Consider the following 71,708-nt stretch of genomic DNA (forward strand, 5'->3'; position numbering starts at 1 on the left):
GAGGGAGGAGTTAAAAATGCGTGTGAGCGTAGGGATTATAGTAGGACCAAGAGGTTTTAGGAGATGGGAGGGAATGGGGTCAAGAGAGCAAGTGGTAGAGGGAGAAAAGACGATCAACAGCGACACATCCTCCTCTGAGACAGTGGAAAAAGAGTCAAGGAAGGCAGGAGGAGAGTTAGGAAGAGGTGTAGGATGGGAGGAAGAAACAGAGGGGATGTTCTGACGTATGGATTCCACCTTTTCCTTAAAATAGTCAGCAAAGTCCTGAGCGGAGATGGAGAAAGGAGGCATATGAGGGTGGTTTGAGTAGAGCATCAAAGACAGGGAACAGTCGGTATGGGTTAGAATTGTGCATGTTAATTAGTGAAGAAAAGTAGGCTTGTTTAGCTTGTGAGAGGGCAGAGTTGAAACAGGATAGCATAAATTTGTAGTGAAGGAAGTCAGCGAGAGTGAGATTTCCTCCAGAGGCGTTCAGAGCGAGTGGAGGAACGCAGCATGCACGTGTGGGAATTTGTGATCCTATACATATTTATATGGGTACTCTCTGCTTCACCTTGTGAGTACACATTGATTTATATTTAGATATAGGATCAACCAATCCAATATTTCCCTGCCCAGTGATTACCGAATTTCTCTTCCCTTTCCTTCCTCAATTATGTTGTGGTAACCGTGTACATTTTTGTTATTTCACCATATCCGTTTCCTTAATCAAAAACTTCATAATGTCAAAATTAGAGAGTTCATGATAATTTGTCAGTATAGCAAAAAGAAAAAGAGAAAAAGGATCAATAAATGATTCTAAATATTCTGAAAGACAAATTTGAAAATGGGCATTTATACTTACCTTATGGTATATCCTTAAAACAGTACCCTTGGACTTATGGTTTGTATTACTCAGTTTATTGATATTTTTTTAAACATTCAATCGAGTAGATTAAATACAATAAAACAAATTTATACATGTGTATATATATGTATTATTTACCATCTGCATCTAAGCCATGTCACGGTGGTATTTGTTTTTTCCTCACATTCATGCAATTGGATATGTACGTGATCATTTATTTACTAAAATCCTATATTGATCTTTCCCAGCATGTCCTGCATGAATGTGCTGTGAACTAGGTATTTGGTTCTAGGCATTATAGTATACATACTTAAAGTTATGTTTTTATATACAGATTATTCCCTCTTTGATATTATGATTTCTTTCATATATCAGAGACAGGAATTACTGTTGTGTAAGTGTGTTCGTCATTATGTATTTTCTTAATAAAGTTTATTGTAATTTACTTACTGGTACTGTAAGGGATCCTTCCGATTGGTCCGGTGATGTTTTTCATGCGGGTGCTTATGCGCCCCCTCATTTTTTGTCCTATTCTTTTTCTTTCCCTCCTTCCTCCCCTCCTTTCCTTTCTTCTTTTCTCTTTCTCCTCTCTTCTCTTCCTTTCTCTTTGTCCCTCCCCCTCCCTCGGGCCGCGCTCACTGCGGGGATCACCGGGAGCCCACGGGTTGCTACTGCGCAAGCGCGTTCACCCGGGACTCCTGTGCACATCCCGCTATGCGCGCGGCAACGGGGAGGGATTTAGGGCTTCTCCTCTCTTCTGGGAGGGGTGCGTGCACACCAGGGTGACATGGATGGTGGCACCAGTATTACTATGCTACTGGTATATTGCCCAACCCTACTTTGAACAATCACATATTTTATCTCAAGTATGAATCCTCATGTGTGTAAAGAGGCTGATCCTCTGTGAAAAGCTTTCTCCACACTATGTACATGTGAAGGGTTTCTCCCCTGTATGAGTCATCTGGTGTCTGAGGAGACTGCTCTTAACTGTGAATTGTTTCCCACACTCTGTACATGTGAATGGTTTCTCCCCTGTATGAGTCATCTGGTGTCTGAGGCTGTGGCTCTTAGTACTGAATTGTTTCCCACACTCTGTACATGTGAATAATTTCTCTCCAGTATGAGTCAACTGGTGACAGAGGAGGCTTTTCTTAAAACTGAATTGTTTCCCACACTCTGCACATGTGAATGGTTTCTCCCCTGTATGAGTCATCTGGTGTATGAGGAGACTGCTCTTAACTGTGAATTGTTTCCCACACTCTGTACATGTGAATGGTTTCTCCCCTGTATGAGTCATCTGGTGTCTGAGGAGGGTTCTCTTAGTACTGAATTGTTTCCCACACTCTGAACATGTGAACGGTTTCTCCCCTGTATGAATCCACTCATGGATGAGGAGCTCTCTCTTCCGAGAAAAGCTTTTACTACACTTTGCACATATGAATGGTTTCTCCCCTGTATGAGTCATCTGGTGTATGCGGAGGTGGCCCTTAGTACTGAATTGTTTCCCACACTCTGTACATGTGAATGGTTTTTCTCCTGTATGAGTCATCGTGTGTTTGAGGAGGTGGCCCTTAGTACTGAATTGTTTCCCACACTCTGAACATGTGAACGGTTTCTCCCCTGTATGAATCCGCTCATGGATGAGGAGATCTGTCTTCTGAGAAAAGCTTTTACTACACTCTGCACATGTGAATGGTTTCTCCCCTGTATGATTCATCGTGTGTCTGAGGAGGTGGCCCTTAGTACTGAATTGTTTCCCACACTCTGAACATGGGAATGGTTTCTCACCTGTATGAATCCGCTCATGGTTGAGGAGCTTTACCTTTGTACAAAAGCTTTTACTACACTCTGTACATGTGAATGGTTTCTCCCCTGTATGAACCCTCTGGTGAATGAGGAGGGTCCTCTTAGTACCTAACTGTTTCCCACACACTGTACAAGTATAAGGAGTCACTGCTGTCTGAATCATCTGGTGTGAAAGAAGTTTCCCCTTCAGTGAGAAACTGCTCCCACCATCTGTACATGTAAAGGTTTGCTCCCTAGTGGGGACACAATGGTGTGTGAGCAGGTCCCTGTCCAGTGAGAAGCTTTTGCCACACTGACAACAGAGAAAAGGCTGGGCACCACGGCTTCTTAAATCTCTCCCATACCTTTTGCTGGACCCATATTTAGAGTCCATCTCTGCTGTGTGCTGTACAAGGTCTGTAAAGTCACCATCATGTGGCACTGGTTCCTTGTATGTGTCTAAAATGTGGCAGGAATCATTGTTTTTTGGCACTTCTGGGCGGCGAGGAGTCAGACAGCTTCTGGATGTATCAGAGCTCAAGTTCTGTTCCTCATTCAGGCCGTTCTCTAACAGAAGTAAACAAAAAAGACAGAACAAATGTTTTCAATCAGTAAATCAAATTACTGAACGCAAATTACAAATCCAAAACACTGAAGAATTTATTTCACCAATACTTAATTAACAAAATATTCTCTTCACCCAGGGTTTTAAAATTGTTGCACATGGACATCCAGTGACCCCTAATGACTGTGGTGGTTCCCGAAGACCTGAAATGTATTTGTAGCAGCTCTCACAGTGAAATCATTGATACATATATAACTTGTATTTATTACTGTATGCATTATTTAAGGATACATGTACATCCTCCAAATAATTAACATTAAAATGTCCATGAGAAGTAAAGTTAAGGAACTCCTGGTCTATCATATTAGTGCGTTAATAATATCAACTAAACCAGACAGCAACCTACTGTATAGTGTAAAGATACTGTAGATGCCCATGTATGTATGTCTTTATTTATATAAGGACCAAAGTGTACTCTGCGCTTTACAGCAGAAACAATACAGTACAGGGAATTATAATACAATAAGTGCAACAAACACAATCAGACAATAGGAACGGAAATCCCTGCCCTGGAGAGCTTACAATCTAAGTGATGCAGTGACTACACTGCCCATGTAATCTTCTGCCATAAGACCCACATAAACTAAACTGCTCCATTTTGTGTAATATTTTGTCAGTCACAAATACTATTCATATAATTTCCCAAGCACGCGGCCTTGGTGTAATATTTGACTCCTCTCTTTCCTTCTCCTCTCACATTCAAAAAAAAAAAAAATGAGCACTGCAGAAAAGAAGAACTGGAGGCAAAAGTAGAAAAAATAAAAGAGAGTTACTGAGACACACAGCCTAAGTTAAAAGAGAAACCTCCAACGCGTTTCTCGCCGTGGGCGCTTTATCAAAGAGTGGTTTCCTGAGGCTAGAGAGTGTCACGTTATAGGCACACCCGTCGGAAACACTATATAGAGCAGTGTATCCCAACTTTTTTTATTTGAAGGAACCCTTGAAGTATTTCGAAAAATCTCGGGGAACCCCTATCTGGCTGACACAATAGGTTCGATTGGGGTAAATCACAAAATTTCACACCTCACAAGACACCTCTATTTCTCACCCTCTACCGATGTATTTCTCTTCCCATCCGTCTCACTCAGTCACTCTCCCACCCTTACGCCTCGCATGTATTTATCGCCTGCGTCTCACTCTTTTCCTTACTCACTCCTGCCCCCCCTCTCACTCGCTTACTCTCACTCCTACCTTCCGTTAATTACCCCACTCTCACTCAATCCACCCTACAAAATACATACCAAAAAACTCCACCCCCAGGGGGAGGGGGGCTGTGGTCAATAGGAGAAACCCCTGAGACTGCTTCAAGGAGCCCCTGGAATCACTGGTCTAGAGAGTGTCACATTGTAGGCACTCCCATCTGGAAACACTGCCTACCTGTATCCCAGGTAGAAACGTACCATGGGAACAAAACAGTCCGGGGGAAATGTAACCACGGAAAGAAGGCAGTATAACTGTGGGGGAGAAATCCAGCAAAAGGACACAATAAAGAATACAATAACAATAAACTTAAATAGACTCATAAGGACAATAAAAATGTAATGAAAAAGCATCAAATTTAAAAATGGATAGGATGTGGAGAGAATAAAATTATTTAAATTAAATAAACTGTAACACCAAATAATATAATAATGTAATAATATACATATAATAAATGTAAACAACTACCTAGGCAAAGAACAATTTGAATCTTGATAAGGGGAATATACAGTTAGGTCCGGAAATAATTGGACACTGATACAAGTTTTATTATTTTGTCGGTGTTCGAAAATAAATTCAAGTTACAGTTAAATAATGAATATGGGCTTAAAGTGCAGTATATCAGCTTTTAATTGAGGGTATTCACATCCAAATTGGAGGAAGGGTCTAGGAATTACATCTCTTTAATATGTAGCCCCCTCTTTTTCAAGGGACCAAAAGTAATTGGACAATTGACTCAAAAGTTGTTTCATGGATAGGTGTGGGCTATTCCTTCGTTATTTCATCATCAATTAAGCAGGTAAAAGGTCTGGAGTTGATTCCAGGTGTGGAATTCACATTTGGAAGCTGTTGCTATGAACCCACAACATGCGGTCAAAGGAGCTCTCAATGCAAGTGAAACAGGGCATCCGTAGGCTGCAAAAAAAAAAAAAGAAAATCCATCAGAGAGATAGCAGGAACATTAGGAGTGGCCAAATCAACAGTTTGGTACATTCGGAGAAAAAAAAAAAAACACACTGGTGAGATCTGCAACACAAAAAGGCCTGGACGTCCACGGAAGACAACAGTGGGGGATGATCGTAGGATCCTTTCCATGGTAAAGAAAAACCCCTTCACAACATCCAGCCAAGTGAAGAACACTCTCCAGGAGGTAGGCATACCATTATCCAAGTCTACCATAAGGAGAAGACTACACGAGAGCAAATACAGAGGGTTCACCACAAGGTGCAAACCATTCATAAACCTCAAGAATAGAAAGCCCAGATTAGACTGCCAAAAAATATCTAAAAAAGCCAGCCCAGTTCTGGAACAGCATTCTTTGGACAGATGAAACCAAGATCAACCTGTGCCAGAATGATGGGAAGAAAAAAGTATGAAGAAGGCTTGGAACGGCTCATTATCCGAAGAATACCACATCATCTGTAAAACACGGTGGAGGCAGTGTGATGGCATGGGCATGCATGGCTTCCAGTGGCACTGGGTCACTAGTGTTTCTTGATGATGTGACAGAAGACAGAAGCAGCCGGATTAATTCTGAAGGGTATAGGGATATATTGTCTGCTCAGATTCAGCGAAGTTGATTGGACGGCGCTTCATTTTACAGATGGACAATGACCCAAAACATACTGCGAAAGCAACCCAGGAGTTTTTTAAGGCAAAGAAGTGGAATATTCTGCAATGGCCGAGTCAATCACCTGATCTCAACCCGATCGAGCATGCATTTCACGTGCTGAAGACAAAACGTACGGCAGAAAGACCCACAAACAAACAACAACTGAAGACAGCTGCAGTAAAGGCCTGGCAAAGCATCACAAAGAAGGAAATCCAGCGTTTGGTGATGTCCATGCGTTCCAGACTTCAAGCAGTCATTGCATGTATTGTATATCTTTTTTTATATAGCGCCAAAAAAGTACATAGCGCTTCACAGTAGTAATACGTGTTGTAATCATATAAATAACAAATAATATATAAATAACAGGTCATGGGAATAAGTGCTTCAGACATAAAAGTAACATTAAGGAAGAGGAGTCTCTACTCCGAGGTGCTAACAATCTAATTGGTAGGTAGGGAGAACATACAGAGACAGTAGGAGGGTACTCCAGTAAGTGCGTCTGCAGGGGGCCAAGCTTTATGTATCATGTGTCGAGGATTATCCACAGTGCTATTCATATGCTTCTTTAAGCAAATGTGTCTTAAGGTGAATAGAGAGGGTGCTAGTCGGGTATTGAGGGGAAGGGCATTCCAGAGGTGCGGGGCAGTCAGTGAGAAAGGTTTAAGGCGGGAGAGGGCTTTAGATACAAAGGGGGTAGAAAGAAGACATCCTTGAGAAGAATGCAAGCGTCGGGATGGTGCATAGCGAGAAATTAAGGCTGAGATGTAAGGCGGGGCAGAAGAGTGTAAAGTTTTAAAAGTGAGGAGGAGAATTGAGTGAGAGATGCGGGATTTGATCAGAAGCCAGGAGAGGGATTTCAGGAGGGGAGACGCGGAGACAGTTTTAGCAGTCGAGTAACAGAGGAAAGGGCGTATCTTTGTGATATTGCGGAGGAAAAAGCGACAAGTTTTAGAAATGTTTTGAATGTGAGAGGCGAATGTGAGAGAGGAATAGAGTGTGGCCCTAGGCAGCGTTCTTGGGCTACTGGGTGAATGATCGTATTTTCAACAGTAATGTGGAAGGAGGTAGTAAGGCAAGCTTTGGGAGGAAGTATAAGGAGCTCTGTTTTTGTCATGTTAAGTTTCAGTCTGCGGATGGCCATCCAGGATGATATTCCAGAGAGACATTCAGAAACTTTGGTCTGTATAGCAGGTGTAAGGTCAGGGGTTGAAATGTAAATTTGTGTGTCGTCAGCATAGAGGTGATATTTAAACCCAAAAGATGTGATTAGGTCACCTAGAGAGAGTGTGTAAAGAGAAAAGAGAAGGGGTCCCAGGACAGAGCCCTGGGGTACCCCCACAGAGAGATCGATAGAGGAGGTGTTAGCAAAAGAGACACTGAAAGTACGATGGGAGAGGTAAGAGGAGATCCAGGATAGAGCTTTGTTACGAATACCAAAAGTATGGAGAATGTGGAGGAGAAGAGGGTGGTCCACTGTGTCAAATGCTGCAGAGAGGTCGAGTAATATGAGCAGAGTGTAATGACTTCTGTCTTTGGAAGCATGAATGTCATCGGTTATTTTAGTGAGTGCTGTTTCAGTTGAGTGAGCAGTGCGGAAGCCTGATTGTAGAGAGTCTAGAAGAGAATAGGTGTTGAGAAAGTGTAGCAATCGAGAGAGTACAAGACGTTCAAGGAGTTTGGAGTCAAGCTTGCTGTTTTTGAGTAATGGTATAACGGTTGCATGCTTCATGGAGGATGGAAAGGTACCAGAGTAGAGGGAAGAGTTAAAAATCTGTGTGAGCATAGGGATTATAGAAGAAGCAAGAGGTTTTAGGAGATGGGAAGGAATGGGATCAAGAGGGCAGGTGGTAGAGGGAGAAGAGGAGATCAGTAGTGACACATCCTCCTCTGAGATACTGTCCCGGCCGAGCCTAACAAAAGACGGGAGCTGGCCGGGATCTCAACGGGCAGGTTGCGGAAAGTTGCGGGTACGTTCCCGCGCTTCAATAGATAAGCGCTATGGCGCTTTCTATTGAAAGCGCCCGAGGCGCGGGAAAGCGGCCGCGAACCTGCCCGGTTTTCGTCAGGAGACGGCCGCACGGCGCCCGCGTTTTTTTTTTTTAACCGCGGTGGCGGTCGCTTTAGAGTCAGCTTGGCCACCACTGTAGCAGAAAAAGAGTCAAGAAAGACAGGAGGAGAGTTGGGAAGCATTGTGGGATGGGAGGAGGCAACAGATGGGATGTTCTGACGTATGGATTCCACCTTTTCCTTAAAAAAGTCAGCAAAGTCCTGAGGTGAGATGGAGGAAGAAGAGGAGGCAGCCGAGGGTGGTCTGAATAGAGAGTCAAGACAGAAAAGAGTCGGCGTGGGTTAGACTTGTGCGTGTTGATTAGTGATGAAAAGTAGGTTTGTTTAGCCTGAGAGAGGGCAGATTTGAAACAGGACAGCATACATTTGTAGTGAAGGAAGTCTGCGAGCGTATGAGACTTCCTCCAGAGACGTTCAGAGGAGCGAGTGGAGGAACGCAGCATGCGTGTGTGGGAATTTAGCCAGGGCCTGGGGTTAGAAGGGCGGGTGCGACAGAGAGAAAGAGAAGCATGTAGATCAAGACAGGAGGATAAAGCAGAGTTGTAGTTCCTGACCAGGTTGTCAGGATCCGAGGCAGAACTGAGAGAGGAGAGGGAGGAGTGTAAAGTGGAATCAAAAGCTGGTAGGTTAATAGAGCGCAGGTTTCTGCAAAAACGAGGGCTAGATGGAGATTGAGATGGAGAGGGAGAGAAGCGAGAGAGAGAAAATGAGATGAGGTGATGGTCAGAGAAAGGAAAAGGAGAAATGGAGAAATCGGTGAGAAAAGTTTTGCATGCAAAGGATTCTCAACAAAGTATTAAAAATGAACATTTTATTTATGATTGTGTTAATTTGTCCAATTACATTTGAGCCCCTGAAATAAGGGGACTGTGAATGAAAATGGTTACAATTCCTAAACGTTTCATACGATATTTTTGTTCAACCCCTTGAATTAAAGCTGAAAGTTCATTTAAAGTTGTTTAATTTAAAATCCATTGTGGTAGCTAGCGTACAGAGCCAAAATTATGAAAATGGTGTCAGTGTCCAATTATTTCCGGACCCAACTGTACATAGTTACATAGTAGAGGAGGTTGAAAAAAGACGTACATCCATCAAGTTCAACCTATGCTAAATTTAGACAACAGATACTTTATTCTATATCTATACTTACTTATTGATCCAGAGGAAGGCAAACAAAAAACCCCACTAAGGGGAAAATTTAATTCCTTCCTGACTCCAAGAATTGGCAATTGGATTAATCCCTGGATCAACATCCTTCCCATGTAAGAATAAGATGTAAATAAACAAACCGCACTGAGAAAATTGCCACAGTAAGGATACAATACTACTTATCAAATGTGACTAGAGAGAGACACATATGTATCTCTGTGGACGGACGTTCACAGAGGTACGCAATTAGGAGGCTTTATAACGTGAAATTATAATAGGCTTTATTGTGCCTGTTCCTCTTCATCAGGAAAATTATCCAAACACAGGGGGGGGAACAAAGCTTCCATTCACTTGGAAGTAATTCTAGTGAAAACACTATGCAACCAATTCACATCTCCCTAGTCAAGCATTTCTTCCCAGCCCCAAACATAGCATGAAAATAAGCAGATACAGTATAAGCAGTCTCTTAATCATGAAAGTCTTATTTGTTTATCAGCTGTAGAGTAAGCTTCTCTGCTCTCCTGGAACCGCACTGAGCGTGCACAGAAAATCAGCATCCAGGTTTAGAAGTCTTATTTGGGCCTTGTGTCTTGAAAGCAGCTCTGCTAACTTTGGCAGAGCTCAAAACAAGTGTGTCTCCAAGTTCAGCTCAGGTGTCAGCTAAAGAGTTCTCACTTCCTGTTTGAACAGACAGGCTTTTGTAAGCCATCTCAATCAGGCAGGTGGTGTTTAGTAATTAACTACCAGAAGTTAACCACCACACTGCTAGATTAAAGGCACATTACTGAACAGGGATAAGTCCCCTGTTACATACCTCCCCTGTTTGTGGGAAGCTCGGGCTTACCACGGCCAAAGCCCATCCTTCCACTCTCATTCGAGATCTTTCTGTGACTTGAATGAGAGTGCATGGAGGAAGAGAACCTTCTGTCACGCTGGGATTGGAGCCCTTTCTCCAGTTTATTTTTGTCTCCTCCCGAAGGTGCTTGAGATCAGCACTCCTCAGTCGCTCGAGGACTTTTTCCACGTAAAGTCTTCTTATTGCTTGCGCGGTCTTGAGATTTCTGTTGCGTCGGGCACTCCTCTTTTTGTAGACAAAGTGTATGGCAACAGTTGTAGAGCAGTTAGGACTAGCCCTTGGAGTTTTCTGCTCTTGAAGCGGTCTTTCTGCAGCTTCTCCACACCACGGAGACACCAGTTCAGCTTCTTCAGCTAAGGATTCTGCACTCCTACCTCTGTTTGTTGCCTGTTGGTCAGCTGTAGGTTTGGCTAGTGCTTTCTTTGGTGGCTCAAACTTCGTATTTTTGTTTTTTTGTTTCAATTTTTTTTATTAGGCAGATATGACATTACAGGGTATAGATAATACAAACAGTAAGCCCGCCTAATACACATTTTTTTTTTCTTAACTGGGAAGAAAAGAGGAAAGGCTCAACGTCTCCTTGACCATATGTGGTCCAACGGGGCGGTGCGAGCATGGAAACAGAGAGGGGATAGAGAAGAGAGGGGGGGTGGGGTGGGGGGGGGGGGGTGGGGAGGGTGTAATGGGGAAAGGTCTTATTCCCTAGCTTCTTGGCAGTTCTGGTTTGGATCTTGGTGTCCATTGGGTCTCTGATCTGTTAAGGGGTGTTTCGTCTTAGGAGCGCCATGTGGGTGTACCATGGATCCCAAATATTAGTGAATGAGGTAGAGGACCTTTTAAGGAAAGCCGACAATTTCTCCATGTCCATTACTTCTTGCACCCTTTTTATTATTGTTTGTTTGGAGGGGGGAGACACTTTCTTCCAGGCGGCAGCCACCGCACATCTGGCCGCCGTAAGAATAAAGGAGACTAATTTTCCTGTTGGCCGGTCCAGATAGTCTAGTGGCCTGGCCAGCAGGTAGGTCAGCGGTTCAATGGGTATTGTGAGGTCTGTGACCTCCTCTATTAATTTTTGTGTCGTTTCCCAGTATTTTTGAATTTCCGGACATGTCCACCAAATGTGGGCCATGTCCCCCTTTTGACCGCAGCCTCTCCAGCATAGATCGGATGCCAGGGGGTAGATTTGATTTAGTCTGGCTGGGGTAAGATACCAGCGGAACATTATTTTGTAAATATTTTCTCTGATTGTGGTACATATAGAAGTTCCTGAGGCATTTTCCCAAATACTTTCCCAGTCCTCTCGGTCTATAACTATGTCCAATTCTGCTGCCCAATGCAGCATATAGTCATGTGTGGGGGCTTCTGTGCCCCTCTCTAGCTCCGCGCATATTTGTGTTATTAGACCTTTCTGGTGAGCTGTTTCTCTGCAGAGCCGCTCGAAACCTGTGAGAGGGGGAAATTTCAATGTTGGGGATATTGTTTGGATAAAGTGTCGAATTTGTAAATACTTGAACACGTTCAGTCCTATTATTCCATATTTGGCTTGTATGTTTTGATAGCTCAGGAACTCCCCGAAGCTCAAGAGGTCGGCAATCACCTTGACGTTTTTGGTTTGAAATTGGTCAAATTGTCTGGGCTCACAGCCAGGTGGGAATTTCGGATTTTTGTGAATCGGTATAAGTTGAGATTGTGGTGTTGTGAGCTTGTACTTGAGTTTGCTTTTCGTCCAGGTCTCCCATGTGTGTCTCATTGGGCCTAGTTTAAATTTGCTATTCTGCATGTCCTCCTTGCTCAGGGACCAAAGGCAAGCCGGCAGTGAAGGCGTTCCGGCATATTGTGTTTCAATATCCAGCCAACAATATTGGTTTGGGTTTGCGTTCCAGACTACCACCTGTCGCAGTTGGGCGGCTAGGTAGTATTTTGTGATGTCTGGGACTCCCAGTCCTCCTCTCCCCCTTGAGGCCAAGAGAACTGTTCTAGGGACTCTAGGTTTTTTACCTTGCCAAATAAAGTGGAAGATTAGTTTTTGGATATTTTTTAGTTCCGAGCCAGGGATGTGGACCGGGAGAGTCTGGAAGTAGTATAGTAATCTAGGGAGTATGTTCATTTTAACCGAGACCATTCTCCCCATCCATGATATTTGATAACCTCCCCATTTTTCTAAATCTTGTTTGATTTTATGGAATAAGGTCGGATAGTTATGTTGGTATAGGGATTGGTAGTTCCTCGATATCTTAACCCCCAAGTATTTGATACAGGAGGAGCTCCAACGGTAATTGAAGTTTAGTTTGAGGAGTTTCACCTCTGGCTCTGGCAGACTTAGATTTAGGGCTTCTGACTTATCATTGTTTATTTTGTATCCTGAGATTTTTCCAAAATCCCGGAGTTCTTTTTGAAGGTTGGGTAGGGAGATTTGGGGTTTGGAAAGGGTTAGTATGACATCATCCGCGAATAGGGAGATTTTATGCTGCCTGTTTCCAATTTCTATTCCTTGGATGTCCGTATTGAGTCGTATTGCTGATGCTAGTGGTTCTATCGTTAGCGCAAAGAGGAGAGGAGATAGAGGGCATCCCTGTCGAGTCCCATTTGTTATCTCGAATCTGTGGTTATTGCCCCCTGGTAGTTTCACTGTGGCTGACGGGTTTTGATATAGTCTACGGACCCCCTCTAAGTATGCGTCTTTAAAGCCAAATTTGCGCATAGTCTGGTCCAAAAATTGCCAGTTTATTCTATCGAACGCCTTCTCTGCGTCCAGGCTTAACAGGAGTGCTTTGGTGCCTGTGAGGTGAACATGGTCAATGATATTAATTATTTTTCGGGTATTGTCTGAGGCTTGTCTCCCCGCGACAAATCCTACTTGGTCGATATTAATTAACCTCGGTAATATTGGGTTTAGCCTATTTGCCAAAATTTTGCTATATAGTTTGAGATCACTATTGAGGAGGGAGATTGGACGGTAGCTTCCACATTGCATCGGGTCTCTGCCATCCTTATGTATTATAGCCAAATTGGCTAGAGACATTGTTGGGGGGATTTGATTCCCTTCCATAAAATAATTGAATATTTTTAGTAGATGCGTGGATAGGGTTGGCAAGAACCTTTTATAGTAAATATTTGTGAAACCGTCAGGGCCAGGAGACTTAGTAAGCTTTAGTGATTTGACCGCCTCTTCCAGTTCCTCTTTTGAGATCTCAGCATTGAGGACTGTGTTTTCCTCCTCCGTCAGTGAGGGGAGTTGGCATTTATTTAAATATTGAGTTATAGATTCTGACGCTATCGGTACAGGTCGGCCGTTTTTAGCTCTCAAATTGTATAGTTCTGTGTAATATCTTGTGAATTCCGCTGCAATCTTGCTTTCACTATATTGAATCTCACCAGACTTACTCTTGATCGCCGTTATTTGGGATCTTTTTTGTATCCCTCTTAATTTACTAGCTAAGAGTCTGTCAGCTTTGTTGCCTTTGTCATAGTATAGTTGTTTGGTCCATTTGAGGGCCTTTTCAACGTCCTCCAGCTGGGTTTGTCTAAGCTTTGTTCTAGCATCTATTAATGACTTGTATATTTTTTTTGAGGGATGTGCTTTATGAGCTTGCTCTATTGCTTTTATGCTTTCTGCGAGTTCTTTGATTAGCGCTTGGCGGGCTTTTTTCCTGTGGGATGCGATGGAAATAAATTTCCCTCTGATAGTTGCCTTATGGGCTTCCCATAGGATTGCTGGAGAGGAGACTGTTCCCATATTGAGGGAGAAATAGTCCTTAAGTGAGGATCTGACTTCTCTCTCGATCTCTGGGTGATTTAGTAGTGAGTCGTTCAGTCTCCAGGTGTACGTTGTTGTTTTTTCAAAGGGGACTGACAGAGTCAAGGTGACCGGGGCATGGTCTGACCATGTGATTGAGCCAATGTCTGATTCTATGGCTGCCGCCATCACATTTTTGGTGGTCAAGATGTGGTCTATTCGAGAGTAAGTCTGGTGAGGTGCTGAGTAGAATGTGTAGTCTCTCTGGCCCTGATGTTGGGTTCTCCAGACATCCACCAGTGAGAATTCGCTCATGATTTCCCTGAACCTTTTCCCCTTGATCTGGGAGTGGGTTTTGCGGGGGGGGCCCATGTTGGTTGATCTGTCCTCGGTAGGGTTTAAGACCATATTAAAGTCTCCTCCCACTATCATCGATGACAGATATCCCGGGTCAACACCCTCGAGAACAGCTTGTAAAAACTCTGTTTGGTTCTCGTTTGGGGCGTATACATTGATCAGGACGATTGCCGAGCCCGCTAGGGAGCCATATACCATTAGGAATCTACCCTCTGGGTCCATTGTTGTTCTGACATGATTAAATGGGGTGCCTTGTCTGATAAGGATGGCCACACCCCTCTTCTTACTACTAAATGATGCAAAAAAGCAGGTCGGGAATATTTTTTTGAATAAATTTGGGGGGTCCTGTGATGTGAAGTGGGTCTCCTGTAGGAATAGGATGTCTCCCCCTGTTTTTTTCATATCGTTGAGTGCAAGTCTCCGTTTTCTATTATTTTGGAGCCCCTTAACATTCAGCGAGCAGATTTTTATTGGGGCTGTGGATGTCATTGTGATTTTGTTGTGGCTTGAGGACTCAGGATCTCCCCCTTCCCACTGGAGGGGATCTTGCTTTTATGTCCTAGGTATGTATTACTTCGGAAGCTGCTTTGTTTATGGGGTAGGGATGTGTCTTGTCTATATTTTCTTTGGTAGTTGTTTGTGTGGTGCCAAGGAAGGGGGGGAGGGGGGGGGGAATGAGGGGGAGGGAGGGTGGTTAAAGATCCGCTGGGACAGAGTCAGCGGATAGAGAGCAGATAGGATTAGGGCCTTTTCAGGTCCTAATATTGTGTTGCCAGACCTAGTGAAGGCCGGCATTTGGGCAGATGTGCCCATCTAGGGAGGTTCCGGCACCAGTGACCGGCGTGCAACCGAGGGGTCCAGACCCTAGGTTGCTAGTGTGTTGCGCTTTCCCTTTTTCTGTCGTCATGTTTCGGTTTTAGGCTGCGTCGTGTTTTACTTGTATGGGGGGGGGGGGGGGTGGGTAGTGAAAGGGAAAGAAAAAAAGAAAAAGGGGGGAGGGTGAGCACCCAAAGAGACGTTCAGGTTGTGAGTGTTGAAGTCGCTGACGCTGGTTGTATGGCTCGGGTTATTTTACCATTTTGGTGAGGTATATAAGGGTGCGTATTTCTCTGTTGGTTACTTAGGGCCGGTTGGCAGCGTTCTACTGGGGCGGTGGGGGGCGGGGAGCACAGGGGCGGGTGGTGAGGGTAGGACGGGGGGGGGGGAGTTGAGGGTGGGGGGCGTCCTAACTTTCTTTCTTCTCTATGTTGGTAGTTATGGGTTAGGTCTGCCTTTTATTGGATCTGTATGTGCTGTGTGTAGTTTCCTAAACACAGCCCATACTAGTACACAATCAGTTTTCTGGTTTAACATATACAGACGGATGTGCCTGGTAGGTAACATAGTAAACCTGCGTTGATCTACATCTCGTTATTGTCATGACATGCAATACATTTGGTCTGCTTGTTTAAACATTGCGATATAACCCTGGTATATAATGTTTCAAATCTACCTTAACATAGATAACAATATGGGTCTGACACGGAATACAACTTCGTCGCGCGAGCGCCTCCTGATCTTTGATCCTGAGGTATGTTATAGCAAGCCTGGGTTAACCTATTTTATTGGGTCTGTATGCATTGTGTGTAGTATCATATACGTTGTCTATTATTAGTACACAATCAGCTTTCTGGTTAACATATACAGAGAAATGTTCCTGTTAGGTTACATAGTAAGCCTGCCTTAACCTACACATCGTTATTGTCATGGCATGTAATACATCGGCATGTAATACATGTTTCTACATAGTTACGTGATCCTGGCATTTTATATATCAAATCTACCTTGACATACACAACAGTACAGGTCTGACAAGGGACATATCACAATCGCACTGATACCCCCTGCGTTATGATGCCGAGGTGTACCATTGCAAGCCTGGATTTACCTACAGTATACTGTGATGTGGTCCAGGCATGCAGCATGGTAGACCTGTTTCGTCATGCGCAGTAGGTAACCTGTCAATGGCTTACAACGACCCATACAGCAGTATCTGTATGAGAACCTGATAATTTCGCCCTGGCATATACATCTGAGTACTCTTGTCTAGTATCCTGGCACATTTACAGTACTGTCTTGGGCAGCAGCCTGTCTCGGCTACAGCATGAGGGAGGGGGGGGGGGAGAGAGGATAGGGAGGGAAGGGAGTGTGGGGGGGGGGAAAGGTGGGGGGGGGGAAGGTGGGGGGGGAAGGTGGGGAGGGGGGGAAAGGTGGGGGGGAGGGGAGGTGGGGGGGGGAGGGATTGAGGAGGGACTCCTATTCTTAGATTTTGCTATCGGCTTGGAACATTGAACATATACGCCCCTAGGAATCTCATTGTTCTTTTTAGTCAAAATTATTTTAAAGTTTTATGTCTGCAGCCCATGGTTTGAATGGGTCGCAGACCAAGGTATCTTTGTTTTGTCCAAGTTCTTTTCATGTCGATATGGGTCTCATGGGGCCCTTGGGGGGGGGGGGGGGGTCGGGTGTCAAGGCATGGGGAGGCCTTCTGTGGCCGGGGGGGGGGGGATGGGGGGGGCAGGCCCGTGTTCTCCCGACAGTGGCGTGACTCTCTGATCGCCGCAGTGTTATACAGGCAGTAGTACTCACGGTTACCGTTGGGGTCACGGTGGGGTGATAGGGGGAAGACAAAAAAAGCGGAGGGGGTGATCCGACCGGATGTCCTGGGTTCCCGTCTGAGTGCTCGCTTCCTCCGCTCCCGTGAGGGCCGGTCGGTTGTCGGGGCCTCCGGGAGGGGAGGGGCAAAAGGATCCTGCATTCCCCTCGCGACGGCGGGTCTTGGCTCCACACTGTCTCAGCTAAGCTTCAGCGTCGGGGCTGTCGGTGTGCACGTCCGTCCTCATTGCTGCGGCCGTTCCGGTGTGCTGTAAGAGGCTTTGCCGCCTCCAGGTGCTCGCCACGTTCACTCTCCGGTCGGCCGCCTGCCGCGTCTCGACGTCATCCGCTCCGCTGGTATCGGCAGCCGTCTTTGATGCGGAGGATCAGGTTTGCAGACGGGTCTGTGGGTTCCTTGGGGGGTGAAGGGGGGGGTAGGGGGGAGAGGTAGAGGGGTGGCGGGCGGGGGGGGGGAGGTGTGGGTGGGGAGGGGAGAGAGGGGAGAGGGGGGGGGAGAGAGGGGAGGGGGGGGGGAGAGAGGGGAGGGGGGGGGGGGAGAGAGGGGAGGGGGGGGGAGAGAGGGGAGGGGGGGGGGAGAGAGGGGAGGGGGGGGGGAGGGAGGGGGGGGAGGGGGTTTCTGATGTGTTTGAGTGTTTAGCTGATTTCTGGTAGACGCTTTGTGATGGCCTTGTTTGGTGGGTTTTCAGGGTCTTCACTTGACTCTGCCTTGTCTTTGTCCTGCCAGCCTTTCGGATGTTCTTGCTGGCGGGTCTTGTGTGTCCGGTTCTTGGACTCTGGAGGGGTTCTTATCCCATTCTGCTGGCGGGTTCAGTCCAACCGTTTTGGCAAAGCGCGCCATATCCTCTGGGTGTCTGATGGTATGGTATTTCCCGTTTTTCTGCACCAGCAGTTTAAACGGGAAGCCCCAGTTATATTTGATTTCTTTTTCACGCAGGAGTTTGGTTAGAGGTTGCATCTCTTTTCTCCTGAGCACCGTGCGTTTAGACAGGTCGTTATATATTTGAAGATGGTCGCCTTTGTGGGTGATAGGATCTTGCGCGCGGCATGCTGCCATGATTTGCTCTTTTATTGTATAATGGTGGACTCTTGCAATCACGTCTCTAGCTCTGTTGGGGTCATCTGACCTTGGTCCCAAGGCTCGATGTGCTCTGTCCATTTCACACTCACTTGGAGTAAGGTCAGGGCAGACGGATTGGAAAAGGGCCAGGATGTAAGGTTTAATCTGGGCTGGGAGGACCGATTCTGGGATCCCTCTGATCCTGATGTTTTGTCTTCGATCTCGGTTTTCCTGATCCTCTATCTGGTCTTTAAGATTACTCACTTCGGCCCCCAGTCGGTAGATTTCGTTCGCGGCGTCTTCTTGGGCCTGTGTTGCGTCAGCCATTTTTATTTCCAGCTCCGCGGTGCGCTCTGAGAGGCCCGAGATCTCCTGTTTCAGTTCAGAGACCGCAGCTTTAAGGTCCGCTTTGAGTGAGGCATGTAGCTTGTTCAGCATTGATGTTATTAGCTCTTGCATGTAATCCCGCGTTAGGGCTTCGTCTTGCGGTGGTGGTGTGTCGGTGCGGTCACGCTCCATTGCCGCTTGCTTGGCCCCGCGTGGTGTGGGGCCGCCGCCATCTTGGCTTCTTGTGGCAGCCTCCGAGCTCCTCTGAGAAGGGGAGAGAAAACGGGCAATTCCTGGGCCCGATTGGGCTTTTTGTTTGCCTGCCATTGCCTTCTCGAGGGTTTCCTCTAGGTTTTGAGCTGTTTTGTGGTTTTTTTTTGGGGTGGGAAAGCGCTGCTTTTGTAGTTTTATGCTTGGGTCTAGGGAGCTCCTCTGCTACCCGACCGTTCTCATCGGCGTCCTGGACACGCCCCCGTATTTTTGTTTTTAAGTTGCGTGGAGTCCCCAACTCTCACTGTACCCTTGTCCTCACGGGCATTAGTTACTGTGGGATACTGGTGCTTGGGCAGTGCCAATACCTTTTTCCGTATTGGAGGAATCTGTATCAGAGTCTCCTTCATATTCTGGAGCTCTGTAATTTTTGTCGTCAAGGTTGCCGCTGCGTCTGTTTTCTCCTTGGTGTACTGACTCAAGGGAATGGAACAGTCTCTCTGTCTCTCCAGCTCTTGCTCCAGTTTCTGAGCCTTCTCACGCTCCCTCTCATACAGAGTCACCTGGTATTGAAGCTCCGCCTCCAATGATGCTCTGAAGACCAGCAGCGTGGCCTTTAGCTCCTCATACTGCTCTGTGGGGACGTACTGGGTATTCAGACGTTCCTGCAGCGCTTGTACCTCTTTAGCAGCCTGCAGCTTTTCTTCCTGCAGCGTTTGCTGCTTCTCCTCAGCATACTGGAGGTGTGTACGCAGACCTTGCAGTTGGTTCTGCAGTCGGTGCTCTGCTTCAAACATTTCCTCTTTCAAAAGTTTATTTATTTCTTTAAGAGCCTGCAGCTCTTCATTCTTTCCCTTGATGTATTCTGTCAACTCAGAATTTTCTTTTTTTAATCTTAAATTTTCTCTTTTTTCAGTCTCTGTACTATTCAGGGCTTCCTTGCAGTCCACCTTCCATTTTTGCACATCTGCTTGGAGGCGGGCTGTCTCCTGGCGTGAGACTTCCATCTCCAGGTTTAAGTTCTGAAACTCCTTCTGAGAGACTTTGAGATCTAAGTTAAGATGTAGGATAGTTTTCCTTGAAATGTCCAGCTCCTCAGTGAGACTGTGTAGTTCCTTTCTGGAAACTTCCAGGTCTGTGCGGCAGCTGTTGGTCTCATGATGTGAGGCATCCAGTGCTCTGTGGAGTGTCTGAACCTCTTTCTGAGCTACGTCCACTTCTATCCGGCCACTGTTGACCTCCTGTCGTGAGGCATTCAACTCTATGCGCAGAATGTGAACCTCTTGCTGGAAGACTGTCATCTGCTTCAGTGCCTCTTCATACTTCCGCTTTAGCGTAGCCACCATTTTGTCAGACTGGCTCTGCTTTACATCCATGGCGGAAAAAGTAGCCTTTGCAGTATCTAGCTCAGTCTTGAGATCCTCCAATTCAGTCTTGGCCGCCGAGTAAATTGCGAGCACAGTCTTCTGTAGCTCAGCATTATTATTTTTTTCCCTTTCCAATTCTTCACAGAGCAGATCACAGTCATGCCTGGCAATTTTCAGGGCGTCTTCAGGGCTGGTCAAGGGATCGTCACTCACTGGTTCCGGCTCCACTTCCCTGGGATGACTGGTTGAGGGTTCCTCACTGTTGGCACCGGACAGACACTCCTTTGGGGTACACGACTTCTGCCTTGGGCCCTCTGGATATTCAGTTATACGTGGGACGAATTCTCCATTTTCTCTAGCCTGCAGGGCATCTCGGTCCCCCTTTTTCTCCACAGGATCTGCGGACGTGTCTGTTACTTCCACGGTAAGTGAAGAACCGCTTTTCTTTTTCTTCCTTTTTGATTTGGATGACACCGTCCCTTCAGGGATACTGGGGTCTCCATCTTCATTTGAAGTTTTAGCAGCGTCACTGGATCCACCCGGCTTTTCTTGCAACTGTAATAGCTGGCGGAAATATTCGGTGATCCACTGCTCCCGCTCTGTCTCCTGCTGATCATATTCGTCATCAAAGGGAGCGGTCTTTTCTGTTCGTGCCGAGTTCAGGCACCCCCACCATTCTTGGGGTGTTTTGTGGGTGTGACTCGGTTCGGGTTCCCCGTTAGAGATGTCTTCCTCTTTATTGGACTGGAAGGGCCACTCTTCAGTGGGGTAGGGTTCATTACAGGAACGCTGCATCTTGTCCTCCATTTTTAGGCTATCAGGTGTCATTTTCTTCCTGACCTCAGGAGGCGCTATTGCAGCTGTTGACACTGTATTTGCTAGAACCCCCAATTGTAGTAGTCCTACAGATGGGCATATTTTGCTTGTAGAGGTCATGGCTCTCACAGGCATCTCTGTAGATTTTTCTTTCTTGGGTAATTTTTTTTTTTCAATATCAGCAGTACTGTGCATGCATTTTCTCTTATCAGGTATACAAGATTGTGCAGTTGCTAGGTAAAAAAGTCTATTTGCTATACACCATTTATTTGCTAGGTGAAATCCCTCTGCTTCAGCAACAGAATTTGGTTTTCTGCCTGAGTTCAGTAATTTTCAGTCTCATCTTTGGGTATTATGGCATTCACGCGTCACACTTTGGGTGTCTGTTTTGCTCCCAAGATAATAGGCATACTTTTTTACTTGCAGAAAAAAAAACATTCTTTGCAGTGGACTCAACACTCAGCAATTGGCTTTCAAAAAACTTTTTCTTTATAGGGCAATTTTACACTCAGCATTTGTTTGCTAACAAAACCCCTGCTTCAGCAGTCTTTGTATCAATTTTCACACTTTTCTGCATATATTCCATTCACAGCTGGTAGCCCTATGCGGTGTGGCAACCTTTATTTGCAAAATCAGTACCACTCGTGGGTCACCATCTGTTTTCACTGCTTCAGCGAAACTTTTGAAAACAAGAAAAACCTATCCCTTTTTAAGGGCTGACTCACTTCTTGAACCCTGACTATGGCTAGAAGGCAAAATCCCTATTTCAATGACCGTATTACACTTTGTGATAGGTAATTAAAGGTTTACCTGCTTCAGCAGTCTCTTGGGATTGGGGAAGAGAGTCCATCTGTGGTTTTGTAAGTTTCAGTGGTGTGTATCCCTTTAAATCTGATCTCTGCTGCATGAGGGTTTTTTTTTTTTTTCCAAGTTGTTTAGACTGTTTGTAGGCAAAGAACGGCCGATGATCCATTCGAACCTATGTTGCCTGTGTTTTAGCTTCCTGAATCGGGGTTGTGTATACGATTATTTGCCTCACCAACTTAATCTACCTGATAGTGACTGACAGCCGGTCGACCAAAGATATCATCACAGGAGAACGCATCTGCAATTATTAAATTATTATTGTGGTTATCTCTACCCCCGGGATGTCTGTCTGGACTAACCAGGGTGTCCATACTTTTAGAAATTTTTCGCCCGAATCATTAATAAGGCTTGTCAGTTTTTCCATCTGACATATACCAGATTTTATTCCAAATTTTGGGGATTGTAGGAAGTGCATTCTGGTTCCAGGATGCTGCAATCGTGCTCCTCACTGCCGTTGCGAAATGGGAAATTAGTTTGAGTTCAACTTTTGCTAGTCCTGGGATTGCTCTGTTCAATAGAAAGAGCCAGGGATCAATTGGAATTTCGAGGCTCAATATCCTCTGTAGCCAATCCTTAATTTTGGTCCAGATTGGAACTAAGTGAGGGCAAGACCACAGCATGTGTAACAAATCTGCAGACTCTCCACATTGTTGCGGGCACAACGGGGAGCGTCCTAGAATAAATTTCGATAATGTTAGTGGGGTATGATACCATCTCATCAGGGTCTTATATGCGTTCTCCTTTAATGTTACGCATATCGAACTTTTAGAGGCTGCCGTCACCATCTGACCATTCGTCCAAATCTGGGTTCTCACCTAGATCTTTTTCCCAATTCAACATATAGCTTAATTTGCTTGTTACCTTGATAGCAGAACCGACTACCTCTCTATACATTTGTAATGCGAGTCCTTTTGTTGACGTCTCACTAAGACAGAGCCTTTCAAATGATGTCAGTGGGGGGGGTGTGGGTTAAATTTATTATAGACAGCTCTGATCTGAAGGTATCTATACAGCTCCGATTGTGGGATATTTTTATCTCAGTTGATTTGTGCAAATGGCAAAATTTTGTTGTTACCTTCCAGATCTCCAAGTCGTACTATACCCTTTCGTTTCCAAATTGCAAAGTTTGCCCTAACTAAGCCAGGAGCAAAAGATGGATTATCCCAGAGAGGCTTCATTAAGGTGTTTTTGGTGGTTAGATTACATTTGAATTTAGTTGCCTCCCAGATAGACAACGAATTGGTCATTGAGGATAGCGGTGATGGTATAGCTTTCCTAGCTATTTTTGGGCTCCAAATTAAGTTGCCTAGCTCCAATGGTGAGCAGGCAGCGCTCTCTAATGCTACCCAACGTCTCAAATCCGGGTTTGTATTCCATTGAGAGATTTGGCATAATTGTGCCGCCTTGTAGTATGATAACAAGCAAGGTGCCGCTAGCCCCCCTTCCGCCGTTTGTCTCTGAAGGGTTTGTTAATTCAGCTTTTCTGCCGCCCCATATAAATTTGGAGATTGAAGATTGAAGGCTGAGGATCTCGTTCAATCGGAGTGGCACCGGGAGCGCTTGAAATAGATATAGGATTCGTGGTAGTAAATTCATTTTCACGCTATTTATTTTACTAATCCAAGATATGTTAAATTTTGACCAGCGACCTATAGCCACCCGTAGGGTCCTGATTAACCTGGGGTAGTTTGCCCGATAGATCGAATTATAATCTTTGGTAATATATATTCCGAGGTACTTAATTGCTTTATTCTGCCAATTGAAGTTAAAATTGATGGAGATAAAATTTTCTAAAGGTTTCGGTAAATTTATGTTTAGGGCTTCTGATTTAGGTTGGTTAATCTTGAGCCCTGAGATTTTATTAAATTGACCCAGCAACTCAAAGAGATTGGGAAGCAACTTCAGGGGCCTGGACAACACCAGGAGGACATCATCTGCATATAGGGCTAATTTATGTGTTTGGTTCCCAAACTCTAGGCCTGTAATATCCTTATCGTCACGAATCTGGGCCGCCAGCAGCTTTATACACAGGGCGAATAGGAGGGGCGAGAGGGGACAGCCTTGTCGTGTCCCACTTTTAATCTTGAAGGGATTGGAAGGGAAGCCCTGGTGTACCACCCTGGCTGCAGGGTTCGAGTAGAGAGCTAAGATGGCTGATGATATTTTTTCATCGAACCCAAATGTGCTCCATAATTCTGACCTTCACTTTCCGCCCAACAAATCCTCGACCACAACCGCCGGTTAAGTAATAAATCACACAATTACAATTACAATGAATAAAAACTGGAATTGTGTGTGTTTTCTTACTGTGTACAATATCAATAGATTTGATAGGATTGGCATAGCAAGAAATACACATTTACCACATTTGAAAAAAAAAAAAAAACATGTATTAATTTTGATTCATGAACACTGTCTGACCTGGAGGTAAATAAACTAGGCGAAAGATAGTTTGCCAAGGATTTAGCCTTTCTAAATGCAATTTTTGGTCCTGATTCAATTGACTTTTTTTTTTTTTCCAACTTTTTATTTTCTTCATTTTTCACATATACAGCAGTTTTAAGACATATTTTGACCCGTATTAACTTAGCCTGCCATATGTACCTACTCACACTGATACACATTGAACATAGACTCGGGGGGCGACACATTAGGGGCGAAAAGGTGGGGTCGGGGGGTGGAGAGGGGGTTGACCCTTATTCCACAGCCTCTGGCTTTGCTTTGGACCTGTTCAGCTCTTACTGTTCAGCCCCATTATGGGCGTTCCTATTTTTTCCTGCACATCCCGCGCCCGCTCTATCCCCTTTATATGGGGCTCTTACCGCCTGTACTCGCCTCTGGTATGCGTTATAGGAGAACTCACCTTACACTATTACAGCCAAATGGTGGCATTGCTCACCCCTACAATGTCAGTCTGCGCCAGCCAGGGGAACCAGATTTTTTGAAAATTTGAGCCAGTGTCATTGACCAAGCTTGTCAATTTCTCCATCTGGCAGACGAACCAAATTCTGTTCCGAATCTTTTCTAATGATGGGGTTGTGTTTTGCTTCCACAATGCTGCCGTCTCACACCTCACCGCCGTCGCAAAATGGGCGACCAATTTGTTTCCTGCTCTCGACAGGCCCTCTAGTGGCCTATTTAAAAGAAATAGCCAAGGATCTAGAGGAATTTCGAGGCCCAAGATCCTCTTCAACCAACTCTGAATTTGTTCCCAGATCGGGCGTAATCGAGGGAAAGACCACAGCATGTGCAGCAGGTCCCCGGGCTCTCCACATTGTCTAGGACACAAGGGGGAGTAACCCGTGACAAATTTAGATAACCTAACTGGAGTGAGATACCACCTCATTAACACTTTATATCAGTTCTCCTTTAATGTCGTACAGATCGAGGTTTTTGCTATCGCCTCAAGTATGTCTGTCCAGTCCTTGTCCTCTAATGCCTCCCCTAGGTCTCTGTCCCATTGGGTCATGTAGTCAAGTCGTGGTCTGCTTCTATCTCCAGGATCGATCACCTCTTTGTACAGTTTAGATATAAGTCCCGGTGTGTTGTGCCCACGTGCACAGAGCGTTTCGAAATTCGTCACTTTAGGACGGTTCGTGTATTTGGTGTAAAATGCCCGGATCTGGAGGTATCTAAAGAATTCTGTGTTTGGGATGCCTTTGTCAGCCTGAATTTGCGTGAATGTTTTAATAGTGATACTGCCTTCCAGATCCTTCAGCCTCCCGTACCCACTCTGTTTCCAGAGTATAAAGTGTCCCTCGTCCATCCCAGGAGCAAAATCAGGGTTACCGAATAATGGTGTCATCAGCGAGCTCCGTTTGGTTAAGGCGCATTTAAATTTGGTGGCTTCCCAGACCGCAAATGAGTTAGTCATTGAGGACAGCGGTCTCGAGATCTTCTTTAATCTAGTTTTTGGGTACCAAATTAGGTTATGAATGTCCAATGGGGCACACAGTTCACTCTCCAGCTCCACCCATCTACGAAGTTTTGGATCTGTGTGCCATTGAATAATTTGGCTCAATTGTGCCGCTCTGTAGTGCGAGAACAAGCAAGGTACCGCCAGTTCGCCTGCTGTTTTGGGCTTTATCAGTGTTGTTGCTGGTATCCTAGCTTTCTTGTTGCTCCAAATAAATTTAAAGATCTGGGCCTGTACGTCTCTAATGTCTGCTCTATCTATGGGTATGGGGAGTGTCTGGAAAAGGTATAGTAGTCTGGGCAGAAGGTTCATTTTAACGCTGTAAATTCTTCCAATCCAGGAGATACCATATGATGCCCATTCCTACAGCTCCCTTCTCAAAGATTGTAAGAGTTTGGGATAATTTGCTTTATATAACAATCTAACCTCCTTTGTGAAATTAACTCCCAGATATTTAATCACCTTGGGTTGCGAATTTAAATTGAAGTTAATCTCTATTCGTTTTTCAGTGGTTTTAGGGAGGTTCAGGTTCAGCGCCTCCAATTTTGATTGGTTGATTTTAAACCCTGAAATCGAATTGAATTTATCCAGGAGGTCAAAGAGGTTGGGTAGAGAGACCAGGGGCCTTGACAATGTCAGGATAACATCGTCCGCATATAACGCGGTTTTGTACTCCTGAGATTGAATTTGGATTCCTGTGATGTCTTTATTGCTGCGTATATGGGCTGCTAGTGGTTCCATGCAGAGGAACAACAGGGGAGAGAGTGGGCAGCCCTGCCTTGTACCACTTTTAATTTGCAGCGAGTCCGACGGGTACCCCTGATGGATTACCCGCGCTGTTGGGTTTGTGTACAGCGCTTTGATTGCTCAAGTTACTATGTCCCCCATTCCAAACGTTGCAAGCGTGGCATCCAGGTAGGGCCAGTCAATTCTGTCAAAGGCTTTTTCCGCGTCTAAGCTTACTATTATTCCCGGGATCCTGTTGGCATTTATATATTCTATAGTATTGACAAAGTTGAGACATTAGGGGGTCTGGCATAACAACATAACAGCATTTAGGATGAAGCCATTTTGTGTGAATATTTCAATCCGCCATCTTGTCTTGTCTTTGTGAGTCTAATTTCTGTGTTTCATTTCTGTATAAACAAATGTGTGAAGCAGAGAAGGGAATATTTTCGCTCCTAGCTGAATTTATTGACCCTTCCTCATCCAATCAGCTTCAAATTAAAAGTGTAAACAGGCTAGATATTATGAGAAAGCCTCGTTAGTAGTCTAAGATAAACTGTTTCTCACACAGTATGCCAAGTGGCAGAACTGACATCACATTTAACCCCATAATGATTTTTAGCTGACAGACAGTTATCCAGTATTGTTATGTATTACAAAATGACATCAGCTTTAGTATTGTTATGTATTACAAAATGAGGTAATATTAATGACGCACAAGCCCCCATTGAGGGAGGACACTTTTTAGGATTTAGGGTATAAATATATGGCATACCATGTTTATTGTTTAGAGAGCTTTTGTTTTGAAGCTGTCTCACTTGTGCACTTGACTTGAATAACTTCACGTGTTATTCTGTTTCAAAATAACCTCAGACTGTGTTTTTTATTTACGCTTTTCACAGATGGCGCATTCCGAAATAGGGACTCAATATCATCGGAATCGAGCACCCGGATGAATCACTCCTCCATCACTCAAACCTGAGCGCTCATATGAATCAAGGTAAGGCTACCTGCATTTTTTAGACAAACAGCCTGATTAAATTGTTTTGAGTGGTGCGTGGAGCTGATTTTTGAACGGTGTCTTATCTGATGTGACGAGTAAGAATCCCTAGCAGTTTCACGTGAATTTATTATTCTCTGTTCCTGTATTCATTTTAAAGTGTAAGAGTTGTTAAGGGCTAAGGTAAGAGTCCCGTTAAAGGTTTTGGTGTTTTGGTGATGAAGGTGAGTGTTTTTGTGCTTAAAGGGATTGTTTTCAGACCGTCCTGGGTTATGATAAATATTTTTGTTGTCTGAGCAGGACGGGTCCCTGATTGTACATTTGCTCTGTTTTAGCATTTACATACCAAGTGAGTTCATGGATATCTGGTTAGAAAGTCTTATCTGTATCCATGTTATAAAAGTATAAGGTTTATCAGGACTGGGTTGGACCCACTGAAGTGATTCAAGTTTTTCTTTGGTATAGTTATGGTGAGAAAATGTGATTGGGGAACAGTCTTGTGACAGGTCCTTATCTGCATATTTACACTATTCAGAACAATAACATGCCAAAAGAGTTGTACGTAATCAGCTTGCGTTGATTATTGCAACGCTAAATTGTACAGGTCAATTAACAGTTGATTGCTGTAGCCGAAGTATTGTACAGGTCAATTAAATTTGATTTCTGTAACCGAAGAAGTATTGTACAGGTCAATTAAATTTTATTTCTGTAACAGGGGAATAATGGGAAACCAAAAATTCTCAAAGGATTGTGTGTCTGCAGACAAAGATAATAAAGAATGAATACAGAGAACGAAAAGAGACAATATAAATATATTTTGTTGGCCAGTGAATGGCACTGTTTTGTTTGTACTATTATCAACTAATTGCGCAGATGTTTAAATGAAAGAGGGGTCTTTTTCTGTGGGATTGATAAGCTCAGGGAGCGCCATCTCGTGTGTTTTTGAATCCCACAGGGAAACATACCTTACGTTAATATGGGTCAAAAGAATTATGTTGAGGGACAGAAGGGTCCCGCTGCATTAATTTTTACCATTGCCAGGACAGAAGTTAATATAATAACAAGTGAAAAAGAAAGTGAATAGGAAAGAAATACCAAGTGAATTTGCCGATAGATAATTAAGGCATATGTGTTGTTGAGGAAGTAGATATTGAGGGTTATTTTTATGACAGGTTTATATGCAGAAATTGGGATAAAATTAGAGACTGTGTGTATATTGTTTGGAAGGGACATAAAGTGTTATAAGTGTAAAAAGGTAGGACATGTTGCCAGTAATTGCAGAGCAGCCCTAAGAGAGAGAGAGTAGAAGAAAAAGAATGGAATTTAAAAGGTATGTTCGTACTGGCCACACGAATAGGTCTTTTGAACCAGAAAATATTCTTTTTCCTTCTGTTCTAATGGCAACTAGAAAGAGAATAAAAGCAGGTTATTTATATGAGAAGCTGATTCGCTGTGTAGGAGAGAAGTTTGTGTCTATGTTCTTTGTGTGTCTGTATTGTGGTTTCTGTATTGTGTGTAAACCAGTAAAAACATGTCAATTGCATTTCTATAGGATTAGGATATGTTGGAGAGATTTTAAGCTTGCACTTATTGTTTAAATTATATAGGGTGTGTTCATAAGTTGATCTAACCTCAGTTTAGTTCATTGTCCCATTTTTATTTTTTGAGAGGCCATATTTTTATTTTTGAAAGGTCATATTTTTTATTTTTGAAAGGCCATATTTTTATTTTTGAAAGGTCATATTTTTTATTTTTGAGAGGCCATATTTTTATTTTTGAGAGGCCATATTTTTATTTTTGAGAGGCCATACATTTTTTCTTAGGGATATGGCCTGTAGACAGGATAGAGTTGATTATGGAAGCAATTGGTTTGACAATGGCTGAGGCCCAAAGCCTTAGGAACTTAGATTGTAGTACAGTCAAGTCCACATTAGCTGCTTAGTTTTAAATATGAGGAGCCTTAATAGGAGATACCTCTGTCTATATGCGTATGTGAAGACAGTAGTAAACACATTGATACAAGAATTTGTTCTTAGGTATAAATTATCACCCTATGAGACACTTATGGGATAACTTATGACTATCAGTAGTTCAAAGGAACAAATTAAGGACCATCTATTGGTAATAAAACAATTAATAAGTATTGTATGCCACTAATACATTTTTTGAGTCTCTCTAGGCATAAGGTATGATAAAAGTGCACCTACACGAGACGGAGTTAAAGGTCAAGTTGTTCCTAAACAAGCATGCTCCTCATCCCAGATGAAAGGGCCCGTACTAACCACCAATACAGCAATTAAAGTGGCAGAGTTCTTTCCCTGGACCCAAAGTACAGTAAAGCTCATTCCAGCTCCACCAAAGACCAAAGGCACCTAAAGCACAGCCGCATCAAGTTAACGTTTTGACGAGACAAACTTTGACCGTTAACCAACGAGGAAAATAAGATACCAGGCAGAGGCCTGATCTTATCAGGAACATTTCATTTTTTCAGAGACTCAATATTCCTGATTTCTATCAGAACATTTTATTTTTCAGAGACTCAATATTTTTATTCTTTAGAGTGTGTTTAAGTTAGAAATTTAAGGTGTATGTACAATTGAGCCTTGATGGGAGGATTGGTTTCCTGGAAGTGTGGCTTGTGAAAGCTCTTGTATGTGTTTTGGCAGTACTCATCACTCTCTATGTATGTGTCATATGCAGCAAAACTTTGATCCAGAAGTGTGTTGCACCTCCACCGAGAGGAGGGGGTCACCCAGGGGGTGTGTCAGCCACAAGGAAAGGATCATAAGTCAGCCATGTTGACCATTGCAGACATTGTCTGTTCTGATATTCTGAGTGAATGATGTATACAATGTGTGCAGGGATGAGGATCATGCATTTTGCTTCCACAGATACCAAACCCCTTCAATTTTCAGTAATAGAATGTTGTGATGATTCTGAAAATATATGATGATAGAGATAGATGCCATTTCCTTTATCTAGCAACTGCATACCCAAAGAAAGGTTGCTTGCATAAAATAAGGTTTTTAGTATTATGTGTATAATTTCTGTATTTTCCCATTTTTTAAGGGAACCTCTTTAAAGGGTGTATCACACACTAGGAACAAGAATCAATTTATGGGTCAAGTGTCTCCACCAAACAATGAAACCTGTGTAAAAATGTATGTTCAGTCAGATAACAATGTACAGGAAGGATGTGGCCTTAATTTTGCAGTTTTTAATTTCATCATTAAACCAAGAAGAGGTTCAGATCAGGCTTATGGCCTTACAAAACAGAATGGCTTTAGATTACATTTTAGCATCAAAAGGAGGTGTATGTGCCCTAATTAAAGAACAATATTGTGTTTTCATCCAAGATCAGAGTGGCAAGGTACAACATGAGTTAGATAAGATAGAAGAAATTCAAGAAAGACTAAGGCCTCGGTCCCGCTGCGCTCGTTGGCGCGGGCGGCGGGTCGCGAGTTCCCCACCAGCAGGGGAATCCTCGCGAGCCGGTCCCGGTCCCCACTGGCTGCACAGCTGATTACACGCTGTAGCGCGTCAGCCGCTGGAGACACCAGAGAATGGTGTTTTCTAGCTTTGACGCGTGACGTGTGTGGCTGTGAGCCAATGGGGAGGGGAGGCTTCGGGAGGAGGAGAGGCTTCGGGAGGAGGAGAGGCTTCGGGGAGCGGGGAGGAGTGTGGAGGGACAGCAGGTGAGTGCCTTTCTCTGTGTGTGTGTGTGTCTGAGTGCGTGCATGCCTATCTGTGTGTGCCCGAGTGCGTGAGTGCCTGCCTCTGTCTGTGTGTGTGTGTGTGTGTATGAGTGCCTGCCTGTATGTGCGCGCGTGTGTGTGTATGAGTGCGTGAGTGCCTGCCTGTGTGTGTGTGTGTGTGTGTGTGTGTGCGTGTGTATGAATGAGTGCCTGCGTGTGTGTGTTTAAACTTACTTTCCAGCTCCAGCCCGAGTCCGTGGAGGGAGGGGGGGGGGAGAGTAGCGGGTCCCTCCGCTCAAGCCACGCCCCCCCTCCCTGTCAAACCGCCCACCTCCCGATCAAACCTCCCACCTCCCGCCCACCTCCCGATCAAACCTCCCACCTCCCGCCCACCTCCCGCTCCGGCTCCCGCTCCCTACAGACCGCAGATCGCGGTCTGTGTATCTCAGCGCACCGCCTGTCAGCAGCGCAGGTGCGCTGACTCTGGGAGCGGGGCCTTAGCCTTAGGAAGGAAGGTGACACAGACTGGGACCCTTTGGGGCTGACTGGATTGGTAGGATCACTAGGAGCGAAATTTTTGAATGCAGTAATGTGTGTGATTTTGATACTCGTTGTCTTCTATGTTTGTGTTACGTTTGTCAAAGGCATGATCCACAAATATGCAACCCCATCTGCAGACATAATGCCATTGTTTGCAGAACCAATCTACAGCAGTCCCTTGAAGAAAGAAGATGCCAAGTACAATGTTTTAACTCTGGACAAGAATTTGGCTATTACGCCATACGAGACTATGACTACATTTGGCAGGCACCCTCGTGCACTGTCCTACACCCTCAAGCAGCATTATGAAATGATGGAGCACCCTTGTGCCTCCCAACGTGTTTCTGGACTAAAATCATACCAATAATTCTCAAAAACAATGTTTTAAAGAATCAGAGGAGGGACTGACAAAGTTGAGACATTAGGGGGTCTGGCATAACAACATAACAGCATTTAGGATGAAGCCATTTTGTGTGAATATTTCAATCCGCCATCTTGTCTTGTCTTTGTGAGTCTAATTTCTGTGTTTCATTTCTGTATAAACAAATGTGTGAAGCAGAGAAGGGAATATTTTCGCTCCTAGCTGAATTTATTGACCCTTCCTCATCCAATCAGCTTCAAATTAAAAGTGTAAACAGGCTAGATATTATGAGAAAGCCTCGTTAGTAGTCTAAGATAAACTGTTTCTCACACAGTGTGCCAAGTGGCAGAACTGACATCACATTTAACCCCATAATGATTTTTAGCTGCCAGACAGTTATCCAGTATTATGTATTACAAAATGACATCAGCTTTAGTATTGTTATGTATTACAAAATGAGGTAATATTAATGACGCACAAGCCCCCATTGAGGGAGGACACTTTTTAGGATTTAGGGTATAAATATATGGCATACCATGTTTATTGTTTAGAGAGCTTTTGTTTTGAAGCTCTCTCCGTTGTGCCCTTGACTTGAATAAATTCACGTGTTATTCTGTTTCAAAATAACCTCAGACTGTGTTTTTTATTTACGCTTTTCACAGTATCAACTATCCTTCTAGTATTATCGGCCGCTTGCCTACCTGCGATAAAGCCAACCTGATCTGGGTGAATCAGACTAGGCAGAATCGAACTCAATCTATTGGTCAGTAATTTGGAGTACATTTTAATATCTGAGTTAATCAAAGATATCGGCCGATAGCTTGGGCAATTGGTGAGGTCTTTGCCCTGCTTATGAATCACCGAGATGGACGCCTGCAGCATCATGTCTGAGAAGGAGCCCCCTGCTAGAATGTGGTTGAACATCCTCAGCAAGTGCGGGGATAGGATTCCTATATATTTTTTATAGTACAAATTAGAAAATCCGTCTGGGCCTGGAGCTTTTGCAGGTTTAAGGTTAGCAACTACTTCTTGTAGTTCCTCCGCTGTGAACTCCTTCCCAAGGAACTCTCGCTCCAACCTCGTTATTCTTGGCAGATCTGCTTCGGCTAAAAATTTACCTAAAGCTTTACTTGTTTTAGCGTTGTGTCGAACCTTCTGGCCATCATATAACCCAGCGTAGTAAGCTCTAAACTCCTCAACTATGTGTTTGGGATTGGCTGCTAACTCTCCCGTTTTTGTCTTAATCACGTGGATTGTGTAGTTGTGTTGTTTGTTGCGAATTTTCCTAGCTAGCATGGTATCTGGCTTGTTCGATTTTTCAAAAAAATTCCTCTTTGTCCAACTCAGTGCTTTCTCAGCCTGGGAAGTGAGGATGAGGTTAAGTTCTAGTCTTACGTCCTTCAACTCCTTTAATATTTCGTCTCTACCAGTTCGGGTATGCAGGATAGAGAGGTCATGGAGCTTCTCACGTAGCAGCTTTGTTTTAGCCTCCCTTGCCTTTTTCCTACCCGCTGCTATGTTAATCAGGACCCCTCGCATTGTGGCCTTGTGAGCCTCCCACAAGGTGACGTGGGACTCCACACTGCCGGTGTTGGTTTTAAAGAATTGTGAGATCTCATCTTTTATTTTTTGCGCGACCTCTGGGTTCTTGAGTAAAAACTCATTTAGTTTCCAATTTGCTCCCGGACAAGCCAGTTTAATCTGGGAGCACCTCAGCTCAATTGGTGCGTGATCTGACCATGAAATATCATGGATTCCTGAATAGGTGATCTGAGGGACCAATCTAGTTGACACCAAAAAGTAGTCGATCCTACTGTAGCTGTCATGTGGGTGTGAATAGAATGTGTAACTTCGTTCCCCAGGGTGTTGTTCCCTCCATATGTCCACCAGTTGATTATCTCTGATCCCCTGTCGGGGAGCTGTCACCCCTTCAGTTCTGTCTCTATGTCCCGTCTGTGTTCTGTCCATGCTCGGATCTAATCGTTTGTTAAAGTCCCCTGCAAGCACTATACTTGCTTCTGCCACCCTATTCAGTAGTGCAAAGAAAGATCGGAAGAATTGTGGGTCATTCTCACATGGGCCGTAGACTGATGCCAGGGTCAAACTACTGTTCTGTATTTTCCCTATCAGGATAAGGTATCTGCCCTCTACGTCTCTTTTAACTTTATCTATTTTGAATGGGAAACTATTATGCAATAGTATAGCTACCCCTTTTTTTTCTCCCTTGCTGATGCTAGATAAAACTGTCGGTAATGGCTGTCTAAAAACCTGGGGTTATGTCTGGCCCTGAAGTGGGTTTCCTGCAGAAACAGAACACCTATCTTTTTTTTCTTATATTAAGAGAATGCTATTCTCCGCTTCTGCGGGCTGTTGAAGCCTTTCACATTTTGTAACTCCCAATTTACAGGCATTGTGATGTGTGGGTAGGACTGCTTACCACATTCTGTGCTCTGGTCTGGATGACCTCACCGGTTGGTAGCTGATTCGCCTCTGGTCCGCTTATCTCCAGCCGGTCTATTGATCGGCGCTTGTGGGGGGTCAGGACAGGAGGAGGGGGGGAGACACACACAGACACATACCAGGAAGACAAGACAACAGCAGATATAACAAACAGCATAAACAGCAGCTGTTTTGAGCTCTTTCCAGTCCTCGCGGATCTGAGCTCTTGCGCCCGGGGACTCCGTGTCCTTGACTCCAACTCTCTATTCATACTCGCAAGGCTCCAGTTCTCTAGGAGTCCCACATTCCCCGGGACTTTCCCCACTGACCACGATGTTCCCTGACCAGTGGGGTCTAGGCCCATGCCTACTATCAGGGGAGCGGGGCTGCCGCCCATCTCCCGGCGCTCGCAACCATTATTATGTCCAAAACTAAATACTCAGTGTAACTGTAATTGTGTAGTCCTAACACCCAGCTAATCTGGTGAACCCCAACTTGTAACTGTGTACCCATTTCCCGAACTCTCCAACTTGTGTAGGTTAACTGGCTTGTTGTGCTATCTACTTTTTTAATCTAGTGTTTAACTAGCTCCCCCCCTTATCTCCATGCTATTCTTACCCTTCATCCGTTCCCTCTTATTCCCTACTCCCCCCCTTCCTTTCCTTCCCCTCCCCCCCTTTCCTTTCCCTCCCCGCTAGCTATACTGCCTGGTGCTCTTTAATGTACCACCCCCTTTCTGTGTTTTCCTCCTCCCCCTCCTCTGGTGCGCGTTCTCCTGAGTCCAGTTCCCTCCCCATCATCCTCCCTCCCCCACCATCCCCCCGCATCGTAGGGCCAGGTCTCTCGGCCGAGGAGTTCGCGTACCTCTGCCTCGGGACCTCGCCGCTCCCCCTCTTCACTTCCTGGAGGATCTTCATCTTGCGTCATCTCTAGGCGCCCGGCCCCTGACTGACGTCAGTGCCTCTCGTCGCCAGTTCGGGTGGGTAGGACCGCCTCTGTCCTCCTCTCCTCCTGTGACTCCTCCTCTGCTCCCTCCCTTACCGCCCGCTGATCTCCGCAGCAGTTCTTTCGCACCCTTTGCAGAGCCGCCATGTTAGCCCGGGAAGAATCCCTGCTTCTTCCCTGGCTCCACGATCTTTCTTTAGGCAGTTTTGCGAGGCGCCATCTTTCTCCATTGTGGGTATTATCTTCTCGGATTGTAACCTTGCAGTTTCTCGGAGGGGTACCCCAATTACGTTCTTGTAGATGGCCAACTTGGAACAGCAAACAACTTTGAACTCTTATAACTGAGTTTATTTATTAACTTATTTGTGTGCCCAGTACCTGTGGCATCGCAAGGGGTTTTCAGGAACTCTGCACTTTCCTCCAGATGCCGCAGATTATGAGCCTTGCCGTCCTTAATCACGAGAAGCCCAAACGGGAAGACCCATCTGTATCTTATTCCCTTATCCCGCAGCACTTTCGTCAGGGGTTTAAGGGAACGTCTTTTATTTAGTGTAGTGGGGGAGATGTCCTGAAATACCGACAATCTCACGCCATCGAATTGGAGTGCAGGGCACGCCCTTGTGATTCTGCATAACTCATCTTTTATTTTAAAATAGTGTATTTGCAGGATCACGTCCCGCGGGGGGTTGTTTGGGAGAGGCTTCGCCCCCAAGGCACGATGACATCTGTCCAGCTGGAGCTCTGAAGGGGACTTATCTGGCAGCAGGGACTCCCTCCACCTCCCCACGAAGTCCTCAACGTCCAGGACCTCCTCAGGTATGCCTCTCAGCCTTAAGTTGTTTCTTCTGACCTATTTTCTCCATCTTCCTGTTTATCCTCCAAATCCAACAGTCTTTGCTTTATTTGTGCAAGTTCTTGTCCCGTGTGCTGATGACATTCCATAGAGATATCCATCTTTTGCTCTAGTTCGTGTGTGCGTTCCCCTATACCCTGGATGTCTTTGCGCAGCCCATCCATTTCGCTGCGGAAAAAGTCCTTTATGTCCCTCAGAAATTTCGACATGTCCTTCCGCAGGACTGGCTGCATTTCTGCTTCTTCTTCTGGGTCTCCCCGACCTTGCGTGGAGTCCGTATCGGAGCTCCCGGCCGCCGACATAGCTGTCTCTTCTCTGTGTTTCGCCTGGTCTGTATGCCAGAAGTAAGATCTCAGGTCTATCGATTTTCTTTTTGTGCTCTTTGTGTTAGCTATCGTTATTGGCATCGCAGCCACTCCTGCGCTTCTTGGGGTGTACTTTGTGCTGTTTTTGGCCGGGTGTTTATTGTATTTATTTATTTAATTGCGCCGGGAACTGGCGGAGCCTTCAAACTAAGCCGCCATTCCCTGATCAGTCGCGCATGCGCCTTTCAATTGACTCTTTAAGGTCTTCCTCCAAGGTGAGTACTTCCCAATGTTTCTGGATTGAGCGGATTTGATCTATGCCGTGTAATAAACAGCGGATTGGACCCTTCGGGAGTGTCCTGGTCTCTCCTTGATTTAAACCCCCTGCCTAGAACCAGTCAAACCATAAGACAGTAACTCAGCATGAGTACAGAGTTTGGCATTCATGTAAGCCTCCTCTGTATCCCCGTAAGCCTCCTCTGTATCCCCTGTTCTGCAGCCCCTGACAGAAAATCTGTTTGCCAATTCGGTGGCCTGTTGATCAAAAGAATCCTCGTTAGAGCAAAGCCGCCTTAGGCGGAGGAATTGGCCCTTGGGTATACCACGGATGAGTGACCTGGGGCGATTGCTATCCGCTTTAAGAAAGGTATTCCTGGAATTTTGTTTCCTATAAATGTCAGTCTGTATTTCTCCTGTAATGCCAATAAATAAAGTGATATCTAAATAATGTGATGAATATGTTGCTCATAAGTAAAGTTAAGATTCAACATATTGGAATTAAGTGGATTAATGAAAGTGTCCAGTGAATGTGAATCCCCTTCCCAAATCATAATCAGGTCATCAATATAACGCTTGTAAAAAATATGATGCCGAAAAGGATTAGAATCCCCAAAAATAAATGTGGATCCCCAGTGTAAGGTTAAAAATTGTATATGTCAGTTTTGTTCCCATCAGGGACTGAAAAGGTTAAAGCAATGTGTGTCAGCTTCATTCTACTCAGGGACTTAAATAGTTACATATTTTAGTCTCCGTTAAGTTTTAGATCAGCTGGCTCAACATGTCATCGACACAAGAAGCAGGACCACCAAAGCCTTATATGACCCCATGAAATAGCAGTTGCTCAGCAGTAAAATGTTTAAGTAAAGGCATTTTTAAAGGTTACATGTAAATTTAGATGTGTGATGTATATGTGGGAACTCAATTTGTAACAGATGTAATGAACTTCTTAGATTGTAAGCTCTTCGGGGCAGGGTTTTCCTTTCCTATTGTCTGATTTCTGCTGCACTTATTGTATTATTATAATTCCCTGTACTGTATTATTTGTGAAGCGCAGAGTCCACTTTTGGCACTATATAAATAAAGACATACAATACAACTGACAACGTTTTTTTGTCCTTGCCTTATATATAAAAGACCGCCCCATCCACATATTAAATCAGTTGTGAGAACTCAGCATCCCTGTGTTACTGCTTTCTCGCACTCCGGGCTCGTAACTATCATATCTGAGACCAAAAGAATATAGCAGGTGCCGTGATGAAAGCTCCCCGGGTCGAGTAAGGTTACCTGCCCTAGGTACCTGGTAGATTGGACCTAACACCCAGAGACCAATAAAAAGATTAGCATACGACGGGGCAAAGGAGGTACCCATATCCGTACCCCGTGTCTGCAAGTAAAACTGTGCATCAAATAAAAAATAATTGTGAGTCAATAAAAATGTGATGGAATCTAAAAGAAAAGTGCAAAGTGAAATAGATAATGAGGAGGACTGAAGGAAAAATTGAGTAGCTTTAAAACCCTGGTCATGATCAATGAAGTATAACGACATAACGTCCATCGTAACTCATCTATAGTTCTTATGCCATTTAACAGCTTTTTTAGCACATAACAGATCTGTAGGAGTTTCTCAAAAAGGACGGTAAATGTTTAACTATCGGTTGTAACACACCATCAACATATCGCGACAAACCATGTCCCAAAGACCCAATGCTAGCCACAATGGGCCGCCTTACTCTTTAATCTCCAGGACAACCACTTGGAAACCTGGCAACAAGAAAAGGGAAATCCATCATGTAAAGCTGGGAGTGGGGGGCTTCTTGTGATTTCACCTCCTCTGATATTGGTATAATATAATACATCTTGTAAAGAAATGTATTACTAGCCCTTCTGGCAGAAAATGAATTAGGGCTGAAGATATATTATCTTCTTACCTGCTGGTGGTCATGTGATAGAAAACGAAAAAGGCGCTCCAAGGAGGAGGTGATGACAATAAATGTGCTAAATAATCTTAACTTAATAAAGTGAAAAACGTGATAAATACTGTGACTTAGTCCCAGGATATTAGGCAGCTTTCTGCCCGATTTAGGTCAGAAAGTGCAGGAATAGTGCAAAAGGATCCATCCCATAGCTTCACATTTACGCAGGCTGGTGGATGGAAAGTCCAGGCCACAGTTTACAATGGGTCTTGTTCTCCCTCACCTGCTCTCCTAATTACAGAAACAGGTATATATGGCAGCTAGCCGTGCTGCTTCATTCTCTCTTCTAGAGCCTGGGAGAACGCTGCTCCCCTATCCAGTTCGGGTAGGATGCCCCTATCATCACTTCACTGTCTGGAAGAATTGCCTGGACTCTTGGGACGATGTCCCCATCTATCAGTTTAGACATAGCTTAAGACTGGATATTATTGTGTATCTAGTGACCCTAAATGAGAGGGTATTGTTTAAGCTGGGATACCAGGTTAGTTGGCCCAGCAACCGTTAGAGAGGCTGATACTACTGTATAGTTAGATTCCTAAAAAAGAGAGATAGGTGTTACTTTTATGGTTTCTTTTGTTTCTTAAAGTGACGGTGTTTGAAAAGTTTAGTGTCACTTATTTATTTATAAAACATTTTACCAGGAATTATAGGCTAAAGCAGTAAAATTCAGGGCATTATTAAAAACCCTGCTCTCTGATTGGTTAAAATTCCGGGCATTATCCAATCAGTAATGCCCTGAATTTTAGCAGCTTCCAAAGTGCAGTTTTCAATCTGTTTATTTCCAGCCAATCAGCTTTCAGAACAGCTGAGACAGGGCAGGGGATTGGTTTGAATTAAGTAACAGCTCTGAGACAGGGCAGGGGATTGGTCAAAAAGTATCAGCCATGGTTTGACTCCTTCCCCTCCCTAGCTGACTGAGATTTTCTGAGCAGATTCAGTTGAATTTGGGGGGGGGGGGGGAGGAGGGACTGCAAAGAAGTAAGTGGCTGTCTGCAGTTTGTTTGTGGCTGCAGTTTGTGTGTGTGTGCTGTTGTGTTGTATATCTGTGTAGAGGTGCTGTGTGTGTGTATAGAGCTCCAGGGTGTGTGTGTCAGTAGCAGTTTGTGTGTTGTGTGAAGAGGTGCTGTGTATAGAGGTGTTGTGTTGTGTGTAGAGGTACTGTGTTGTGTGTAGAGGTGCTGCGTATAGAGGTGCTGTGTGTGTGTGCGTGTGTGTAGAGGTGCTGTTTTGTGTATAGAGGTGCAGTGTGTGTATAGGTGCTGTGTGGTGCGTAGAGGTGGGGGGAGAGTGCAAAGTTTAGTAAGTGGCTGCATTTTTGATTGTGGCTGCAGTGTGTGTGTTGTGCTGTTGTATGTGTAGCAGCAGTTTGTGTGTGTGTAGAGCTACTGTTTGTGTGTGTGTGTGTGTGTGTGTGTGTGTGTGTGTGTGTATGTATGTAGAGCTCCAGTGTGTGTGTGTCAGTAGCAGTGTTTATGGGTGTAGCATGTGTGTGTAGCAGCAGAGTTTGTGTGTGTAGAGCTGCTGTGTTGTGAGTGTAGAGGATGTGCTGTGTTGTGTGTCTAGAGCTCCAGTGTGTGTGTAGAGCTGCTGAGTGTGTAGAGGTACTGTGTTGTGTGTGTGTGTGTGTGAGTAGCAGCAGTTTGTGTGTGAGCTGGTGTGTGTGTGTTTGTACACAGAGGGGGCGGCAGTGTGTGGCTATAGATATCTGCAGTGTAAGCGTATATAGAGGTGGTTTCATGTATTTACCATTTTAATTTTAATAAAAAAATCTATTTAACTATACAAAAGTGTCTATTATTTATGAAAAAAGTCTACATTTAGCCTATAATAGTAATAATCCCCAAAGAACAGGGCATTACTGGCCAATAATGCCCTGGCTGGGTTAAAGTCCCTCGGCTTCGCCTCGGGCCTTCAACTCTTCCAGCCAGGGCATTATTGGCCAGTAATGCCCTGTTCTTCAGGGGATTATTACTTAAGTAATACATTGAGAGTTACCTCTCGTTTTCAAGTATGTCCTGGGCATAGAGTTAAGACACTGATATGAGTAAACCGCTGAAGGTTAATGGCTGAGCGCCTCCAACATGTATCTATTGAATCTGCAGTCCCCTACTGGGACGAAATAAAACAGGCAGAGGCCTGGAGTTATGCACTATACTGCTACCTCGTATTCTTGTGTTTTTTCTAAATAAACCCTAGAAGACTGTGTCGGTAAGAGCCCAGACAGATGTCAGCGCTACGCAAGGGTGGCGTTTGTCACTTATGGTGGAGAATGTGGGTCGACACTTGTGACGAGGGAGGGGGGCTGGCCCGGTAATAAAGGGGTTACACCCCAGCTGGCCACCCTTACCATCATGTGGGAGGCGAGGGGTTAACTGTAATAATGCTTTTATGTGTTTTTATTCCCCTGCCTCAGTACAATATGTGTTCCCCCCTTTGGTTGTATGTATTTCACTGGTTACATGTGTTTCTACCCCTACAGTGTAGGCACCAAGCACATACACTGGGATCAGGTCGGGAGGGAAAGGGTTAATTGTGTTTGCATGTTTATGGCCCTTTGTTCCCCTTCCTGCCTTTTTAATCCCCATTTGCAGCCCTGTCCCATAGGTCGCCATTGGAGCTCCATGAAAGTCTATGGAGATTTGAAGGTTTTTGGCCCTATATCAAGAAAGACCAGCAGATGGTGCCCGAGAGGAGGAGCGGCGCTTCCCCATTGAAATAAACGGCGTAATGCATTTCAATGGGAAATACCTTGAGTCCGCTCCCCAGGAACTGAGTTGGCTGCCGGCCAAACCGCAGTATCCGAAAATATTTACAACCTCAAAGAAAGAGCTTTGATCCATAAATTACTATGGGAACTTGTTCACGGTCAAGTTCAAACATAATAAAATTGTAACTTTGGTTCTTGGGGCAGCTAGCGGTCCAATTCTTTTTGCCCCTAGCTCATGGGAACCCCCTTACTCGACCCCAACCGGGACCGACGGGCAATGGCCACGAGAAAGGGTCGCAGCCGCCACGAGGGTCGCCGACATTGACCACAATGGCGGAGAAAAGCCACTAGGTTTTAAAACGCGAAGTGCAAAAGTGTAAAAACCATTATCTCCGGTTCGGTAAGGACTAGAGGGCTGGGATCTGGCCACCATGCAGTCACCGCTCCGGCATGATTGCATGGCGATTTCCAGCCCTCTCTGATCAAACGAACGGAGTTTGGTTAACTGTTTAAAATTGTGTTTCTGCCATTGACTCCAATGGCGGAGAAATGCAATCTGTGCAACATGCGGTTTTAAAATCCATTATTGTATCTCCGGTTCGGTGGGTCACAGCAAGCTGAAACTTGGCCACCATGGCGAGTCCCCTCCGGCATGAGGACATGGCAAGTTTTAGACCAAAAGGCAGACTTTTAGTCGCCAGCTTATTAGAGTGGGGTGCTGAAAATGGGTCTCTGGCCAGAGTGATGTGCGCAGGTACCAAAGTGCTTTCCACATTAGCAAAAGGTAATTGGGTCCAGATAATTGTCATCCAGTACCCGAGTCCCAATGTTAGGGTGTGATGGGTGAGGGGTGCCAAGCGAGTTATAAAGGGGTCATCCCCATTAGGCACCCCCTCCCACTGTCTGGGAAGTGAGGGGTTAACCTTAAATGTACCGATAATACATATGTTCCCCTTCTTCTTAACCAAAAGGTATGTCCCCTTGGTTATCCGGTTCCCACATTTAAAGGGATTTCATGTATTCTTATTCCCCTGACTCATGGTTAAATGGGTTCCAATTGCTAGATGTATATGTTGGTACAATTATTGGTGTTTGTACCTGTACAGTGTATGCACCAACCACATCAGGCCGGGAGGGAAAGTGTTAATTGCATTTGCAGGTTTATGGCCCTTTGACCCCTTTCCCGCCTTTTCAGGATCCATTTTGTAGCCTGTCCATAGGCCGCCATTGAAGCCCCATGCAAGTTAATGGAAATTTCAGTGGTTTGGGCCCGATATCATAGAAGACCTGCAGGTGGTGCCCGAGAGGAGCGGAGCTTCCCCATTGAAAGTGACTGGAGTAATGTATTTCAATGGGATTCCTCAAAGCCGACTTCCAGGAACGAGCTGGCAGCCAGCCAGACCGCAAAACCGCAGAAGCGGATACAATGTCAATGAGGAGCTTTTATCACACAATTGGCGTGGGAACATAGCTTCGGTCAAGTTCACCACCAATTAGCGTGGGAAACTTTTGTTCTAGGGCATTCCGAAATAAAATTATTTTTGCCCCTAGGAACCCCCTCAGTCGACCCCAATCGGGTCCGACAATTAATAGCGACGAGAAAGGGTCGCGCCGGCCATGAGAGTCCTACCGTTGACCGCAATGGTGGAGGGAAGCCGCGTGGCTTTTAAACACCAAGTATGAAACAGTGTAAACTGAAAACCTATAACTCCGGTTCCGTGGGGACCAGAGAGCTGGGATTTGGCCAGAATATAATCACTGTTCCGGCATGACTGCAATTTCCAGCCCTCTCCCCTCAACCAAACGGAGTAGGGTTAACTGTGAAAAGTGCGAGTTGCCCATTGAGTCCAATAGTAGCGGAGGCCCTATTGATTCCAATGGAGGTAGAAGCCGCAAGGTAAACAGCCAAGTTAAAAACTGAAAAAAACTGAAGTCCATAACTCCGGTTCTGTGCGGAATAGAGAGCTGGGATTTGGCCACCACGTAATCCTCGTTCCGGAATGACTGCATGGCAAATACCGACCATCTCTGAGCAACAGGACGGAGTCAGGTTAATTGTTTAGTTTGGGTTTCTGCCATTTACATCAATGGCAGAGAAATGCAATTTCTGTAAATGTGCATTTAAAGTGTATTTCTGTAACTCCGGTTCGTTGGGTCCCAGCTGAAAATTGGCCACCATGTAGAATCCTCTCCGGCATGGGGATCTGGCAATTTGTAGCCCGCTCGGCCCAGCCGAACGGATTATTTTAATATAAATATAATTGTGGAAATGTACTGTATTTGGTGTCTGGCATAAAGCCCGGGAAGGATACTGGCTCTGCAGTATGTTAATGTTTAGGGGGAAACTGTAGGTCTACAACAGGCCCCCTGGTCAAAGGCTCCCCCACCCTGATTGTATATGCTGGGGCAGAGTAGAGCAGGACCTGAGTTGTTCTGTAGGTGTTATAAATCACACCTTCAGACAAAGGTTTTCCTGCCCAAAGCAGACTAGGGGACGCCGGTCTGTTGGGAAGAGGGCTAGGGTAATGAGACCCTGATTACAATAATGCCAACCCCTGGGGGCAGGTATTCCCTTGCGTCCCACGTGAGGGGGCAAAGGGTAATTGGGTAGAGGTAATTGATAACCAATACCTGGCACCCAATGCTATGGTATAGGGGTCAAGTCCTATATAACTGATTGTAAGCTCTATGCCCATTGTCTTCGATCATGTCTTTGTTTTTTATCCTGTGTTGAATGAATTGCTAATCCAGATCCAGATTACTTCATTGCCCCATCTAACGTAAGTGTCCATATTCTCTATGTTATTTGTATAATCTTGTGTGTTCACCTTTTTCAAGGAATAAACTTAATTTATCATATCTTAGCCGTATGCGATTCAACCCAGTGATATTTTTATTTGTGTGTATTATTATAACACTGAACAAGCTACCGTCACATAGGGATAGAGCCCAAACCACATATAAACGATGGTAAGCTGTATGCCCAGTGTTCTTCGTGATTCTACCTGAATGATACCTGATGAACTGCTAACCTGAATCCTGGTTATTTCATTGGCCCTTCTCTAAGTAGGTGTCTATATTCCGTTTGTTATTTGTCCAACATTGTGTGTCCACCTGTCTTTTAAGGAATAAAATCTCTTTATCTATTTATTATTACAGTCGTATTCAATTCAACCCAGTTTATTTGGTGTATATTATAACCTTGTGGCTACAACATTAATCTCAGTGGGTTTGCAAATAAATGCGGAGGTTTAAAATGGCCGCCAAGCCAAAGTAAAGTACAGACTGAGTAAAGTCTGTCCTACTGTGTATGACTACCAGTTCTGCATACAGCATAGACAGGGAAGTGTGTGAAAAGTATTGACGCAATAGCACCCCCAGAGGTCAGGGTGAAGAATACACCTGAAAGTGGAAAAATGGAGGAAAAAATGTGTTCAATGCGTCATGTGTCTGACCACATAAAGTTGTGTCCTGTCAGGAATGAGCGTCTGAGTACCCAGTGTGTCCCCGCAGAGCAGTATGAGAGGGAGCACGAGAGGGTCCAGAAACTGAAGACTGAGCCAGAAGAGCAGAGACGCTGCTCCATCCCCAACAGTCAGGAAGACCAGGAGAAAGAAACCTGGGAAAGACAAGCTGATGGGACCCTAGCAACGAGATTTGTAGAGGCCCTAGACGTAATGAAGGCAGAGTTGCTAAACGTAATGAGGGATGCGTTCATGCACACTGAGAGCCAGCGCCAGGAAGAGATGGAGGCTCTGAGAGCAGAATTGCGAGATGTACGCAAGGAAAATAATTCTCTCACAAGTGGACTAAACGTATTGAAAAGGGAGAAAAGCATTCAAATTATTCAGAAGCACTGCAAAGCTCTTATCCAAAAGAAGAAGGGAAAGAGAAAATGATCGGCGTATACGCGCCTCAACTATCGTCCTACAGGCTGCCTACAGAGGGATGAAAACTGGTCAGTTTAATCATCTAGTTCTCCCTCGCCTGCTATCCTAATAAAGGAACAGGTATGTATGGCAGCTAGGTTTGCTGTTTAATTTTTTCTCCTAGAGCCCGGAGGCTGGGGGCACGCTGCTACGCTGTATGCAGTACAGGGAGGACGCCCCCATCATGACTTTTACAGTCCGGAAGAATTGTCGGGACTCTTGGGACACTGTCCCCCATCTATCAGTTAAGCTATGTCTAAAGACTGTGGCTATTAATGCGTATCTAATGACCCTAAATGAGAGGGTATTGTTAAGCTGGGGAACCAGGTTAGTTAGGGAAGGGTCCCTTGAATTTGTTTTAAAAAAATGCGTTATATCGTATCTATTGATGGTCAGACGCCCATAACTCTGCATTTCCAACCTTTATACGTGTCTGAGAGCCATATTGCACTTCTAACTGTGCTGCATGTGGCTTGTCCCAGAACACCCAGCAGGCCTGGGGACTTCCTAGGAGAGGCAATTAACCATGAATATTCACTAAATCTGACCATGTGTCTTGTAACAAGATAACACCCCTTTGTGCAGACAAAGGGGAAAAGGTACTTACCAGAGACAGGAAATGGAACAGTTTCACTCTTTATTGGGGTCAGATGTTCCTCAGTGTTCGGTTCTTCCTTCTCTGACTTAATCTTTAACCTCTCCGGTACATCCACTGGGAAACCTGGCAATAAGAAAAGGGAAACCCATCATGTAAAGCTGGGAGTGGGGGCGCTTCTTGTGATATCAGTATACAGAAATACTCTATATTGATTCCTATGGGGGAGGGGTGAAGGGATTGATTTTACTTTGTTATTAACCCTTTGAGTGCTGAAGATGTTTTTACCCCCGAGTGCTGAAATATTTGAGCTACCTATGTTCAAACCTCAATAACAATAATATTCCCAATGTAACCTTAGACAATTTTTTATTTATTTATTTTTATTAGAAATGTATTACTAGCTTTTTTGGCAGAACATGACAGAGGTGAAGATATATTATCTTCTTACCTGCTGATGGTTCTTTTTTTTTAACTTGAAATTTTTATTGGTATAAAGTACAGGAACAGTTAATATCACAGCAGGTACAAATGCAAATAAAGTGAATTATAAATGCGAGTGCATTTATATAATAATAAAAGAATGACAGTACATTGCGTTATGAATTTTTGGTAACAGGACAACACAAGACAAGACTAACCGAGACATCACCCGGCCCTCGGTAGATCGACTACTTTCATATTCATAGTTTAAGTATAGCGTGCTGCCGGGTGAGGAGGGGTGGGAGTGACAGGGGGAGGGAGAGGGTACTTCCTGCCTATAGCTGCGGGAGGGAAACTCCAGATACAGTTATATTTGGGGCTTCTAGACCACATCCTGGGTAGGTAAGTTTCAGATTCTTTTCTGCCTGGGACCTCTCATGTCCTATTGTTCATGTTAACAGTGAGCTTTGTGTAGGGATGATGTTGGAACAGCCAAAGGAGAATGCATCTAGAGCTATCAATGCCATATTGTGGCACGCTCCACCCCGGGGATGTCTGTTTGGGCCAGCCAGGGTATCCAGATTTTCAGATAATTGTTGCCAGTGTCATTGACCAAGCTTGTTAATTTCTCCATCTGGCAGACATGCCAAATCCGGTTCCGAATCTTGGGGATGGAGGGGATCTCATTAAGTTTCCATACTGCTGCGATCTCGCACCGGGTCGCTAGGGCATAGTGCCCGATTAATTTATTATTTGCTTTTGAGTGCCCTTCTAGTGGTCTGTTCAGGAGGAACAGCCACGGGTCGAGGGGAATCGGGAGGTCCATGATCCTCTGGGTCCAATTTCGAATTTTCTTCCCATAGGGGGCGATCCGGGACAAGACCACAGCATATGTAACAGGTCAGCCGACTCTCCGCACTGTCGAGGGCACAGCGGGGAGAGTCCCGGCACATACCTTGATAATTTTAATGGGGTGTGGTACCATCTCATTAGGACTTTATATGCATTCTCCTTTAGTGTGGTGCAGATTGAGCTTTTGGCAGCCGCTAGATAGATATCGCTCCAGTCCTCATCTTCTAGGGATTCCCCAAGGTCATTCCCACTGAGATCTGTATCTCGGGTGTCCCTGTCCGTGGACAGCAGAACCCACCACTTCTCCGTATAACTGCGATGTGAGTCCCGAAGTGTCTGATTCTGCCAGACAGAGCTTTTCAAAATTGGTCAGCGCTGAATAAGGGGCTAGTTTATGATAAAATGCTCGGACCTGGAGGTACTTTAAAAATTCAGAATGGGGGATATGCTTTTCAGACCTGATTTGCTCAAATGATTTAATTTTGTCGCCGCTGCCCTCCAAGTCTCTGAGGCGCGTATAGCCGGCCGTTTTCCAACTAGAGGTACTACTGCACTGCAGACTGGGAGCAAAGTCGTCAGGGAGTTTTTGGTGGTGAGGGAGTGATTGTTTTTTGACGTGGTCCATATTGACAGCGAGTTGGTCATAGAGGAAAGCGGCATGGCAGCACCTGCATGTGCTATTTTGGGGAGCCAAATCAAGGATTGCAGCTCTATCGGGGTACAGCTTGCCCTTTCTATTTCCACCCATCTTTTCAATGCAGGGTTGGAATGCCATTGGACAATTTGGCTTAATTGCGCCGCTTTATAGTAGGACCACAGACAAGGTACCGCTAAGCCCCCTGCTGTGGAGGGTCTTTTCATGGTCACTTTGTTTACTCTCGGTTTTTTACCTCCCCATATAAATTTGGAGATATCAGACTGAAGCGAGAGTAGGTCTTTCAGTCTCAGTGGCACCGGCAGTGTTTGGAATAGGTGTAGGATACGGGGGAGAAGGTTCATTTTGATACTTTGTAGCCTACCTATCCAAGAGATTCTCTGGGAGGACCATTTTGAGATGTCCGCTTTTAGTGATCGGAATAGGGGGGGTAGTTTGCTTTATAAATGTCTCTAACATCTTTAGTAATATGGACTCCCAAGTATTTAATCTGGTTCTGTTTCCAATTAAAATTGAAATTAAGCTTTAGTAGCTTTTCAACCTCTGTGGGGAGGCTGATATTTAGAGCTTCTGATTTAGATTGATTGATTTTGAATCCAGATATTTTAGTGAATTTGTCTAGCAGATTAAATAGATTTGGCAGAGATGTGAGGGGTCGAGAAAGTAGTAATAGAATGTCGTCAGCGTATAGAGCTGCTTTGTGGGATTGCGTGTCAATATTTACCCCAACTATATCAGGACAGCCACGGATCTGAGCTGCTAAGGGTTCCATACAAAGGGCAAACAGGAGGGGGGATAACGGGCACCCATGTCTCGTGCCACTTTTAATTTGGAATTGGGCAGATGGAAAGCCCTGGTGTATGACCTTAGCAGTAGGGCCTGAGTAAAGTGCCAGAATTGCTTCACTCACCCTTTCCCCAAATCCAAATGCCCCGAGCGTCTCTTTTAGATATGGCCAGTCGATCCTGTCGAACGCTTTTTCAGCATCCAGACTTAACATCATAATTTGTGATTTTCCACTGTGAGCCAATTCTATCAGATCGATGATTCGTCGGGTATTATCCGCTGCTTGTCTACCTTTAATAAAGCCGACTTGATCTGGATGTATCAGTCTGGGCAGGATCTGACTTAGTCTATTGGCCACCAGTTTGGCGTAGATTTTAATGTCAGTATTAATCAGGGAGATTGGTCTATAGCTTTTGCATTCCAGCGGATCTTTGCCTGATTTATGGATTAGTGATATAGACGCTCGGAGCATCTCTCCGGGGATTGGGGCTCCCGCCAATATTGCGTTAAACATTCGGAGCAGCCTTGGGGTAAGCACTTTGCGAAACTTTTTATAGTACAGCCCCGAGAAGCCATCCGGGCCCGGAGGTACTGGCAGTGGGCAGTGCTGCTCTGGAGGTACTGGCAGTGGGCAGTGCTGCTCTGGGACGTGCTGGCAGTGGGCAGTGCTGCTCTGGAGGTGCTGGCAGTGGGCAGCGCTGCTCTGGAGGTGCTGGCAGTGGGCAGTGCTGCTCTGGAGGTGCTGGCAGTGGGCAGTGTTGCTCTGGAGGTGACAAGATAACACCCCTTTGTGCAGACAAAGGGGAAAAGGTACTCACCAGAGACAGGAAATACATCTATTTCTTCCTTTATTGGGGTCAGATGTTCCTCAGTGTTAGGTTCTTCTTTCTCTGACTTAATCTCTAACCTCTCCGGTACAATAACTGGGAAACCTGGCAAAAAGAAAAGGGAAATCCATCATGTAAAGCTGGGAGTGAGGGCGCTTCTTGTGATATCAGTATACAGAAATACTCTATACTGATCCCTATGGGGGAGGGGTGAAGGGATTGATTTTACTTTATTATTAACCCTTTGACTGCTAATAAGTATTTACCCCCGAGTGCTGAAAACATTTTGGAGCTACCAATGTTCAAACCTCAATAACAATAATATCCTCAATATAACCTTAGATAAATCATTTTTTTCATTAGGACAGGTATCTTATAATTGTATGCACGCTTTAATATTATTTCCCAAAATATTGTACACATTCCAGTCCATTTTTAAACAGACTGAATACAGATAAGTGAGGATGTAAGTGTACTTACCACAAACAGGAAATGCATCTATTTCTTCCTTTATTGGGGTCAGATGTTCCTCTGTGTTCGGTTCTTCTTTCTCTGACTTAATCTCTAACCTCTCCGGTACAATCACTGGGAAACCTGGCAATAAGAAAAGGAAAACCCATCATGTAAAGCTGGGAGTGGGGGCGCTTCTTGTGCTTTCACCTCCTCTGATATTGGTATAATATAATACCTCTTGTAAAGAAATGTATTACTAGCCCTTCTGGCAGAACATGACAGAGGTGAAGATATATTATCTTCTTACCTGCTGATAGTTCTATAGGAAAATAAGATTAGTTTGGTTGTTTGACTCGCATAACTGCCAAATAATCAGATATTCCCCTCTTGCATATTCCAAAGACACTAAAATATCTCCTCTACTCACTTATCAAGCGTGGATCCATGCTGGGAGTGGACAGTGCTGCTCTGGGAGGTGCGGGCAGTGGGCAGCGCTGCTCTGGAGGTGTTGGCAGTGGGCAGTGGTCCTCTGGGAGGTGCTGGCAGTGGGCAGTGGTCCTCTGGGAGGTGCTGACAGTGGGCAGTGGTCCTCTGGGAGGTGCTGGCAGTGGGCAGTGGTCCTCTGGGAGGTGCTGGCAGTGGGCAGTGGTCCTCTGGAGGTTAATCTATATGTGTTGGGTTTTAGAATGAGCCTGTATATAAAACAGAATTGGAATGATCAGTTTTTTTGGACAAATATACAGCATTTAGTATCAGCTCTTTCATACCTAAATCATTAACCCCAAATGAGTCGGAGAAGACAGGGGCACCAAAAAACACACATGGTCCATCCGCAAACAGGCACTTAATTTCATACACTGCAAAACTTTAATGGCTCAGGATTGTGTCACAACATAACCATCCAGAAAAGTATAAAGAGAGTTGGAGATTAGCAGCCAAAAGACCAGTAAAGTCCCCATAGTGTAACATAGTAACATACTGTACAGTTCCATAGTATGAATAAAAAGCAGATACTGTACATGAGTGAGACTTTGATAAATGCTCCCGATACTCTCTCAGGTCCAGCAGTTCTGCTCCATACTGACACAGTCTCACTTTCCTATTTCATACGGTGAGAAGTGGGTAATGCAGAGGAACCAGTGCAGTAACTTCCCTCACCTTACCCCACCATAATAAATAGGGGGGTTTGATCCCGCACACCCTCATTAATTTGTTCCTCGATCACCTCCAGTTTCTCACATTCAGCACATTTGTACCTGGCAGGACATGCTTATATAAAGGAATGCCTGGGGAAACACTGACATTTTACTGACTGATTATTTATTTTCCCCTGGTCTCTCAATGTCAGCACATGACATGAGGGAATAGGCTCTGCCCATCTGAAGGTAGGACACAGACTTCTGACCTGCTCACACCCTTATCAGCCCGTCCTATAATGACGGGATCACTGCTTCCCGACCCAGATAATTTCCAGCGGAATAGTTATATTCTGATACTGAATCAAAAGCTCTATTCTCTGTGTTATATCTGTGGAACGTATCCACACGTATAATACAAGTATTGTAAACACAATAAGACAGTGTCTGTGAGTGGGGTTTATTGGCTTTGCATCTCATCCCAGGCTATGTTTAAAAGCTGTGTTTAAAGCAGCAAGCATTGGCTTAAGGGGTTTCCATGTAATAATGGACTTGACAAAAGTACACACACACACATACATACATACATATATATCCATACTTTGCAGTACCCCCCCTCACCTTGGCGGCAGTCGCGGGGGTCTGTTGAACACAACGACTGACCCGTCAGCTGGCCGCAAGAGTGGGTGCGGGCGGTTGCTGGGTGCTGGTGCGGCGGCGATCGCGTAGCCAGGTACTCCAGGTGGCTCCCATTGCAGGACGCCGCCATCTTCTTTTGCCTGGCGCATGCGCAGTGAGGGCAGTAAATGCGGAGGCCTTTGGCTAGCTCGCGCATGCGCAGTTATAGCACGTGAACCCCCACCAATCAGGAGAGGCTATGGGCAGGGACTACATGTCACATGAGCCTCAGGAGCGCCCCACATGACGCCAGGGAGCCAATAGGGCTGCAGTATATCTCTCTGCTCTCAGGGATTGATACATTTTGCGCGCAGGGAAACACGTCAGTCGGCGCCAGGAGAGTCTAGGGGAAGGAGGTGAGGGTGCAGGGGTCAGTGACCCACTGCACTAGGCCAGCAGCCCCTTAGGCCCCAGTTAGCACCTGAGCCACTCAGTAGATTGTGTTACTGCAGGGACAGGCCAGAGGTTAGGGAACCTGCCCCTTTAGCATATACAGTGCCAGTCAGGGACACAGCGGACGCTGCGCTTCCTACCCAGAGGCCTGGGATCAGGCCTACTCCGCAGGGAGAACCAGGAGGTCGTCGGACCCTTTTTGAAGATCTTTTGAACGCCCGGGTGCCGTCGCACTGGGCAGGTATTGTTACTCACGAGCACCACCTACAGAGTACTCACACATAGTGGCAGCGCTGACCACGGGACAAGGGGGTTATTCTGTGGACACGGTGTGGGGGTACACGGTAGTGGGCAAGGGGTATACACTCAGAAGTGGGAGTGAATGACATTGGGACTTATAGAGTATAAGGAATATATGCATATTCAGTAAAGGATACTTTTGTTGATTCATACCAAGTGGCTGTCATTGGTTTGAGTCCTGTGAGGGGCCCCTCCCGCCATGTCGGGATCCCTCCCAGGTGGAGGCGTTGCACCACGAGAGAGATAAATATGTACCCCAGGCTCCCCGAGCGGAGGCTTGGGCTCCTAAGGGCCACACAGGTAATATACAGCATCAGAGCGTCTGTGTTCACAGGGAACACCCGTTACACACACATATACATATACATAGGGTGACCACCCATCTCCCTTTTGCCGGGACAGTCCCGGTTTTTCGAGAGCTGTCCCGGTTTCCTGTGTGTCCCGGAAATGTCCCGGTTTTTCCTCCATGTGTTCCAGTTTTTTTTTTAGCGTCGCCGGCGGTACGCGCGAGTAAATAGCTGTTGTGCGCTGTGCGCGAGTCTGCGGAGGCGCGGAGGAGGAGACTGCAGCAGCCCGGCTGGTAAGTATTTTTTTTAATGCCCCCCCCCCCCCCCCCGGCAGTTTCCTACCTTGTTGGCCAATCCCCTGCGTCCCGGCATTAAGCCCCGCCCCCCGGCATCATCCTTCACCAAGGCCCGGCATATGGAATGGATGGAAGGGTGCCGGGGGGGGGGGGTGGGGGGGGCAGTGCCAGGGTGCCTGGGGGCGGGGGGGCAAGGCCAGGGTGCCTGGGGGCAGGGTACAGGATCAGCGTGCCTGGGGGGGTCAGGATAAGCGCGCCTGGGGGGGTCAGGATAAGCGTGCCTGGGGGCGGGGCTTCCGCTTCCTGCGGCAGAGCACACGTGGTGTGTCTCTGCCCGCTCCTGGCTCCTCTGCGCGCTGTCTCCCCCCCTCTACCCGCCCGGGGTGATATGAGGTGGGTTTTTGATCCGTTGCCTCCTGTCCTGGCGCTCTCTTCCCCTACGGTCCCCTAGGTGTGGGAGATGGGCGCGGGGGCGGGCAGTGGTGGCTGCGCGGTGTCCCCCCATTCTGCCCGGGAACCCGTGGCTGCCCGCCGGGGGAGGGGGGGCGGCAGTTTGTACCTTTGCGTCCCGGCGCTCCTATCCACCCCCCCCCCCTTTGGTGTGGGAGATAGGCGCGGGGGTGGGTGCAGGGGGAGGCGGGGAGCCGCCTGCTCGTGGCTGCCTCTGTCTGTACTCCAGTGTGTGTGTATGTGTGTACCTGTGTGTGTGTGTGTGTGTGTGTGTGTGTGTACCAGTGTGTGTGTGTGTGTACCAGTGTGTGTGTGTGTGTGTGTACCAGTGTGTGTGTACCAGTGTGTGTGTACCAGTGTGTGTGTGTACCAGTGTGTGTGTGTACCAGTGTGTGTGTGTACCAGTGTGTGTGTGTACCAGTGTGTGTGTGTACCAGTGTGTGTGTGTGTGTGTGTGTGTGTGTGTGTACCAGTGGGTGTACCAGTGTGTGTGTGTGTGTGTGTCTGTGTGTGCGCGCGCGCGTGTGTACCAGTGTGTGTGTGTGTACCCGTGTGTGTGTCTCCCTCACTCCCTCTCTCTCTCCCTCACCCACTTTCCCTCACCCTCTCTCTCTCCCGCTCAACCTCTCTCTCTCCCGCTCAACCTCTCTCTCTCCCGCTCAACCTCTCTCTCTCCCTCTCTCCCTCCCTCTCTCCCGCTCACCCTCTCCCCCTCTCTCTCTCCCGCTCACCCTCTCTCTCCCGCTCACCCTCTCTCTCTCCCGCTCACCCTCTCTCTCTCCCGCTCACCCTCTCTCTCTCCCGCTCTGTCTTTCTCACCCTCTCTGTCTCTCTCACCCTCTCTGTCTCTCTCACCCTCTCTGTCTCTCTCACCCTCTCTGTCTCTCTCACCCTCACCCTCTCTCTCACCCTCTCTCTCTCTCACCTCTCTCTCTCTCACCCTCTCTCTCTCACCCTCTCTCTCTCACCCTCTCTGTCTCTCTCACCCTCACCCTCTCTCTCACCCTCTCTCTCTCTCACCTCTCTCTCTCTCACCTCTCTCTCTCTCACCCTCTCTCTCTCACCCTCTCTCTGTCTCTCTCACCCTCCCTGTCTTATCTTAACTGCCGTATACCTACACTGAAGTAACCTACCCTTCTTTCTTCCAGATCTGACTCAAGTTTCACACGGGAGACCTCGGAAGACAGGTAGGGAACACCTCCCCTCCAGTATAATACCTTGAGGGACTGCGGATCAAGTAAGATCCCAGGCGGGATTGCGGCTTTAGAAATTGTGAAGAGGGGGCATCCTGACACTGGTTAATGGGTTCAGAATCATTCACATCTGGGTTTTTTTGTTCGATTAGTGAGGTCAACACACACACACACACACACACACACACACACACAACTATGTAACAAGGACTAATGGTAGTAGGTATAAGTGTACTACAATAGATAAACTGTTATGTAAAAAAAAAAATGTCCCGGTTTTTCATTTTCAAAATCTGGTCACCCTACATATACACACATATATATATACACACACACACACACACACACACACACACACACACACACACACACACACACACACACACACACACACACACACACACACACACACACACACATATATTCTAAGCAGAGTTATGTGAAATAATTATATAAACATGCTTAAGATGGCATTCAAAATGAGTTAGTATGTACATACCAACAGCAATTGTATGTATTTATTTATATAGCACCATTAGTGTGCATAGCGCTTCACAGTAGTAATAAACGTGACAATCATATAAATAACAAATAATACAAATAACAGATCATGGGAATAATCGCTTCACAGAGAGGGGAGAGGGAAAAGAACGAAGCACTATGTCCAGTGCTGTAAAAAACAGCCAATGAAACCACAGGGTGTACGTTCCCAATAATAAAGCTATTTAATGGATCAAAAATCAATTACAAAACACACCAACGCGTTTCGGACTTAGTCTTTTATCAAGGTGAATTCACTGTCTAAGTCCGAAACGCGTTGGTGTGTTTTGTAATTGATTTTTGATCCATTAAATAGCTTTATTATTGGGAACGTACACCCTGTGGTTTCATTGGCTGTTTTTTACAGCACTGGACATAGTGCTTCGTTCTTTTCCCTCTCCCCTCTCTGTGAAGATTCTGAAAACGGATGCACACTCAACCTGGAGGTGCTGGATCATCTAAAGGGACTTGCTGCTCATCGTGGAATCTGCTTTCCCAAGTGAGTCCGTTCCAGCTTTGCCTCAATCATATTCCAGGGATCATCAATTGGTAACTATCCTTATCTCAGTGCATTGTGGGATAGCTTATTACCTGATCCAACAGGACATTTGTATAATTACAGGTTGTTTTCCAATCAATTGCTCATTGTTACATACTATAGATTTGTCTCTGGAGCATCACACATTTTTCTATTGTTGAATAATCGCTTCAGACATAAATGTAACATTTCGGAGGAGTCCCTGCTCCGGGGAGCTTACAATCTAATTGGTGGGGAGAAGGTACAGAGACAGTAGGAGGGCGTTCAGGTAAGTGCGCCCGCAGGGGGCCAAGCTTTATGTATCGTGTATAGAGAAGCTATAGCCCATAACACACACAGGATGCTGGCCCCTGTGGTAATGAAGGAGTTAAACTCCAACCAATACTCCCTCAATCTAATTACTTTCTAACTCTATTTAATAACTTTCCCAATCTTATCCTCACTGATTCCTAATGTTAATTCCCAATGTAAAATAACCCCCATTATCTCCCAGTCCCTGTGATATAGGAGGAGTAACCCCCCCAGTGCCAGAGGCTCCCCCTCACTATCAGAGGCTCAGCCTCTCAGGCTCCTGTGTGTAAGGAAGCTCAGAACAGCACTGGGATAATGTGCACAGGTCACACAAGGGAGGGGAAGGGAGGAGGAGGAAAGCACTTACCCAATAACACAGGCTGAAGGTCTCTGTGCAGCAGGGGGTGGGCAATGTGAGGGGGACACAGGAAAAGGGACTTAGAGGCTGCAGAGCCTATTCCTCAGTGTGTCCCCCCTCAGTGCCTGAGATGTGCACTTTATCCCCCCCTCACTGTGTGTGTACTTCCTATGGAGGGTGGGGGGAGCCCCTGTGATCTCTCAGTCCTTCCCTGTGGGAGTGACCTGGATTACCCCCTCAGGATGTGGGACAGTCTGTGCTCAGGGTCAGTGTTTCCTGCCGGAATCAAACCTCACACACCAGGACATCCGGCTGCAGCAGCGGGACCATAGAGAGGGAAGAGGGGAGGCCAGAGCGTCTCTAACCAGCTCCTCCTGAGCTCATATGGAACAGTGACCCCTGGTGGGCTCCCAAGTAAGGTGCGGTGAGTGCCCCTTGGTGAGAGCTGCACGTGGTGCTGGCTGTGGGCTGGTGAGAAACATAGTGACAATCTCACCCCCATCTCCCACGGTATATAGTGCGGCCTGGTGATATACTCTGTGCCGTGTGTCTGGTGATATACTCTGTGCCCGTGTGTGTAGTGACGTCTGGTGATATACTCTGTGCCGTGTGTGTAGTGAGGTCTGGTGATATACTCTGTGCCGTGTGTGTAGTGACGTCTGGTGATATACTCTGTGCCCGTGTGTGTAGTGACGTCTGGTGATATACTCTGTGCCCGTGTGTGTAGTGAGGTCTGGTGATATACTTTGTGCCGTGTGTGTAGTGAGGTCTGGTGATATACTCTGTGCCTGTGTGTGTAGTGAGGTCTGGTGATATACTCTGTGCCGTGTGTGTAGTGAGGTCTGGTGATATACTCTGTGCCAGTGTGTGTAGTGACGTCTGGTGATATACTCTGTGCCCGTGTGTGTAGTGCGGTCTGGTGATATACTCTGTGCCCGTGTGTGTAGTGAGGTCTGGTGATATACTTTGTGCCGTGTGTGTAGTGAGGTCTGGTGATATACTCTGTGCCCGTGTGTCTGGTGGTATACTCTGTGCCCGTGTGTGTAGTGAGGTCTGGTGATATACTCTGTGCTGTGTGTGTAGTGAGGTCTGGTGATATACTCTGTGCTGTGTGTCTGGTGATATACTCTGTGCCCGTGTGTCTGGTGATATACTCTGTGCCCGTGTGTAGTGAGGTCTGGTGATATACTCTGTGCTGTGTGTGTAGTGACGTCTGGTGATATACTCTGTGCCGTGTGTATAGGGACGTCTGGTGATATACTCTGTGCCCGTGTGTGTAGTGACGTCTGGTGATATACTCTGTGCTGTGTGTGTAGTGACGTCTGGTGATATACTCTGTGCTGTGTGTGTAGTGACGTCTGGTGATATACTCTGTGCCGTGTGTGCAGTGAGGTCTGGTGATATACTCTGTGCCCGTGTGTGTAGTGACGTCTGGTGATATACTTTGTGCCGTGTGTGTAGTGAGGTCTGGTGATATACTCTGTGCCTGTGTGTGTAGTGCGGTCTGGTGATATACTCTGTGCCCGTGTGTGTAGTGCGGTCTGGTGATATACTCTGTGCCCGTGTGTGTAGTGAGGTCTGGTGATATACTTTGTGCCGTGTGTGTAGTGAGGTCTGGTGATATACTCTGTGCCCGTGTGTCTGGTGGTATACTCTGTGCCCGTGTGTGTAGTGAGGTCTGGTGATATACTCTGTGCTGTGTGTGTAGTGAGGTCTGGTGATATACTCTGTGCTGTGTGTCTGGTGATATACTCTGTGCCCGTGTGTCTGGTGATATACTCTGTGCCCGTGTGTAGTGAGGTCTGGTGATATACTCTGTGCTGTGTGTGTAGTGACGTCTGGTGATATACTCTGTGCCGTGTGTATAGGGACGTCTGGTGATATACTCTGTGCCCATGTGTGTAGTGACGTCTGGTGATATACTCTGTGCTGTGTGTGTAGTGACGTCTGGTGATATACTCTGTGCTGTGTGTGTAGTGACGTCTGGTGATATACTCTGTGCCGTGTGTGCAGTGAGGTCTGGTGATATACTCTGTGCCCGTGTGTGTAGTGACGTCTGGTGATATACTCTGTGCTGTGTGTGTAGTGAGGTCTGGTGATATACTCTGTGCCGTGTGTGTAGTGAGGTCTGGTGATATACTCTGTGCTGTGTGTGTAGTGCGGTCTGGTGATATACTCTGTGCTGTGTGTGTAGTGAGGTCTGGTGATATACTCTGTGCCTGTGTGTAGTGAGGTCTGGTGATATACTCTGTGCCCGTGTGTGTAGTGACGTCTGGTGATATACTCTGTGCCGTGTGTGTAGTGAGGTCTGGTGATATACTCTGTGCCTGTGTGTGTAGTGAGGTCTGGTGATATACTCTGTGCCCGTGTGTGTAGTGACGTCTGGTGATATACTCTGTGCCGTGTGTGTAGTGAGGTCTGGTGATATACTCTGTGCCCGTGTGTGTAGTGACGTCTGGTGATATACTCTGTGCCGTGTGTGTAGTGAGGTCTGGTGATATACTCTGTGCCCGTGTGTGTAGTGAGGTCTGGTGATATACTCTGTGCCGTGTGTGTAGTGACGTCTGGTGATATACTCTGTGCCGTGTGTGTAGTGAGGTCTGGTGATATACTCTGTGCCCGTGTGTAGTGATGTCTGGTGATATACTCTGTGCCGTGTGTGTAGTGAGGTCTGGAGATATACTCTGTGCCCGTGTGTGTAGTGACGTCTGGTGATATACTCTGTGCCCGTGTGTGTAGTGACGTCTGGTGATATACTCTGTGCTGTGTGTAGTGACGTCTGGTGATATACTCTGTGCTGTGTGTGTAGTGACGTCTGGTGATATACTCTGTGCCGTGTGTGTAGTGACGTCTGGTGATATACTCTGTGCCCGTGTGTGTAGTGACGTCTGGTGATATACTCTGTGCTGTGTGTGTAGTGACGTCTGGTGATATACTCTGTGCCCGTGTGTGTAGTGAATTCTGGTGATATACTCTGTGCTGTGTGTAGTGACGTCTGGTGATATACTCTGTGCTGTGTGTAGTGACGTCTGGTGATATACTCTGTGCTGTGTGTGTAGTGACTTCTGGTGATATACTCTGTGCTGTGTGTGTAGTGACTTCTGGTGATATACTCTGTGCCTGTGTGTGTAGTGAGGTCTGGTGATATACTCTGTGCTGTGTGTGTAGTGACGTCTGGTGATATACTCTGTGCCGTGTGTATAGGGACGTCTGGTGATATACTCTGTGCCCGTGTGTGTAGTGACGTCTGGTGATATACTCTGTGCTGTGTGTGTAGTGACGTCTGGTGATATACTCTGTGCTGTGTGTGTAGTGACGTCTGGTGATATACTCTGTGCCGTGTGTGCAGTGAGGTCTGGTGATATACTCTGTGCCCGTGTGTGTAGTGACGTCTGGTGATATACTCTGTGCTGTGTGTGTAGTGAGGTCTGGTGATATACTCTGTGCCGTGTGTGTAGTGAGGTCTGGTGATATACTCTGTGCTGTGTGTGTAGTGCGGTCTGGTGATATACTCTGTGCTGTGTGTGTAGTGAGGTCTGGTGATATACTCTGTGCCTGTGTGTAGTGAGGTCTGGTGATATACTCTGTGCCCGTGTGTGTAGTGACGTCTGGTGATATACTCTGTGCCCGTGTGTGTAGTGCGGTCTGGTGATATACTCTGTGCCCGTGTGTGTAGTGAGGTCTGGTGATATACTTTGTGCCGTGTGTGTAGTGAGGTCTGGTGATATACTCTGTGCCCGTGTGTCTGGTGGTATACTCTGTGCCCGTGTGTGTAGTGAGGTCTGGTGATATACTCTGTGCTGTGTGTGTAGTGAGGTCTGGTGATATACTCTGTGCTGTGTGTCTGGTGATATACTCTGTGCCCGTGTGTCTGGTGATATACTCTGTGCCCGTGTGTAGTGAGGTCTGGTGATATACTCTGTGCTGTGTGTGTAGTGACGTCTGGTGATATACTCTGTGCCGTGTGTATAGGGACGTCTGGTGATATACTCTGTGCCCGTGTGTGTAGTGACGTCTGGTGATATACTCTGTGCTGTGTGTGTAGTGCGGTCTGGTGATATACTCTGTGCCGTGTGTGTAGTGAGGTCTGGTGATATACTCTGTGCCGTGTGTGTAGTGACGTCTGGTGATATACTTTGTGCCGTGTGTGTAGTGAGGTCTGGTGATATACTCTGTGCCTGTGTGTGTAGTGCGGTCTGGTGATATACTCTGTGCCGTGTGTGTAGTGAGGTCTGGTGATATACTCTGTGCCAGTGTGTGTAGTGACGTCTGGTGATATACTCTGTGCCCGTGTGTGTAGTGCGGTCTGGTGATATACTCTGTGCCCGTGTGTGTAGTGAGGTCTGGTGATATACTTTGTGCCGTGTGTGTAGTGAGGTCTGGTGATATACTCTGTGCCCGTGTGTCTGGTGGTATACTCTGTGCCCGTGTGTGTAGTGAGGTCTGGTGATATACTCTGTGCTGTGTGTGTAGTGAGGTCTGGTGATATACTCTGTGCTGTGTGTCTGGTGATATACTCTGTGCCCGTGTGTCTGGTGATATACTCTGTGCCCGTGTGTAGTGAGGTCTGGTGATATACTCTGTGCTGTGTGTGTAGTGACGTCTGGTGATATACTCTGTGCCGTGTGTATAGGGACGTCTGGTGATATACTCTGTGCCCATGTGTGTAGTGACGTCTGGTGATATACTCTGTGCTGTGTGTGTAGTGACGTCTGGTGATATACTCTGTGCCGTGTGTGTAGTGACGTCTGGTGATATACTCTGTGCCGTGTGTGCAGTGAGGTCTGGTGATATACTCTGTGCCCGTGTGTGTAGTGACGTCTGGTGATATACTCTGTGCCGTGTGTGTAGTGAGGTCTGGTGATATACTCTGTGCCGTGTGTGTAGTGAGGTCTGGTGATATACTCTGTGCTGTGTGTGTAGTGCGGTCTGGTGATATACTCTGTGCTGTGTGTGTAGTGAGGTCTGGTGATATACTCTGTGCCTGTGTGTAGTGAGGTCTGGTGATATACTCTGTGCCCGTGTGTGTAGTGACGTCTGGTGATATACTCTGTGCCGTGTGTGTAGTGAGGTCTGGTGATATACTCTGTGCCCGTGTGTGTAGTGAGGTCTGGTGATATACTCTGTGCCCGTGTGTGTAGTGACGTCTGGTGATATACTCTGTGCCGTGTGTGTAGTGAGGTCTGGTGATATACTCTGTGCCCGTGTGTGTAGTGACGTCTGGTGATATACTCTGTGCCGTGTGTGTAGTGAGGTCTGGTGATATACTCTGTGCCCGTGTGTGTAGTGAGGTCTGGTGATATACTCTGTGCCGTGTGTGTAGTGACGTCTGGTGATATACTCTGTGCCGTGTGTGTAGTGAGGTCTGGTGATATACTCTGTGCCCGTGTGTAGTGACGTCTGGTGATATACTCTGTGCTGTGTGTGTAGTGACGTCTGGTGATATACTCTGTGCCGTGTGTGTAGTGACGTCTGGTGATATACTCTGTGCCGTGTGTGTAGTGACGTCTGGTGATATACTCTGTGCCCGTGTGTGTAGTGACGTCTGGTGATATACTCTGTGCTGTGTGTGTAGTGACGTCTGGTGATATACTCTGTGCCCGTGTGTGTAGTGAATTCTGGTGATATACTCTGTGCTGTGTGTAGTGACGTCTGGTGATATACTCTGTGCTCTGTGTAGTGACGTCTGGTGATATACTCTGTGCTGTGTGTGTAGTGACTTCTGGTGATATACTCTGTGCTGTGTGTGTAGTGACTTCTGGTGATATACTCTGTGCCTGTGTGTGTAGTGAGGTCTGGTGATATACTCTGTGCTGTGTGTGTAGTGACGTCTGGTGATATACTCTGTGCCGTGTGTATAGGGACGTCTGGTGATATACTCTGTGCCCGTGTGTGTAGTGACGTCTGGTGATATACTCTGTGCTGTGTGTGTAGTGACGTCTGGTGATATACTCTGTGCTGTGTGTGTAGTGACGTCTGGTGATATACTCTGTGCCGTGTGTGCAGTGAGGTCTGGTGATATACTCTGTGCCCGTGTGTGTAGTGACGTCTGGTGATATACTCTGTGCTGTGTGTGTAGTGAGGTCTGGTGATATACTCTGTGCCGTGTGTGTAGTGAGGTCTGGTGATATACTCTGTGCTGTGTGTGTAGTGCGGTCTGGTGATATACTCTGTGCTGTGTGTGTAGTGAGGTCTGGTGATATACTCTGTGCCTGTGTGTAGTGAGGTCTGGTGATATACTCTGTGCCCGTGTGTGTAGTGACGTCTGGTGATATACTCTGTGCCCGTGTGTGTAGTGCGGTCTGGTGATCTACTCTGTGCCCGTGTGTGTAGTGAGGTCTGGTGATATACTTTGTGCCGTGTGTGTAGTGAGGTCTGGTGATATACTCTGTGCCCGTGTGTCTGGTGGTATACTCTGTGCCCGTGTGTGTAGTGAGGTCTGGTGATATACTCTGTGCTGTGTGTGTAGTGAGGTCTGGTGATATACTCTGTGCTGTGTGTCTGGTGATATACTCTGTGCCCGTGTGTCTGGTGATATACTCTGTGCCCGTGTGTAGTGAGGTCTGGTGATATACTCTGTGCTGTGTGTGTAGTGACGTCTGGTGATATACTCTGTGCCGTGTGTATAGGGACGTCTGGTGATATACTCTGTGCCCGTGTGTGTAGTGACGTCTGGTGATATACTCTGTGCTGTGTGTGTAGTGACGTCTGGTGATATACTCTGTGCTGTGTGTGTAGTGACGTCTGGTGATATACTCTGTGCCGTGTGTGCAGTGAGGTCTGGTGATATACTCTGTGCCCGTGTGTGTAGTGACGTCTGGTGATATACTTTGTGCCGTGTGTGTAGTGAGGTCTGGTGATATACTCTGTGCCTGTGTGTGTAGTGCGGTCTGGTGATATACTCTGTGCCGTGTGTGTAGTGAGGTCTGGTGATATACTCTGTGCCAGTGTGTGTAGTGACGTCTGGTGATATACTCTGTGCCTGTGTGTAGTGAGGTCTGGTGATATACTCTGTGCCCGTGTGTGTAGTGACGTCTGGTGATATACTCTGTGCCGTGTGTGTAGTGAGGTCTGGTGATATACTCTGTGCCTGTGTGTGTAGTGAGGTCTGGTGATATACTCTGTGCCCGTGTGTGTAGTGACGTCTGGTGATATACTCTGTGCCGTGTGTGTAGTGAGGTCTGGTGATATACTCTGTGCCCGTGTGTGTAGTGACGTCTGGTGATATACTCTGTGCCGTGTGTGTAGTGAGGTCTGGTGATATACTCTGTGCCCGTGTGTGTAGTGAGGTCTGGTGATATACTCTGTGCCCGTGTGTGTAGTGAGGTCTGGTGATATACTCTGTGCCGTGTGTGTAGTGACGTCTGGTGATATACTCTGTGCCGTGTGTGTAGTGAGGTCTGGTGATATACTCTGTGCCCGTGTGTAGTGATGTCTGGTGATATACTCTGTGCCGTGTGTGTAGTGAGGTCTGGAGATATACTCTGTGCCCGTGTGTGTAGTGACGTCTGGTGATATACTCTGTGCCCGTGTGTGTAGTGACGTCTGGTGATATACTCTGTGCTGTGTGTAGTGACGTCTGGTGATATACTCTGTGCTGTGTGTGTAGTGACGTCTGGTGATATACTCTGTGCCGTGTGTGTAGTGACGTCTGGTGATATACTCTGTGCCCGTGTGTGTAGTGACGTCTGGTGATATACTCTGTGCTGTGTGTGTAGTGACGTCTGGTGATATACTCTGTGCCCGTGTGTGTAGTGAATTCTGGTGATATACTCTGTGCTGTGTGTAGTGACGTCTGGTGATATACTCTGTGCTGTGTGTAGTGACGTCTGGTGATATACTCTGTGCTGTGTGTGTAGTGACTTCTGGTGATATACTCTGTGCTGTGTGTGTAGTGACTTCTGGTGATATACTCTGTGCCTGTGTGTGTAGTGAGGTCTGGTGATATACTCTGTGCTGTGTGTGTAGTGACGTCTGGTGATATACTCTGTGCCGTGTGTATAGGGACGTCTGGTGATATACTCTGTGCCCGTGTGTGTAGTGACGTCTGGTGATATACTCTGTGCTGTGTGTGTAGTGACGTCTGGTGATATACTCTGTGCTGTGTGTGTAGTGACGTCTGGTGATATACTCTGTGCCGTGTGTGCAGTGAGGTCTGGTGATATACTCTGTGCCCGTGTGTGTAGTGACGTCTGGTGATATACTCTGTGCTGTGTGTGTAGTGAGGTCTGGTGATATACTCTGTGCCGTGTGTGTAGTGAGGTCTGGTGATATACTCTGTGCTGTGTGTGTAGTGCGGTCTGGTGATATACTCTGTGCTGTGTGTGTAGTGAGGTCTGGTGATATACTCTGTGCCTGTGTGTAGTGAGGTCTGGTGATATACTCTGTGCCCGTGTGTGTAGTGACGTCTGGTGATATACTCTGTGTCGTGTGTGTAGTGAGGTCTGGTGATATACTCTGTGCCTGTGTGTGTAGTGAGGTCTGGTGATATACTCTGTGCCCGTGTGTGTAGTGACGTCTGGTGATATACTCTGTGCCGTGTGTGTAGTGAGGTCTGGTGATATACTCTGTGCCCGTGTGTGTAGTGACGTCTGGTGATATACTCTGTGCCGTGTGTGTAGTGAGGTCTGGTGATATACTCTGTGCCCGTGTGTGTAGTGAGGTCTGGTGATATACTCTGTGCCGTGTGTGTAGTGACGTCTGGTGATATACTCTGTGCCGTGTGTGTAGTGAGGTCTGGTGATATACTCTGTGCCCGTGTGTAGTGATGTCTGGTGATATACTCTGTGCCGTGTGTGTAGTGAGGTCTGGAGATATACTCTGTGCCCGTGTGTGTAGTGACGTCTGGTGATATACTCTGTGCCCGTGTGTGTAGTGACGTCTGGTGATATACTCTGTGCTGTGTGTAGTGACGTCTGGTGATATACTCTGTGCTGTGTGTGTAGTGACGTCTGGTGATATACTCTGTGCCGTGTGTGTAGTGACGTCTGGTGATATACTCTGTGCCCGTGTGTGTAGTGACGTCTGGTGATATACTCTGTGCTGTGTGTGTAGTGACGTCTGGTGATATACTCTGTGCCCGTGTGTGTAGTGAATTCTGGTGATATACTCTGTGCTGTGTGTAGTGACGTCTGGTGATATACTCTGTGCTGTGTGTAGTGACGTCTGGTGATATACTCTGTGCTGTGTGTGTAGTGACTTCTGGTGATATACTCTGTGCTGTGTGTGTAGTGACTTCTGGTGATATACTCTGTGCCTGTGTGTGTAGTGAGGTCTGGTGATATACTCTGTGCTGTGTGTGTAGTGACGTCTGGTGATATACTCTGTGCCGTGTGTATAGGGACGTCTGGTGATATACTCTGTGCCCGTGTGTGTAGTGACGTCTGGTGATATACTCTGTGCTGTGTGTGTAGTGACGTCTGGTGATATACTCTGTGCTGTGTGTGTAGTGACGTCTGGTGATATACTCTGTGCCGTGTGTGCAGTGAGGTCTGGTGATATACTCTGTGCCCGTGTGTGTAGTGACGTCTGGTGATATACTCTGTGCTGTGTGTGTAGTGAGGTCTGGTGATATACTCTGTGCCGTGTGTGTAGTGAGGTCTGGTGATATACTCTGTGCTGTGTGTGTAGTGCGGTCTGGTGATATACTCTGTGCTGTGTGTGTAGTGAGGTCTGGTGATATACTCTGTGCCTGTGTGTAGTGAGGTCTGGTGATATACTCTGTGCCCGTGTGTGTAGTGACGTCTGGTGATATACTCTGTGCCCGTGTGTGTAGTGCGGTCTGGTGATATACTCTGTGCCCGTGTGTGTAGTGAGGTCTGGTGATATACTTTGTGCCGTGTGTGTAGTGAGGTCTGGTGATATACTCTGTGCCCGTGTGTCTGGTGGTATACTCTGTGCCCGTGTGTGTAGTGAGGTCTGGTGATATACTCTGTGCTGTGTGTGTAGTGAGGTCTGGTGATATACTCTGTGCTGTGTGTCTGGTGATATACTCTGTGCCCGTGTGTCTGGTGATATACTCTGTGCCCGTGTGTAGTGAGGTCTGGTGATATACTCTGTGCTGTGTGTGTAGTGACGTCTGGTGATATACTCTGTGCCGTGTGTATAGGGACGTCTGGTGATATACTCTGTGCCCGTGTGTGTAGTGACGTCTGGTGATATACTCTGTGCTGTGTGTGTAGTGCGGTCTGGTGATATACTCTGTGCCGTGTGTGTAGTGAGGTCTGGTGATATACTCTGTGCCGTGTGTGTAGTGACGTCTGGTGATATACTTTGTGCCGTGTGTGTAGTGAGGTCTGGTGATATACTCTGTGCCTGTGTGTGTAGTGCGGTCTGGTGATATACTCTGTGCCGTGTGTGTAGTGAGGTCTGGTGATATACTCTGTGCCAGTGTGTGTAGTGACGTCTGGTGATATACTCTGTGCCCGTGTGTGTAGTGCGGTCTGGTGATATACTCTGTGCCCGTGTGTGTAGTGAGGTCTGGTGATATACTTTGTGCCGTGTGTGTAGTGAGGTCTGGTGATATACTCTGTGCCCGTGTGTCTGGTGGTATACTCTGTGCCCGTGTGTGTAGTGAGGTCTGGTGATATACTCTGTGCTGTGTGTGTAGTGAGGTCTGGTGATATACTCTGTGCTGTGTGTCTGGTGATATACTCTGTGCCCGTGTGTCTGGTGATATACTCTGTGCCCGTGTGTAGTGAGGTCTGGTGATATACTCTGTGCTGTGTGTGTAGTGACGTCTGGTGATATACTCTGTGCCGTGTGTATAGGGACGTCTGGTGATATACTCTGTGCCCATGTGTGTAGTGACGTCTGGTGATATACTCTGTGCTGTGTGTGTAGTGACGTCTGGTGATATACTCTGTGCTGTGTGTGTAGTGACGTCTGGTGATATACTCTGTGCCGTGTGTGCAGTGAGGTCTGGTGATATACTCTGTGCCCGTGTGTGTAGTGACGTCTGGTGATATACTCTGTGCTGTGTGTGTAGTGAGGTCTGGTGATATACTCTGTGCCGTGTGTGTAGTGAGGTCTGGTGATATACTCTGTGCTGTGTGTGTAGTGCGGTCTGGTGATATACTCTGTGCTGTGTGTGTAGTGAGGTCTGGTGATATACTCTGTGCCTGTGTGTAGTGAGGTCTGGTGATATACTCTGTGCCCGTGTGTGTAGTGACGTCTGGTGATATACTCTGTGCCGTGTGTGTAGTGAGGTCTGGTGATATACTCTGTGCCCGTGTGTGTAGTGACGTCTGGTGATATACTCTGTGCCGTGTGTGTAGTGAGGTCTGGTGATATACTCTGTGCCCGTGTGTGTAGTGAGGTCTGGTGATATACTCTGTGCCGTGTGTGTAGTGACGTCTGGTGATATACTCTGTGCCGTGTGTGTAGTGAGGTCTGGTGATATACTCTGTGCCCGTGTGTAGTGATGTCTGGTGATATACTCTGTGCCGTGTGTGTAGTGAGGTCTGGAGATATACTCTGTGCCCGTGTGTGTAGTGACGTCTGGTGATATACTCTGTGCCCGTGTGTGTAGTGACGTCTGGTGATATACTCTGTGCTGTGTGTAGTGACGTCTGGTGATATACTCTGTGCTGTGTGTGTAGTGACGTCTGGTGATATACTCTGTGCCGTGTGTGTAGTGACGTCTGGTGATATACTCTGTGCCCGTGTGTGTAGTGACGTCTGGTGATATACTCTGTGCTGTGTGTGTAGTGACGTCTGGTGATATACTCTGTGCCCGTGTGTGTAGTGAATTCTGGTGATATACTCTGTGCTGTGTGTAGTGACGTCTGGTGATATACTCTGTGCTCTGTGTAGTGACGTCTGGTGATATACTCTGTGCTGTGTGTGTAGTGACTTCTGGTGATATACTCTGTGCTGTGTGTGTAGTGACTTCTGGTGATATACTCTGTGCCTGTGTGTGTAGTGAGGTCTGGTGATATACTCTGTGCTGTGTGTGTAGTGACGTCTGGTGATATACTCTGTGCCGTGTGTATAGGGACGTCTGGTGATATACTCTGTGCCCGTGTGTGTAGTGACGTCTGGTGATATACTCTGTGCTGTGTGTGTAGTGACGTCTGGTGATATACTCTGTGCTGTGTGTGTAGTGACGTCTGGTGATATACTCTGTGCCGTGTGTGCAGTGAGGTCTGGTGATATACTCTGTGCCCGTGTGTGTAGTGACGTCTGGTGATATACTCTGTGCTGTGTGTGTAGTGAGGTCTGGTGATATACTCTGTGCCGTGTGTGTAGTGAGGTCTGGTGATATACTCTGTGCTGTGTGTGTAGTGCGGTCTGGTGATATACTCTGTGCTGTGTGTGTAGTGAGGTCTGGTGATATACTCTGTGCCGTGTGTGTAGTGACGTCTGGTGATATACTCTGTGCCCGTGTGTGTAGTGACGTCTGGTGATATACTCTGTGCCCGTGTGTGTAGTGAATTCTGGTGATATACTCTGTGCTGTGTGTAGTGACGTCTGGTGATATACTCTGTGCCGTGTGTATAGGGACGTCTGGTGATATACTCTGTGCCCGTGTGTGTAGTGACGTCTGGTGATATACTCTGTGCTGTGTGTGTAGTGACGTCTGGTGATATACTCTGTGCTGTGTGTGTAGTGACGTCTGGTGATATACTCTGTGCCGTGTGTGCAGTGAGGTCTGGTGATATACTCTGTGCCCGTGTGTGTAGTGACGTCTGGTGATATACTCTGTGCTGTGTGTGTAGTGAGGTCTGGTGATATACTCTGTGCCGTGTGTGTAGTGAGGTCTGGTGATATACTCTGTGCTGTGTGTGTAGTGCGGTCTGGTGATATACTCTGTGCTGTGTGTGTAGTGACGTCTGGTGATATACTCTGTGCCGTGTGTGTAGTGACGTCTGGTGATATACTCTGTGCCCGTGTGTGTAGTGACGTCTGGTGATATACTCTGTGCCCGTGTGTGTAGTGAATTCTGGTGATATACTCTGTGCTGTGTGTAGTGACGTCTGGTGATATACTCTGTGCTCTGTGTAGTGACGTCTGGTGATATACTCTGTGCTGTGTGTGTAGTGACTTCTGGTGATATACTCTGTGCTGTGTGTGTAGTGACTTCTGGTGATATACTCTGTGCCTGTGTGTGTAGTGAGGTCTGGTGATATACTCTGTGCTGTGTGTGTAGTGACGTCTGGTGATATACTCTGTGCCGTGTGTATAGGGACGTCTGGTGATATACTCTGTGCCCGTGTGTGTAGTGACGTCTGGTGATATACTCTGTGCTGTGTGTGTAGTGACGTCTGGTGATATACTCTGTGCTGTGTGTGTAGTGACGTCTGGTGATATACTCTGTGCCGTGTGTGCAGTGAGGTCTGGTGATATACTCTGTGCCCGTGTGTGTAGTGACGTCTGGTGATATACTCTGTGCTGTGTGTGTAGTGAGGTCTGGTGATATACTCTGTGCCGTGTGTGTAGTGAGGTCTGGTGATATACTCTGTGCTGTGTGTGTAGTGCGGTCTGGTGATATACTCTGTGCTGTGTGTGTAGTGAGGTCTGGTGATATACTCTGTGCCTGTGTGTAGTGAGGTCTGGTGATATACTCTGTGCCCGTGTGTGTAGTGACGTCTGGTGATATACTCTGTGCACGTGTGTGTAGTGCGGTCTGTTGATATACTCTGTGCCCGTGTGTGTAGTGAGGTCTGGTGATATACTTTGTGCCGTGTGTGTAGTGAGGTCTGGTGATATACTCTGTGCCCGTGTGTCTGGTGGTATACTCTGTGCCCGTGTGTGTAGTGAGGTCTGGTGATATACTCTGTGCTGTGTGTGTAGTGAGGTCTGGTGATATACTCTGTGCTGTGTGTCTGGTGATATACTCTGTGCCCGTGTGTCTGGTGATATACTCTGTGCCCGTGTGTAGTGAGGTCTGGTGATATACTCTGTGCTGTGTGTGTAGTGACGTCTGGTGATATACTCTGTGCCGTGTGTATAGGGACGTCTGGTGATATACTCTGTGCCCGTGTGTGTAGTGACGTCTGGTGATATACTCTGTGCTGTGTGTGTAGTGACGTCTGGTGATATACTCTGTGCTGTGTGTGTAGTGACGTCTGGTGATATACTCTGTGCCGTGTGTGCAGTGAGGTCTGGTGATATACTCTGTGCCCGTGTGTGTAGTGACGTCTGGTGATATACTTTGTGCCGTGTGTGTAGTGAGGTCTGGTGATATACTCTGTGCCTGTGTGTGTAGTGCGGTCTGGTGATATACTCTGTGCCGTGTGTGTAGTGAGGTCTGGTGATATACTCTGTGCCAGTGTGTGTAGTGACGTCTGGTGATATACTCTGTGCCTGTGTGTAGTGAGGTCTGGTGATATACTCTGTGCCCGTGTGTGTAGTGACGTCTGGTGATATACTCTGTGCCGTGTGTGTAGTGAGGTCTGGTGATATACTCTGTGCCTGTGTGTGTAGTGAGGTCTGGTGATATACTCTGTGCCCGTGTGTGTAGTGACGTCTGGTGATATACTCTGTGCCCGTGTGTGTAGTGAGGTCTGGTGATATACTCTGTGCCCGTGTGTGTAGTGACGTCTGGTGATATACTCTGTGCCGTGTGTGTAGTGAGGTCTGGTGATATACTCTGTGCCCGTGTGTGTAGTGAGGTCTGGTGATATACTCTGTGCCCGTGTGTGTAGTGAGGTCTGGTGATATACTCTGTGCCGTGTGTGTAGTGACGTCTGGTGATATACTCTGTGCCGTGTGTGTAGTGAGGTCTGGTGATATACTCTGTGCCCGTGTGTAGTGATGTCTGGTGATATACTCTGTACCGTGTGTGTAGTGAGGTCTGGAGATATACTCTGTGCCCGTGTGTGTAGTGACGTCTGGTGATATACTCTGTGCCCGTGTGTGTAGTGACGTCTGGTGATATACTCTGTGCTGTGTGTAGTGACGTCTGGTGATATACTCTGTGCTGTGTGTGTAGTGACGTCTGGTGATATACTCTGTGCCGTGTGTGTAGTGACGTCTGGTGATATACTCTGTGCCCGTGTGTGTAGTGACGTCTGGTGATATACTCTGTGCTGTGTGTGTAGTGACGTCTGGTGATATACTCTGTGCCCGTGTGTGTAGTGAATTCTGGTGATATACTCTGTGCTGTGTGTAGTGACGTCTGGTGATATACTCTGTGCTGTGTGTAGTGACGTCTGGTGATATACTCTGTGCTGTGTGTGTAGTGACTTCTGGTGATATACTCTGTGCTGTGTGTGTAGTGACTTCTGGTGATATACTCTGTGCCTGTGTGTGTAGTGAGGTCTGGTGATATACTCTGTGCTGTGTGTGTAGTGACGTCTGGTGATATACTCTGTGCCGTGTGTATAGGGACGTCTGGTGATATACTCTGTGCCCGTGTGTGTAGTGACGTCTGGTGATATACTCTGTGCTGTGTGTGTAGTGACGTCTGGTGATATACTCTGTGCTGTGTGTGTAGTGACGTCTGGTGATATA

The 71,708-nt window shown here is 46.4% G+C and overlaps 1 protein-coding gene across 1 annotated transcript; it reads right to left on the reverse strand.

Annotated features, from left to right (window-relative positions):
- Positions 1 to 884: 884 nt before the first annotated feature.
- Positions 885 to 56,527, reverse strand: LOC142484862 (uncharacterized). The gene is made up of 6 exons (XM_075584093.1): positions 56,262 to 56,527; positions 50,220 to 50,484; positions 49,820 to 49,933; positions 49,331 to 49,444; positions 45,809 to 45,922; positions 885 to 3,199 (listed from the first exon to the last, which is right to left on the reverse strand). The coding sequence occupies exons 2-6, from the start codon at positions 50,236 to 50,238 to the stop codon at positions 1,770 to 1,772; spliced, it is 1,791 nt and encodes a 596-aa protein (XP_075440208.1). The 5' UTR covers positions 50,239 to 50,484; positions 56,262 to 56,527; the 3' UTR covers positions 885 to 1,769.
- Between the last annotated feature and the right edge of the window lie 15,181 nt (positions 56,528 to 71,708).

The sequence above is a fragment of the Ascaphus truei genome, unplaced genomic scaffold (assembly GCF_040206685.1).
Source record: "Ascaphus truei isolate aAscTru1 unplaced genomic scaffold, aAscTru1.hap1 HAP1_SCAFFOLD_446, whole genome shotgun sequence".
NCBI lineage: Eukaryota > Metazoa > Chordata > Amphibia > Anura > Ascaphidae > Ascaphus > Ascaphus truei.

Coding starts and splice junctions, on each gene's coding strand:
- LOC142484862 (XM_075584093.1), bottom strand. Junction 49,445..49,819: donor AGATGCATTTCCTGTTTGTG/GTAAGTACACTT, acceptor TCTTTTTGCCAG/GTTTCCCAGTTATTGTACCG. Junction 3,200..45,808: donor TGTTCCATTTCCTGTCTCTG/GTAAGTACCTTT, acceptor TACTTCTGTTAG/AGAACGGCCTGAATGAGGAA.